Source organism: Chiloscyllium punctatum, chromosome 50 (assembly GCF_047496795.1).
Source record: "Chiloscyllium punctatum isolate Juve2018m chromosome 50, sChiPun1.3, whole genome shotgun sequence".
NCBI classification, from domain to species: Eukaryota; Metazoa; Chordata; class Chondrichthyes; order Orectolobiformes; family Hemiscylliidae; genus Chiloscyllium; species Chiloscyllium punctatum.
Window position 1 is genome coordinate 14,723,904 of NC_092788.1, and position 72,089 is coordinate 14,795,992.

The following is a 72,089-nucleotide window of genomic DNA, read 5'->3' on the forward strand; positions in this document are numbered from 1 at the left end:
CAGAATACTCTGTTGTGAATATCTATCCTGGACTTTTTTTACAAAGCCAAGGTCACTGACAATGAAACCAAAACACCCAGGAAACATCACCTCCCCTCGTAATCTGATAAAGACTTGTCATTAATCTGGTTGAATTTAGAACACAGATGGAAAGCGGAAGATTAAATCTAATCCCAAGATCCTGTGCTTAAACGAAGGAGACTACAATAGGATGAGGCAGGAGTTGGCTAATGCAGACTGGAAGCAAAGACTTTACTGTGGGACAGTTCTCAGACAGTGGAGGAATATCAAAGTAATTTTTCAAATTTCTCCACAAAAATATATATCAGTGAAAAGGAAGGACCAGGAAAAGGAGTAATCTGCCATGTCGAAGGAAATAAGGGAGTCTATGAAATTGAAGTCGAAGGCATACAAATTGGCAAAGACCAAGGATAAATTCGGAGATTGGAAAAACTTCCAAGCTCAACAGAAAAAGTGTGATGGAATTGGGGATAAAAAGTGATGAGTAGCTATGCCCAGGGACAGAATAGCAGTTTACCCTGCTAGAGGGAAACCTATTGTGTGGGGAACATATGGCCTCTGTAATTGTTGAAGCACGTAACTGTTACCATAGAGATAATCCTGATCAAGTTAAAAATCACAGCACACCCCAAAAGCTTGTACTTCCAAATAATCCTGTTGGACTATAACCTGGTGATGTGTGGTTTTTAACTTTGTCCACCCCACCCCAACCCCGGCACCTGCACATCAGAATCCTGATAGAGAGCCCCACGGAAACTGAACTGCCTGTCAGGTACTTGAGGGAGCCACGGGGGCGTGGGGGAGGGGAGTGTGGTTTAACCACAAAGTGCTGAACTGAACTAGACTTTTGAACTGCCGTTGCCATGGAGATAATATTGAGAGACAGTCTGTATTCAAAGTCACAAACCACAAAAGGTATAAGAAGTGGAGCTGTACATCGGACAGGCGGGGAGTTACCTGATGCTGCCTGAAGGCATTTTGCATGTACACTATCCATGTACCTGCCATGTTTCATCAATAAAAGACTCAAAGAAGACCTCTCAGATTTCTGTGCCTAGTTATTCCTATCCAGCAGGGTTCAGGAATATGAGCACACAGCAGTCAGTCTTCACAGTGGAGAACACAAAGAGCATGCCAGTAATTGATAAGGAGACTGAGGAATGTGAAGACCAAGAAACAACCATTATCACGAAAGAGTGAGAGCTGGGCAAGCTAATGGAGATAAAGATAAACAAGTCTCATTGCCCTGATGGAATACATCCCAGGATACCAACAGAGTTAGGGGGAAAATTAGCAAATGCACTTAGAGTTGTAACGTCCTGCAGCAGAGACAGGCCCTTTGGCACAAACTGGCCCATGCCAATCAGATTGTCCATCCACACTAACCCCATTTCCCTGCACTTGGCCCATTTGCTTCTGAAACTTTCCTATCCATGTATTTGTCCAAATGTCTTTTACATGTTGTTAATATACCCACCTCAACCACTTCCACTGGCAGCTCATTCCATATACATACCACCTTTGTGTAGAACAGTTGCCCCTCAGGTTCTCTTGTATTCTTTCTCCTCTACCTTTAACCTGATGCCCTCCAATCCTTGAGTCCCTGTGAAAAAGACCGAGTGCATTCACCTTACCCATGCCTCTCATGGTCTTATACACTTCTATAAAATATTCCCCCGCAGTTTCCTCTGCTAAATAAAAGTGTCCTCACTTGTCCAACCTCTCCCTGTAACTCAGACCCCTGAGACCTGGCATCATCCTTGTAAATTTCTTCTTCACCTTTCCAGTTGAATAACTGAAACCTACACTGCACTCATCAAATTTCCCGTGTTTCCCCACGGCGCTGGAACCGATGTGACAACGCCAATGGATTACAATCAATGATCGATAATTCACTCCATTACAACAATCCCATTTTCATAGCTTTTTCCATGATGCAGGAATCCTTTTGTCTTTCTGGTTTCATGGCTAATTGTCCTCATACAAAACCAATCTGTGGCTTACCTGTTCCAGGGAAATGTGCCATGATTGTTTAGACTTTCAAAAACCAATGAAATCTCTCTCCATAGTCCCCACACTTACATGGACTTCGCTGTCTCAGTACTTTTTCCAGTCACTCAGACATTTGAAATATTCACCCACGGACAGAATACACCACCTTTCCATCCAGATGAAAAGGTCAATGATATTCAGATCGGCATGGATCCAGTAACATGAAGTTCAATTTGAATTTCTCAACTGCAAATCCCCCCTTTCAGTACTCTATAACAGAGAAAACAGAAAGTGCTGGAGATCCTCAGCAGGTCTGGCAGCATCTGAAATGGTAACAGATGCAGGAAACATTGCAGCCTTGAAGAAGTGTTTAGATGATCACACCAGGCACGTGCGCTTGATGACCATTATGGAGAAGATGGGGACAGGGATCCCTTTCTGGAAGAGCCTTGGTGAGACCACACCTGGAGTACTGTATACACCTTTGTTCCCCTTTTCCAAGGAAGGCTCTCCTGCTTATTGAGAGAGTGTAAAGGAGGATAACCAGATGAGTCCTGGGATGTGAAGATAGTTAAGGACTGCAGATGCTGGAAGTCAGAGTCTGTACAATATGGACCTGGGGAGGTGCAGGTCAGGCAACATCAGAGGAGCAGGAAGGTTGATGTTTTGGGTCGGGACCCTTTGTCAGTCTTGATAAATAGCCCTGACTGAAACGTCAACTTTCCAGCCCCATCGTATTCATGCTGGTCATCAAGCACCTATTTATGCTAGTCCCACGTTCTGGCACTCAGCGTGTAATCGATATTGTCCTGCTTGGTGTGATCATCTAAACACTTCTTCAAGGCTGCAATGTTTCCTGCATCTGTCACCATTTCAGATGCTGACAGATTTGCTGAGGATCTCCAGCACTTTCTGTTTTTATTGCAGATTTCCCCCATTTTGCTGAAGCACAGAGTCATAGACATGTAAACAGCTCCAGATTTTGTTGACTCACCTTCCTGGGATGTCAGGACTGATGGATGAAGAGGGACTCAATCTTCGTTTAATCCTCCTTTCCTTTGGCTTTCTGAGCCGCTAACTACATCACTAATATTCTACCTCCCATTCCCTGTCCTGAATCTGACCCATATAAGCCTACACTTTCGTTCCCATCTCCCTGCCAGTCTAGTTACAAACTCACCAATCGAACTGGCAAAATCCCCCACCAGATTTGTCTCAGCTCTGCCCAGGGGTAACCGGTCAGGCTGGTACAGGTCCCACCCAGAAACAGTCCCAGTGCCTGAAGAATCATAACCCTTCTGCGGTACACCATTTCCCCAGTCACACATCCAGCAGATCTACCTTCTCATTCCTGCTCTCATTAGCACATGGCACTGGAAGTAAGTCTGACATTATTACATTTCAGGAGCTACATTTTAATGCATCTCTGCTCTCCCTATGTCCATCTTTCAGGCCCTCAGCCCTCTGTTTAGCAATGTCCTTGGTATCTGTGTGTTGCACGACCATGGACTGTTTACCCTCCAGCTGCAGAATGTCCTGCAGCCACTCCATGATATCATGGATCTTGGCACCAGGGAGATTACATCCCATCCTGGATCCTTGTCTGTGGGCACAGAAGTGCCTGGCTGTACCCCTGATTATTGAATCCCCTGTCACTATAGCCCTGCCACTCTCATTCCTCTTGTTCTGATCAGCAGAGCTCTCTGTGGTGTCATGAACCTGGCTGATGCTGATTTCCCGAGAAGCCACCCCACCCATTCCCGCCCTTACAGAATCCCAAGCGGTATACAGTATCTGTATGAGAAGGGGATAACAACAGGGGACTCCTGTACTCACTTCCTGAGCCTTTTACTTGATCTGATGTTCACCCATTCCCTTTCTGCCTGTGTAACCCTCACCTGCAGTGTGACTAACTCACTAAACGTGCTGTCCATAACATTCTCAGTATTGCAGATGCTCCACAGTGAGTCCACTCACAGCTCCAGCTCTGAAAGGCAGTTTCCCAGTAGCTGCAGATGGGAACCCTTCCTGCACAAATAGCCGTCAGGGACACTGGAAGCTGCCCTTATTTCCCACATTGTGCAAGAGGAACACACCACGGGTCTGAGGGCTCCTGTCACAACGTCTCTCTACATTCATCTAGTTACTCCCATTAAGAGAATTTAAATGAGTGAGTAACCTTCCTTCACTTCAAACATGTCCATTATAATAACAAAAAAAATCTTTACTTAAGCTGATATGTCATACTTTAAAAACTTAAATACTCCACAGGTATCACTGACAAATTGGCTATTCCCATTGGGACTGAATTTCTGAAAGGCCTGAATTAAAACGGAATTTCAGCTTCACCTTCTCCCTGTCTCACCTCACTATTTACACCCAACTCCAAAACACTCTCATTGAGCCAAGCAGCCCTCACAGTGCAGCCCTGTCATTTTCATTATCTGCTCACACCTACACTTCCCTCAGCCTCCTGTACTGTTCTAATGCATCTCAATGGGAGCTCAGACCAGCATTGCATCTTTCAATTCATCCCTTTGTAACCCCAGAGTCAAAATGGACTTTAGCAGTTTCTGAATGAACAGACAGTTGTCAGAATCTGGAACGTTCCACCTGAAATGGTGCTGGAATTTGATTCCACGAGAAATTTGCAGAGAATTAGAAGTAGGGTGTTTACAGATTAACATTATAAAGTGGATGATTGAGACTAAATCTGACAGTTCCTGCAAAAAGGAGAGGTGGAATTTGGTTAAATCTGTGCTCTCTCTCACGCCAATACCTCCTTCCACAGCTGCAGGGCCAAGGATTGAACACACAGCCCAAGGGTGATCCAACCATGAACTTGAACATCTTTCTGCTTTTGGCTTGACAAAAATATTGAAGATATTTTCCCACAGACAGAACAGACAAACCTTTCTCATTCCACAGTTAAATGCCAATGATATTCAGATCCTGAGGACTCCGCTGACTGTAGAACCTTGTTTTTTTGAGATCCCAGTCTCAATTATCCTCAATTAATATCCTATAAAATGAATTCACAAAACAAAGCTCACAGTCAGTGCAAGATGAATAGTGAAGACAAACACTTCTCTCGGTATGTGTTTGATGTGTAAATGCTCCTCTTCAAATCGCCCCGCCCCCACCCAGGAAGAGGACATGTGCATGCTCCTTGCTGTACCTTGCCCCAAATAACGATGGCGGCTATAACCCAGGACTTCTCACTACCTGAGGCCCAAGCCATCTTCCCCTTTGCTGCAAACGTGGGATCAAGAGTTTCTAATTCAGACTAACGACTTGCAGAGTGTAAATAAACCCTCCCAGTCTACACGGATAAATTTCATCTGGTTTCTGCTGCCACTCTCCCCTTTCCTCCTCCTGCACATACCATGGGTTATCACGGGTCCAGTGACCCTTCCTCAGAACAGATGACAGCTGGGAAAATTAGAATCCCTTCAGGAAACAGGCCCTTTGGCCCAACAATTCCACACCCACCCTCCAAAGTTTATCCCACCCAGAGCCATTCTCCTACTCTATTAGTCTCCATTTCCCCCGAACTAATGCACATCCCTGAACCCTACGGGAACCTTAGCTGGGCCAATTCACCGAACCTACAGATCTTTGGACTACAGGAGATAGGGGTTAAAGAGTAAATAATAGGTGGGGACAGAGCCCAAAGAGACACAGGAACATTTGGAAAGATAAAGGAGTGGGAAGTTGTAAAGCTGTTAATGGAGGAGACAGGAACCTTCCAGCATCTCAGTGGCGGTGATGGAAATGGTGGCTGATGATCTACATTGTGCCTGCAAAAAAAGACCCTGAGCTTCCAGTTGCCTGCTCATTAACACACAAGACTGTTCCCTGTCCAACATCTCTGTCTCATGCTTACTGCAGTGTTCCAGTGAAGCTTGATGCAAGCTGGAAGAACACTTCAGAACATACCAAATGGCTTCCTATTTCAAGGACTGCAATTTCCCCTCACATATGGTTAACAATGCCCTCCAGTGTATCTCCTCCACTTCCCACACCACTGCCCTTGAACCCCACCCCTCCAAATGCAACAAAGATGGAATCCCACCATCCTCACCTTCCACCCAGATACAATGCATCATTCTCTGCTATTTCCACCATCAGATCCAACCCCCTGAGATATATTTCCCCTCCCCACCCCTTTCAGCATTCCACAGAGACCATACCATCTGTGACTTCCACGTTAGATCCACGGTCCCCACCAACCCACCCTCCACCCCAAGCACCTTCGCTTGCCACTGCAAGAGGTGGAAAACCTGTGCCCACACCTTCCCTTTAACTCCATCCAAGGCACCACTGGATCCTCCCACATCCAGCAGAGATTTCCCTGCCCACCCAAACACCTCACCTATTGTGTCCCTTACTCTCAGGATGCCAAATTTTGGAATATTTCAGGGAACATTTCTGGGACACATGCACCAACCAACCCCACCGCCCTGTGATCGACCATTTCGCCTACCCCCCACCCCATCCACCACCACGCTGACAAGGACATGCAAGTCCTCCATCCCCAAATCCGAGCCACCCAACACCTGGAGGAAGAACACCTCATCTTCCACTTTGGGAACTTTCAAACACATGGCATCAAGGTTTCCTCATCTCCCACTCCGCAACTTATCTCAGATTCAACCCTCCAACTCGGCACTGGCCTCTTGAACAGTCCTACCTGCCCATCTTCCTTCCCAATTATTCATTCCACCCTCTCACCACTACCCTCCATCTACAACCACCTATTGCCTCCGAGCTCGCTTTCCCCAACCCCAAACACCCCTCCCTATTTATCTCTCAGCCGTATTCCACCACCCACATTTCTGATGAAGTGCTGACATTCCCAATACGTCAATTCTCCTGCTCCTTGGATGCTGCCTGACCTGCTGTGCTTTTCCAGCAGCACACTTTAACACAAGCTGGAAGAACGACACCTCATCTTCCACTTGGGGACCCTGCAACCCTCTGGCTTCAACATCAAATTCAATAATTTTAAGTCCTGAACTCTCCCACGTCCTAGTGTCTTTGCCCCCTACCCCACATACCAGGCCTTGTTATTACGTAGCCTGTCATTACACATTACCTATGGTTAGCCACTAACAGTCCCCATAAACAGCTATTCATCCTCCCCCCGTCAGATCGTTATCCACTCCTTTGTCCAACTGCTCCTATCTCTCTCTTCGGACTCTATCCCCCCCTATCATTTACTCCTTAACCCCAACCTTCTGCATAAAAACAGACTTTTTTTTTCTCAGTAACGTCAGTTCCTGAGGAAGTGTCACGATCGAAAATGCGAACTGATTTCTTTTCACAGATGCTGCCAGATCTGCTGAGCTTTTCCAGTACCTTCTGGTTGTTGTGTGTGATTTACAGCATCCGAAGTTCTTTTGGTTCTCATTTACCCGGAGTATCTAATTCAGGTCCAACAGACTGAAACAGTGTTTATCAACCTTCTCAGTCCACACTAACTCCATCTCTCTCCCAGTATCTGCTGTCTCTCCCACTCCTTCATATTCAGTCCCCCCTCACAGTGACACTGCGTCTGCAAAGCTGATGGTCATGTGTTGGCCTGCTGGACCCACCCCTCATTCACTCCCATTGGCTGGAGGATCATGCCAACTCTCCTATTGGTCTGAAGCTATGTCAATCAGCCAGGCCCCATTGTGACCTGAGTGGTGGGATCCTCCCAGGTGCATCAGAGGCTGAGGGGTGACCTCATAGAGGTTTATAAAACCATGAGGGGCAATGGGTAGGATAAATAGACAAGGTCATTTCCCTGGGGTCGGGGAGTCCAGAATGAGGGGGCATAGGTTTAAGGTGAGAGGGGAAGAATTTAAAATGGATCTGAGGGGCAATTTTTTTTCCCCACTGAGGTTGGTGCGTGTATGGAATCTTCTGTCAGGAAGTGGAGGATGTTGGTACAATTAAACCATTTGGCATTTGGATGGGTATATGAATAGGAAGGGTGTAGAGTGATATGTGCCAAGTGTTGGCAAATGGGTCTAGATTAGGTTGGGATATCTGGTCAGCATGGACCAGTTTAAACAAAGGGTTTATTTTCATGCTGTACATCTCGACGGCTCTGCCCTGTGATGGGCTTCATCATTCACAGTGAATGGGTCAGTATCACAGAACACAGGGACTGGAGGCTATTCAGCCCATTGGGGCTGTACTCTCTCCCTCTGGAGATGGTGCCAGTCAGTCCCAACTCACCTCCCATTTGGACATAGCCCTCCAAATCCTTCCTTAAAAAAGTTACATTTCAAATTTGTTTTGACAATAACTACTGTATCTGCATCCAGCTGTCTTTTAAACTGTTCCAGATGCTCAGAACTTAGTGAGTAAAATAATCTTCACATTTTTCCTCTGCATTATTTGCCAGTTACCTGAAAATAGTTACTAAAAATTGTGACGTTAAAAATTTCTCACTCTGTCTCTCTGTAAATGAAATATCCTGGAAACAAATCAACTCCTGGTCGAAATCACTGCTTAACCTTCTCAGCTCCAAGGAGAATTGTCAGACCTTCTGCTAACTCTCCATAAAAGAGAAACCTATCTTAATTTTAAGTTATTAGTGCCAGAGAGATGTACAGCACAGAAACAGACCCTTCAGTCCAACTTGTCCATGCTGACCAGATATCCTAAATTAATCTCGTCCCACATGCCAGCCCTTGGCCCATAGACTTCGAAACCTTTCCCAATCACATATCCAGTGAGATGGCTTTTAAATGTTGTAACTGTACCAGCCTCCACACTTTCTCTGGCAGCTCATTCCATACACGTGCCACGTTCAGCTTGAAACTTTGCCCCTAATATCCCTTTTCAATCTTTTCCCTCACTCCTGTGCTTTCTGGTTTTGGACTCACCTAAACAGGAATAAGACCCTGGCTGTTTACACTATCCATGCCCCTAACGATTTTATCAACCTCTATTGTCACCTCTCAGCATCCGATTCTCCAGTGAGAACAGCCTCAGTCTATTCAGCCTCTCCCTATAAGCTCAATCCCTCAACCCTGGCAACATCTTTGCATCTTTTCTGAATCCTTTCAAGTTTCACAATATCATTCCAATAGCAGGGAGACCAGGAATGAAAGCAGAATTCCAGAAGTGGCTGAATGAATGTCCCGTACAGCCGCAAAATGACGTCACAACACCTGTACTCAATGCACTGACCAGTAAAGGCAATTACACCAAACATTTACTTCACTACCCTGCCGATCTATGGTTCCACTTTGAAGGAACTATGAACCTGCACTCCAAGATCTCTTATTTCAGCAACACTCCCCAGGGCCTTCCCATTAAGTGTAGAAGTCCTGCCTTGATTTGCTTTTCCAAAATGCAGAACCTCACATATATCTAAATTAAACTGAATCTGCCACTCCTCAGCCCATTTGATCGGAGTCTCATTGTACTTTCTGGTAACCTTGCTGTCCATTGCACCTCCAATTTTGGTGTCTATTGTAAACCTACTAACCATAGCTCCTATATTCACATAGAAATCATTTATATAAATGGCAAAAAGCAGTGGACCCAGCACCCAATCTAACAGCATATTGCTCATCACAGGCTTCCAGTCCAAAAAGTACCCTCCACTATGACACTGACTGCTCAGTGAGGTTAGAGCTCATGGAATACAGGGAGATCTAACCATTTGGATACAGAACTGGCTCAAAGACAGAAGACAGAGGGTGGTGATGGAGGGTCGCTTTTCAGACTGGAGGCCTGTGACGAGTGGAGTGTTACAAGGTTCAGTGTTGGATCCACTACCTTTCATAATTTATATCAATGACTTGGATGTGAACATAGGAGGTTTAGTTAGTGAGATGACACCAAAACTGGAGGTGTAGTGGACAGTGAAAAAGGTTACCTCAGAGTACAATGGGATCTTGATCAGATGGGTGAATGGGCTGAGGAGTGGTATTTTGGGAAAGCAAATCTTAGCAAGACGTATACACTTAATGATAAGGTCCTGAGGAGTGTTACTGAATAAAGAGACCTTGGAGTGCAGGTAGATAGGATAGTGAAGGTGGCATTTGGTATGCTTTCCTTTAATCGGACAAAGTATACAGTACAGGAGGTGAGGTCATGTTGTGGCTGTACAGGATATTGGTTCGGCCACTTTTGGAACGTTGCGTACAAATCTGGTCACCCTCCTATTGGAAGGATTTTGTGAAACTTGAAAGGGTTCAGGAAAGATTTACAAGAATGTTGCCAGGATTGGAGGATTTGAGCTCGGCTGGGGGTTGAATAGAGGTTGAATAGATTGGGGCTGTTTTCCCTGCAGCGTCGGAGGCTGAGAGGTGATCTTATCGATGCATATCAAAACATGAGGTGCATGGATAGGATAAATAGACAAAGTCTTTTCCCTGGCATGGGGGATCCCAGCACGAGAGGGCATAGGTTTATGGTACGAGGGGAAAGACTTTAAAGAGACTTGAGAGAGAACGTTTTCACACAGAAGGTGGTACGTGTCTGGAATGAGCTGTCAGAGAAAGTGGTGGAGGCCATTACGATTGCAACATTTAAAAGGCATCTTCATGTGTATATGAATAGGAAGGATATGGGCCGGGTGCTGACAGGTGGGACTAGATTGCATTGGGATATCTGATCAGCATGTACTGGTTGGACTGACGGGTCTCTGTTTCTGTGCTGTCCATCTATGACTCTTTGACCTTCCAGCCAATTCCGTTTCCAAACAGCTAGTTCCGCCAGAATTCTATGGTACTGAACCTGCTAACCAGTGTGTTATGTGAAACTCTGTCTTTCTCAAGTCCAAGTTACTGATTTCAATGCACAGAGCCATGCTGACTCTCCCTAATTATTTCTTGCCTTTCCAATGACATGTAAATCCTGTCCCTGAGAATCCCTTCCAACAACTTCTCTGCCACTGACTTCAGGCTCACCTGTTTATAGTTCCCTGGCTTTTCCTTACCACATCTCTCAAATAATGGCGCCAGTCTTCCAGCACCTCACTTGTGGTGTTTGATGATACAAATATCGCAGCGAGGGGCCCAGCAAAAGCTTTTCTAATTACCCACAAAGTTCTGGGATACACCTGATCAGATTCCAGGGATTAATCCACCTTTATGCATTTTAAGTCATCCAGTACCTCATCCTCTGTAACATGTACACTTGCCAAGTTATCACTATTTATTTCTCCAACTTCTCTAACTTTCATATCCCCTTTCAGTAAAATCTGACATGAAATACTTAGAATCTCTCCCACCTCCTGCTGTTCCATAGACAGTCTTGTTGATCTTTGAGGTTCGCTATTCTCTGCCTCCTTATTCTTTTGTCTTTAGTGTATTTGTAGATTCTCTTTGGTTTTTCCTTAAACCTATTTCCCAAAGCTATCTCATGTCCTCTTTTCTGCATCCTGGTTTCCTGCGAGTATACTCCTACTGCCCTTATAGTCCTCTAGGGACTCACTCAAACCACATGGTCTGTACCTGCCTTATCCTTTCTTCATTTTCTTGATCAGAGCTTCAATTTCTCAGATCACGCAGCATTATCGACGCCTCCCAGCCTTGGCCTTAACGGGAACTTACTATCTGCGTACTCTCATTGCAGCAGGCCTATGGAGGCAATGGCAGATGATGACAGAGAAACAATCATTATCAGTAAAGAGGTCGGGTTGGGAAAGGGAACAACTCATCCTTATCTCTATAATTCCTCTCTAGCCTCAGAACTATCACGATCTCTGGTATCAAAAACATCTCAATCAATGCAACATCTTCCAATCTCAAATCTCCTCCAGTCTCAACACCCTCCCTATCTTTAATCTTGTCCACCCTCTCAAATCTCTGCGATGTGCCTTTCTTTAATTCCAACCTTCAGGATAACCCATTTTTATTTCAGATTCCTGAACCCTGAGCTCCACAATGTCCCGCTTAACCTCTGTCACATTTTCCTCCAAAAAAAAACATTAATCAATCATGTATTCTAATATCACCTTCTCTGACCTGGTTTCTATTGTGGCTTGTCATATTCCTATATTATGCATCTGTGGTCGACATGACAGAAAACGTTTTTGTGGTCCATTGGGTTTATGCTGTAAAGAAACCTCCCAGCTCACTATTTTAATCCCATTTTCCAGCACTGAGCCCATAGACCTGTCAGCCTTGGCCTTGCAAGTATGTTCCTAAATATATCTGAAATGCCATCGGGATTTCTGTCTCTCACTCACTTCCAGACAGTGAGGTTTAGTGGGACTTTTGCTCTATGATATCACCCACAGGAACACAGAGCAGCTGGGTCTGTGCGAACCACAGATCGCCCACACATTGGGAAGGATGGCAGGGTCCCTGAGAGGGAGCACAGGAGAGTTACCAGGATAGTTCAAGGAATGGGGGATTTTAGTTGGAGAATTTGTGGGGCTTTTTTAACATTAATTACTCATGTGACATGTGTGTTGCTAATACACATCAAGAATAACCATCCACAATTAATGGACTCTCCTTTTCAACCTATCCCCTTTCTTGCGCTGTGGTAACCTTCAGGTTAACCACCACCGACATCTCTCTAATGAGAGAGCAGTCCTATGGTCTGGGAGGACAATGCTGACTTGATCTTTCACACAGAGATGCCACTGTCCCTCGAGGGTGGGGAGAGAGAATGCTGAAGGTGGTGGATGGGAAAACACTCAGGTACAGTGCTTTATCATGGAGGATGTTCAATTTCTTTAATATTGTTGCGCGGGGGGGGGGGGTGCACTGATGCAGGCAAGTGGAGAATGTTCCAACACAATCCTGATGTGTACCTTATAGAGAGCAAACAGACATTGGGGAATCAGCGGTTTGGAAAAACAGAGTATTATCCTTGTAGCAAAGGAAATTGTGGGGAGCTGTGACAGAGCGGTTTACAAAAGTTACACATTATAATAATAAACCTTACACGCGTCAGCTCATTATACAAGGATTACAGGACACATGTTGAAGATTTGGGAAGATCTATTGAGAGGATGGTTTGATTCAAAGGAGAACTTTTATTCAGCAAATGGTATTGATCTGGAACACAATACCCTCACACAATATGAATATCCAGGTCCTGAAGTATTGAGTAATTCTGTCAGAGTTTGGCGTTACAATGACTGAGATGACCATCTGAATGTACACCTGTAATACAAGTTTGTAAAATCCGTCACTGTCAGTTCAAGTTTGAAACTTATACAATCCCCTCCTCCTGGCATAGGATGATTAGATTACTTACAGTGTGGAAACAGGCCTTTCAGCCCAACAAGTCCACACTGACGCACAACCCACCCATTCCCCTACATTTACCCCTTTACCTAACAATATGGGCAATTTAGCATGGCCAATTCACCTGACCTGCACATCTTTGGACTGTGGGAGGAAACCAGAGCACCCAGAGGAAACCCACACAGACACGGGGAGAATGTGCAAACTCCACAGAGTCAGTCACCTGAGGCGGGAATTGTACCTGAGTCTCTGGCGCTGTGAGGCAGGAGTGCTAACCACTGTGCCACCATGCCGTCCTGACTGTACACATTACCCCTGGTGGAGGTCAGCAGGCAATTCAGGGGCAAATCTGTGTGGGTTTCTATGAGTTTCCACCTTGGGACTTCATGTGACTGAACATGAGACAGAATGATCCAAGATTCAGTCAGATATGGAGAGCAGGATTTGCTTCCTTTTCTTTCTTCTGTGCTGCCGCTGTGCCTCCACAATAAGACATGGGGTGTGAAAGGCCCATGCACCTTGATGGGCAAGTTGTCTCCATGCTCACCAAGGGGCAGCAAGCTCCTCCCAGTCATTAAACAGAGTATCCCTGAAAACATAGCAACTGAGCATGATTCCCACTGGCCAGTGCTCCCAGTAAATGTTTCAAATAATGAGGGGGGAAATCTAGAAAAGGCATAACAGGAATGTTCCAAGAGGATTATAAACAGTTTACAGAGAGATATTCACAGGAAAAGTGTGCAACAAGTTGGCAAATGGAGCATAACTTGGGATAAACTGTAGAAAGCTGCACCAGAAAGGGACGGGGGGGGCGGGAAGGGGGGGAATGAGCAGGAAACACAAAGCTAGCACACAGTTACAACGTGGAATCAGGAAAGGGAATGGAATACTGTCCCTTATTTCAAAGAGTTTTCAATATAAGAGTTTGGAGTATATACCTTAGGGCAACTAAACAAATGGCGAGTGAGACCACATCTGGAGTAACATGAACAGATTTGGTCGCTTTAGTTAACGAAACAGAGCAGTTTATTGGAGGCATTTGAGAGAAGATCCTTTTTGAAGGGATTATCCTGTAAATAAAGGCTGAACAAGTTGGGAATCTACTCACTGGACTTTGAGAGCTGATCTCTGAAACATACAGGATTCTGTCGAGGTTTGACAGGGTAAATATGGAGAGGATGTGTCCCATTACAGGTGAGTCTTGAACCAGATTCTGGATCAGTCGCGGAATCAAGGGCTCTGTTTCAGATTTGTCAAGTTAAAGGCAACACCGACACAGGTTAGGGTTTCAGTAGCAATGGAGCTGGGGTGAGAAGGAGATAAGCAACGTTTAAGAGATTGGAATTCCTGATGTTTGTGATTGTATAGATGTCTGATCAGAAGGTCACCTTGGGGTCAGATATGAAAACAATATTGTGAAGAATGTAGTTCTGCCTCAGCCACCTCCCAGTGAGAGGGAGGGACACAGCAGTAAGGGAAATGTATTTGGAATAACAACTGAAGGCAATGGGTTTAACAATTACAGTGTTTCATTGGAGTGAATTGCAGCTAATCGAAGCGTGGTAAGCAGTTTGATAACTGAGTAATAGTGGAGTAATGGAGAGGGATGATGGGTAGGGAGAGCTGGACATTGTCAGTGTACATGTGAAACCTAACACGGTGCTTTTGGGCGATGTTACCTCCTGGCAGTGTGTAGGTGAGAAACAGGACGGACCAAGGATAGATCCTGGAGGGACACCAAATACAATGAATTCAGAAAGGAAAGGGAGAGTGGAGACGGAGCAGGATTTTCCAATGATGGTGACGCCAAATATTAGGATTTAGCAGAATGGGAGAGAAGGACCTAACCAAAAAAGACAGACAGACAGATCATGGAACAATATCTGTGAATTGCAAGGTGGGGGTGCGGGGGGTGTGGGGTGGTCACAAGCAGGAGGATTAGACAGAGATTTGGAATGTCCATGATTTAGCTACACTAGGGTAAATGGTCAAGATGACCTCTAATAAGGCTTGACAAAGGACTCGAGGAAATGCAAGTTTAGGACTAAAATGAGGAGCACCCTTGTGAGGCAGTTTGGCTTGGTGGGCGAGTGGAGAGGGAGGGAAGAAGCAGAGGCAGCTGATCGGATTATCTCAATGTTATTGACAGAGAAACTCCATGTGCTCCTCACTCTTGTTGTTGGAGGGGAGGATGGAGGAGACAGGATAATGGACAGTGTTTTTATGTCCAAAACAATAAACAAAACCTGTGATAGTGATTCTAAAAATAAGTGAACAAACCTGTCGTATTTATCATTTATCAAGAATATTAAAATATACAACTGAAGTTCAGGTTTGAATCCCAAAATCGGTAGAGGTTGGCTCTGAAGTCAAGAAAAGGATAACTGGAATGAAGAATCTACTGTTTGCCATGGAACCATTGGGGATGTTTTTCTACCATTGACAATGTCCTTGAGGGAAAGAAACCCGACAGTGGCCCATCAAGTCACTCATTGTATTAATCACTACACAGTCTCAACAAAGGAATGAAACTGGATGGACCACATTACATCTACCAATGCACTAGCAAATACAACCACAAAATCAGCCCGCTTGACCCTGCAACTTCTGCCTCACTGTGGGCCAACAACAGCAGAACTGTACTCCAGCCCAATCTGAAATCTCATGGCCTGATATCCACCACTCAACCATTAACATCAAGCCAGGGGAATCAACCCTGGTTCAATGGTGAATGCAGGAGGGCATGCCAGGAGCAGTACAAGGCATACCTAAAATTGAGGTGCCAACCTGGTGCAGCGACCAAACCTGCATGCCAAACAGCACAAGCAACACCAAATAGAACTAAGTGATCCCATAACCAACAGATGAGATCGGAGTTCTGCAGTTCTGCCACACCAAGTCAAGAATAGTGATGGACAATTAAACAACTCACTGGAGGAAGCATCACAGATATCCCCACCCTTACAGATGGAGGGGCCTCACACATTCATGCAACAGATAAGAGGACAGCATTAGCAGCGATTTTCAGCCAGCAGTGCCAAGTGGATGAGCCTTCTCCATTGGTCCCTGACATCACAGATATGAATCGACTTGGTTGAAAACTCATTTCCAATCAGATCAAGAAATGGATAAGCAGTGTAAAGGTATGGGCCCTGCCAATATTCTGGCAATAATACTGTTGGCTGTGCTCCAGAAATTGCTGCCCACCAAGGCAAGTACTGCTCCAACATTGGCACCTACTGACTTTGTGGAACATTGCTCAGGCATGTTCCAACACAAAAACACAGGGCAGATCCAACTCAGCCAATTCCCCTCCATCAGCCCACACTCGCTCAGCAGTGAAGTGATGGAAGGTGTCATCAACACTGCTGTCAAGCAACTGCTCAGCAATAACCTGCTCAGCGATGCCCAGTTTGGGTTCTGCCAGGGCCACTCAGTTCCTGAGCTCGTTACAGACTTGATTCACAAACTGATAAACAGCTGAATGAGGTGAGGCTGAGGCCAGACCCCCTCCAAGACCACTATTTCAACTTCAGTGATATCACCTGACCTCACCACAGTCTCGGCTCATTTGCTGAAACTCTCATTCATTCCTTTTGTTAATCTAGATTTCATTATCTAAACCCACTCCTGGCCAGCATCCCACATTCACCCTCCCTATAATCTCCAGAATATTGAAAACTCTACTGCCGATGTGCTCACTTGTACCAAAACTGATCATTGCTGATCAATCAAAAGACTCCCATTTGCAAGCAACAACAATTTACTTTCGCACCTTTGAATTAATTCCTGGCTGTAATCATTCCTATCTCCCTGCACCACACACCCTTTCATATCTCAATAACTCATTTTAGTTCAGACTCTCAATGATGTGTTTATTTTTGAGTTCACCTGTGTGACTGTTTCTACAGATTCCAAGGGAACATGGTGTGGAATCCCCACTCTGACTCTCTAAGATCTACTTTCTTCCTTTAAGGCATTCTTGAAAAACTGCTTATTTGGCAATCGTTTTGGTCACTGGACACAATATTCTCCAGCTGTAGCCTTATGTCAAAACTTCTCAATAATATTTTTGTGAAATTAAAACCATGATGATTTGTACAGATATCTTCTACTCTTCAATATCGCTGAGTGAATAATCTGTAATGACTCTTACCCAACCACGTTGTGGGAGCACCTTCACCATACAAACTGCAGCAGTACAAGGCAGTCAAACATCACCCTCTCCACAGGCAACAAGGCTTTGGCATTGATCACCGGTTTCTGTGGAAGGAGAAATACACAGTTGATGTTTCAGGGAGTGCAATATGAATTACAGGGAATGAAAATGGTGCAGAATTTGACTGTTAAATTGAAGGAAAATGCACTCGCTTATTGGAAAAAAAAAATTCTTGACTGTCAAAGATATTGTGGAAAAAATAACCTGATAATGGAACAGCATATGGTCAGGAGCCGGGCAGCAGTGGACAATTCATTTACATTCCTGAAGAAGGGCTTATGCCCAAAACGTTGATACGCCTGCTCCTCGGATGCTGCCTGGCCTGCTGTGTTTTTCCAGCTCTACATTTTTCAATTCATTTACAAAACAGCTGTGAAAGTAATAGTAAAATACTATACAGAGCAAAAATACAAACATGAGAGACTGAGGAAGCTAGATACTGAACAAGTGGACATCAGAGAACCCAGAGGTGAACCAGAGCAGAGTTCACTTTTATGATCCCACAGTCAAAGATGTCGAGCACAGAAATAGACTTTTTTCGGTCCAACCTATGCCAACCAGATATCCTAACCTAATCAACCTAAATTAAATCCTTTTTGCCACTTCTCAGCCCATTGGCCCATCTGATCAATATCCCACTGTAGTCGGAGATAACCTCCTTCATTGTCCACAATACCTCCAATTTTGGTGTCACCTGCAAACTTACTAACTATACGGCCTCTATTCACATCCAAATCATTTAAATGAATGACGAAACAAATCCAGAAAAAAGTCAATTTCTCTGGGTTTGAATGTGCTCTGTGTAAATCCTGCCCTATGACTCTTTTTACCAGGGAAGGCTGTACATACATCCCTCTGAACATTGCCCCCTACAAAGATGGCGGCCGCGCACGTGTCCAGTGAATCATTGCCCCGAATAAAGATGGCGGCGCTCACTCGGGCCGATTACTCAACGAGGCATATTCCCGTTTGCTGCAAAAACGGAACTGTACGTTTCAAATTGGTATTTTCCGATGTGTACCAAATGATTGTAAAACCTCTCAGACCATACCAACACCATTTCCCTCCCGCTTCCTGCTGTTTATTTCTTTCCTTACCGACAGCTCTCCGCGCACACACATTCCGAACATCCGCGCTCACTGCGAGGATGATCACGTGATATAGTCTAGTCCCGCCCTCATTCACTGATTGGCCGGACGACCAACTGCCCCGCCAGGTCCTCAAGCTCCTCCCCTGCCTTTCCATTGGTCTGCCGCTGACATCAATCACTTCTTCGATCCAACCTGTCGATGCCAACCAGACATCCAAACCTAATCTATCTAAATTAAATCCTATCTGCCTGTCCTCAGCCCATTGGCCCATCTGATCAATATCACACTATACTCATCATTCAGTTATGTTTAGTTTGGCAATGAAAAGGGATAGGTATGTGTCAAGATGAAGACTTATCGATGGGGCAGTGGCAATTATAATGCGATTAAGCAGGAATTAAGATGCATAGGATGGAGTACCGAAATGCTGTGGATGCAGACAATGGAAATGTGGAGCTGGTTTAAGGAACAGATATTGCGTGTCCTTGATAGGTATGTCCCTGTCAGGCAGGGAGGAAGTGATAAGGTAAGGGAACCGTGATTTAGCACAGAAATTGCATCTCTTGTTAAGAAGAAGTAGGAGGATTATGTTTTGATGAGGCAAATGGTACAGATGTGGCGATGGAGACTTACAGATGAGCTAGGAAGGATTTCAAGAGAGTTAAGAAGAACAAAGGGAGGACACGAGCAGTCTTTAGTGAATAGAATAAAGGAGAACCCTAAAGCTTTCTATAGGTATGTGAGGAATAAAGGATAGGGTAGGAATCGGGCCAATCAAACACAGAAGTGGGAAGTTGAGTGTGGACACTGTGGAAATCGGAGAGGTGCTAAACGAACATTTCTCATTGGTTTTCACTTAGGAAAATTAGAATATTGTAGATAATAATGAGGTAGAAGACGTTGGACTAGAAAGGATAGAGGTTAGTTACGAACAGGTGCTATCAATTCTGGAAGGATTGAAAGTCGACAAGTCCCCTGGGCTAGATGGGATTTATCTGTAGATTGTCTGGGAAGCTAGGGAGAAGATAGCAAATACTTCGGCTTTGATATTGAGCTGTCATTGCCTACAAGTTCAGTACCAGAGGACTGGATGATTGCAAATGTTATGCCCTTGATCAAGGAGGGCAGTAGAGATGACCCTGGAAATTATATACCAGTGACCCTTACTTCTGTCGTAGGAAAGGTTTTGGAAAGGATTATGAGAGACACTATTTGTAATCATCTGGCAAACAACAATATGATTTCAGATCATCAATATGGTTTCGTCAAGGGCAGGTCGTGTCTCACAAATCTCATTGAGTTTTCTGAGATGGTGACCAAGCATATAGATGAGGGTAGGGCAGTTGACGCGGTATACGTGGACTTCAGTAATGCCTTTGATAAGGTTCCACATGGTAGGCTGTTAGAGAAAATGCAGCGACATGGAATTGAGTGTGATTTAGCAGTTTGGATTAGAAACTGGCTTTCTGAAAGAAGGCAGCGAGTGGTGGATGATGAAAAATAATCAGCCTCCAGTGCGGTTATTAGTGGTGTTCCACAAGGATCTGTTTTGGGATCACTGCTATTTGTCATTTTTATAAAAGTCTTAGACGCAGGCATAGGTGGATGGATTAGTAAATTTGCAGACGACAGCAAAGTCAGTGGAGTAGTGGACGTGTGGAAGAATGTTACAGGTTGCAGGGGGACTTGGATAAACTGTAGAATTGGGCTGAATGTGGCAAATGGAGTTCAATGCAGCTAAATGTGATGTGATGCACTTTGTGAAGAATAACAAGAAGGCAGAGTACTGGGTCAATGGAAAGATTCTTGGTAATGTAGATGTGCAGAAGGATGTTGGAGGCCATATACATAGATGCCTGAAAGTTGCCACCCAGGTGTACAGTACTGTTAAGGCAGCATACAGTGTGTTAGATTTCATTCGTAGATGGATTGAGTTCTGGAGCTGCAATATCATGCTGCAACTATCCAAAACACTGGTGTGGCCATATTTGGAATATTGTGTGCAGTTCTGGTGCCCATATTTCTGGAAGGATGTGGAAGCATTGGAAAAGGCACAGAGGATATTTACCAGGACGTCGTGTGTTCTGGAGGGAAGCTCTTATGAGGAAAGGTTGAGAGAATTGAACGTGTTCTCATTGGCAAGAAGAAGGCGAAGAGAGGATTTGATAGAGACAAACAAGATGATCAGAGGCTTAGATAGTGTAAATAAATTGCTTACTTATAAGTATATGGCTGGCTGCCACTGTAAGTATACTCGGCATTCGGAGGCCTTTGAGGACGCTCCGTTACATGCGCGTGCAGGATAAGGTCACGTGGTGCATCGCACCGTTCCAAAAGAAGGTCACGTGATGCGCTGTTTCACGTGCCGGAGGCGTGCAGGGAGGTCACGTGGTCCTCCGTATCGCGGGCAAAATGGGTTCACGTGGTACTCCGTTTCGCACGCAAAACAAGGTCACGTGGGGTCGAACATCCGGGAATGGAAGGAGGCAGAGAATGGAGTCAGACTAACAACCAATCAGAAGATAATCCCACCTCAGTGACTGCATGATATTTTTTACTATATAAAAAGACTGGGTCAGGGACAAGGGTGTGGTATTTTTCTGAACTGACACACTGTATAGTTTGTCAGGGACGGAAAGGTCGAGACCCAGAGCTCTGTATGCTTTATCCACTTACTGTAAAATAAACTCAAGAAGTGTGACACCGAATACCTTCTCCCATTGCTTCATTTTAAAGAACACGCAGGACTTGGCTCACACATAGAAGAAAGTAAGTTAGTAAATTGAGCCAGAGTCCGACAATAGGGTAAACAGTGAAAGTCTTTTTCCTAGGATGAAGACATTAGTGTGTATAAGGGGGCATATCTACAAATTGAGGGATGATAGATTTAAGACAGATGTCAGAGGCAGGTTCTTTACTCAGAGTGGTTCGGGCATGGAATCCACTACCTATTAATGTCGTTAACTCAGCCACTATAGCGAGATTTAAACAATCCTTTACATAAGCACATGGGTGATTTCAGGATAGTGTAGGGGGATGAGCTGAGAATAGTTCATAGGTTGGCGCAACATCAAGGACTGAAGAGCCTGTTCTGCGCTGTATTGTTCTCTGACTATTGTGCTACAAGTGATTTTTACTGACTTAAACTGAGTGATGGATCTTGTATTGTGGGCTTACGAAATGTCACTGATCTCTACCAAACATGTACGAGGTACAGAATGCTGCCTGACCTGCTGCGCTTTTCCAGCAATAAATTTTTCAGCTCTGATCTCCAGCATCTGCAGTCCTCACTTTCTCCATGTACGAGGTAGAGTCAGAGCAATAATAAGAGGCTGCAACAGGAGGGGGACAGGTAGCTCCATACAAAACCCGACTCCTTCTCAACTGTTTTCCCCACAAAAACCGAGCGCCTTCCAGAAAAGCACCTCTATATCCCACCACTTTGCCCTACAATCGTGGTATCTGGCTGCGCACGAAGAGCAGTGCAATAGTCTGTACTGGGACCCTGAAACGCTTGGTAAAGAGTCAAATCATCTGAGCATTGAAAGCCCCATCACATTGAATGCATTTTCTCTTGTTTTCACTGTTCCTGACTTCCCTTAGTTTTCCGAATGAACCTGCTAAAGTTGTTATTACACATATCTGCACAAGCAGTGAATTGAACCCAGGCCTCTCGTCCAAGATTCGGGATATTTTCACCGCGACACAAAACATCGACTCGAACTTCCTTTGTCCCTTGCCTGCTAAGTCACGCCCGAATCAACTCTGCAATTGGGAGGAAGGGGCGGAACAGGAGGACCGAGGAGTGACCGGTCCTCCAACCAGAGTGAATGAGGAGCGGGGCCAAAGCATTCTCGGGAGTGAACGCTTCAAGATTGGTCAGAGAGCAAACTATTTTGCAGGATTGATCATTCTCATGATATAGTGGAGCATTAAATCTCTCTCATAAATCAATGTGAGATTTTAAGAAATCCTGTAGTTGAAATGTAAATCTGATAATGTACATATTTCCAATCGATTTACACAACTCGAGTAAGAAACTTCTTTTCAAACTCCCAGAACGATTAGTAATTTACATACCTGGCCGTTATGGTTGATTTGGACCAGACAATCTATTTGCATGTTAGACATCTCTATGACTGTAACTTGACAAAACAATTGTTAATGACTAATATTTTACCCATCAGTCTGTGCAGTTATGAATATTATCTATGAACTCACTGATAACCTCAGATGCACGCGCAGTTTGGTTTCAATGCAGAGCATGCGCAATGTCACATTGGTCAGTGCAGAGAGAAATGGAGCTGCTTTCTCCGGCAGCGGCTGCGAGCGGCTTCAGAGAGCGGTGCTCAGAGCCTCGCTGGGAGAAAGGAGCGGAGAGAATTCACAAGTAAAGGTTAAAAAAAAACTCGAAAAAGACCCTCCAGGCCCGGGTAAGGAGGTGGCGGTCTCTGATCAGGGAAGTGGCCCAGGGTCACGGCCGCCATTTGTTTGAGGGAAGAGGGAGCGCGGGCCTCAGGGCCGCCATCTTGGGAAGGTCAAGGTGCAGGAGGGCGGGGCTCTCGGGGTCTGTAGAACAATCAGAGGAAAGGGCAGACCCATTGTTATTGATTAATTCCATGAACACAGCTTCACTGGGCGATCCTGCAGCAATATCCTCTCTCAGTCCTGCTGGGATGTTTCATCCCATCAGAACCAGCAGCTCTCCTCCTCTCTCAGCTCCCCTTCTGTCCTTCCTGCAGCATCTGTCCCCTGGAACATTGAGCTGCCTGTCCTGTCCCTCCCTCAGCTGTGTTTCTGTAATACCTGTGATATCGCAGTCCCACTTTAGATTACTTCACTAAAGACAGGAATGCACCCGATGGATGTTTCTTAACTTCAGTAATTGTTTAATATTCACTTACAGGTTTTTAATTACATCGTTTTTGAAGCATTTACTTCACACTCAATCATTTGCAATGGCGGGATTTGAACCTGTGTCCAGAGAAAACTTGCTGAGTTTCTGTATAAATTGTCACACATAATGCTACTAGGCCACCACTTCGCCTGCTCACAGTTTGTATATCCCATTGCAACATGAATCAAAACCCTTTCTTCCTGCACACTTGTTTGATCCGGCACTCTGGTGATGTGACTCAGTACCTCTCCATGTGGTATCCCTCACTGTGTGGGTCTAATTGCTGCCTCTGTTAGCGTCTCTCACTTTTGAAGCTACTCCAGACCATGAGCCAACAGAATTCTCCACTCCAGAGAGATGAGGCAGCACAGATCAGGAATGGAGACTGGGATTTTCGAGATCTCTGTGGGCTCAGTGCCATTCTATATGTGTAACCCTCAAAGCATTAGTCTAATTTCCCATTTTGCCTATTTCTGTGTCTTCTACAGGTACTCATGGAGTTCCTGACTCAATAGACTTGCCAACTGCTGGTTGGGACGATGGTTGGTCAGCCAGAAAGACAAAGTCAGGGAGGTCGGGAGTCTTCAATACATCCTGCTGCCAGGTAAGATCATTCCAGTGCACAGAGCAGAAAGTAATAAGGGGGATCCAAACATCAGCTAACAAGACATGACATAGAGAAAGTGCTGGAGGGGAGCACAGTACAGACACACCCCAGGCTCAATCACCACGCCTGCTGCAGGTTATGTTGTAATGAGACAGCATCGGGAGTTCCCAGGTATCAGTCCAGGCCTGTGCTTTCTTAGGGAGCATCAGAACAACTGAGGGGAAAGCAGGCCTCCCACGAGAGGGTGGTAATGCTGCCTGGGATCTTTCTGTTCTCTATTCCCTCTCCAACACTGTATCTATGGCTTGTATTGAGGACCAGTGTCTTCAATCATTCTAACTCCTATAACAGTTCCTATCTCTGTCATCTCCTCCCCTCTCACCAATTATTTCACATATTTGAAACCTCCAGTCCAGATGACCATCTGTATCACTGTAACTTGCTTCAGTCTCTACAACATGCCTTGTCTCGATAGTCTCCTCCTCCAAAAACTGGAGACACAGGGTCTGTTTCTGTGCGGCATGACTCTTCAGCCGAGGTTCCCTAAATGGAATGAGTCGTGTTTGCCTGTGTTTGGCTCATATCCCTTCAAATCTTCACCTCTCCATGTACCTGCCCGAGTGTCTTTTCAATGTTGAAATTGTACTTGTTTTTACCATTTCCTCTGGCAGTCCATTCCGTCTATGCACCATCCTCTGTGGATAATGTTGCCCCTCAGCTCCCTCTTTAAATCCTTGCTCTCTCACCCCACATTTATGCCTCTAGCTTTGGACTCACCTACCCTTGTCAATTCACCTTACTTAGATCATACATGGTTTCATAAACCTTTATAACGTCGCCCTGTGGCCTCCTCTGCCCAGGAGAAATATTGACGACAGTGTTACCAATATCTCTAACTCATGTACTCAATGCTCTGACCAATGAAGACAAGTGTGCCAATTGCTGCTTTCAACACCCTGTCGCCCTGTGATGCCAGTCCAAGGAACAATGTAACTGCACCCCTTGGTCTCTCTCTGTTCGACTGCACTGCCCAGGGCCCAACTATTATCCGTATGAGTCCTCCCTGGTTTGTCTTAACTAAATCCAACACCTGAATTAAACTCCATCTTTCATTCCTTGGCCCAGTTGATTAACATCCCCTTCGATAATTATATTCCCTGCCCACTCTTCCACTCATCTTGGTATCCATAAACATACGAACAGGGACTCCTGTATTTTCACTCAAATTGTTTATGTAAATGGTGCACAACAGTGGTCCCAGCACCAATCCTTACAGCACACTGCTGGTCAGAGGCCTCCAGTCTGAACAACAACCCTCTCCCACCACCCTCTCCCACCACCCTCTCCCACCACCCTCTCCCTCCACCCTCTCCCTCCACCCTCTCCCTCCACCCTCTCCCTCCACCCTCTCCCTCCACCCTCTCCCTCCACCCTCTCCCTCCACCCTCTCCCTCCACCCTCTCCCTCCACCCTCTCCCTCCACCCTCTGTCTCCCACTGTCATCCCATTTTATATCCAGTTGGTGAGCTCTCCCTGATCCCTTGTGATCTACCCTTACTAACTAATGTATCATGCTACACCCTGAACAAGGGCTTGCAGAAGCCAGAAACAACGTCTGTTGCTCTTGTTTTAGTCTATCTTTTATCTTTTTGGTCACATCTTGAGCAAACTCCAGTCAAGATTGTGGGACATGTTTTCCCATGCACAAAGCCATGCTGGCTGTCCGTAATCAGGCCTTATCTTTCCAAATGCATGTAAGACCTACCTCTCAGAATGACCTCCAACAACTGACCCACCCTGATGTCTCGCTCATCAGTCTGTAGTTCCCTGGCTTTCTCTTGCAGCCTTTCTTAATTGATGACATAACATTACAATCATAGTCAGAGTCATACCGTACTCTTTGGTTAACGCTAACCATACTCTAAAACTGATCTCATCGCACCTGCCTGTTCCTGGATCACATCCCTTCAAACCTTTCCTATTTCTGTACTAATCCAAATGTCTTTTAAACATTGTTATTGTCCCCATGTTCACCCCTTCCTTGGCAAGTTCATTCCACACGCAACCCACCCTCTGTGTAACGATGTGCCTCTCGTGTCTTTTTTGAAAATGTTTCTCCTCTAAACTTAAAAAAGTCGTGCCTTGTCTTGAAACTCCCCTGTCCATGGGAAAAGACAACTCCCATTAACTCTATCTATCCCCCTCATGATTTTATAAACTTCTATGAGGTCATCTGTCAACATTCAGGTTTCAGTGAAAAATACCAACCTATTCAGCCTTTCCTTATACTGAAGCCTTTCGTACCCAGCCACATCCCAGTAAATCTCCTCCCTAACCCTTTCCAGCTTAATAATATCCTTCCTATAACTGGGCAACCAGAACTGGACACAGTATTCCAGAAGAGGACTCACCAATGGCCTGCATAATCTCAATGCTACTTCCCAACTCCTATATCCAAAGGACTGAGCAATTAAAGCAAGTGAGGCCAGCACCTTTTTAAAACTATCCTGTCTCTCCATGTTACAAACTTCAAAGAATTATGTAGCTGAACCCTGAGGTCCCTCTGTTCTATAACACTACTGAAGGCCTTGCCATTAATTGTATGAGCCCTGCCCGTGTTTGTTGCACAAAATGCATTACCTTGCATTTATTCAGATTAAACTCCATCTACAGTTTTTCAGCCATTCATTCACACATTTAATCAGGATCCCTTTGTAATCTCAGAAAACCTTCTTCACTGTCCACAATGCCACCCTCCAGTCTATCAGCCTATCACACACAGCTCTCTATGTTACAAATATCTCTGCTAGGGGCCCTACAATTTCTTCACCAGCTTCCCACAATGTCCTGAGATCCATTTGATCAGGTCCTGGGGATTTATCTACCTTTGTGTTTTAAAACCTCCAGCACCTCCTTTTCTATAATGTGGACTCATTTCAAGACGTTGAGTCATAGAGATGTTCAGCACGGAAACAGGCCCTTCGGACCAACTCCTGCATGACGTTTCTAGTCACATTTGCCACAATTTTGCCAATATCCCTCTGAACCCTTGCTATTCATACACCCATCCACATGCCTTTTAAATGTATTTCTATCAGCCTCCACTATTTGCTCTGGCAGCTTATTCCATCCACTCTGTGGGAGCCAGTTGTCCTTTAGACCCCTTTGAAAAGTTTCCCTCGCCTGGGGAAATGACCTTGTCTATTGACCCTATCGATGACCACCATGATTTTAAACACCTTTTATCGGTTAACTCCTCAGCTTCCCATGTTCAAGTGAAAACAGCCCCAGCCTATTCAGGCTTTTCCCTGAAGCACAAACCCTCCAACCCTGGCAACATCTTTGGTCATTTCTTCTGAACCCTTTCATGTTCCACGACATCCTTCCGATGGCATTGAGACCAGAATTGCACACAGTATTCCAATAGTGGTCAGGCCAAACACTGTTTAGTTCCCTGAGTGCCCCAGTCTTTATCCACAGTAAGTTCCAAAGTGAAATATTTGTTTTGGATCTTGTAGTTTCACACATCGTTGCCTTCATTGATCATTAAGGAGACCGGGTTTGTCCCGAGCTCTTCTTTTGCTCTTAATACACTTGTAGAGTCTCTTTGGATTCTCCTTAACTTTCTCTGCCAAAGCGATCTCGTGTCCCCTTTTTACATTTCTGATTTCCATCCTAAGTGTATTTCTACAGCCCCGATGCTCCTGAAGGGATTCCCTTGAGTCAGCTAGTTAGATCTGACATGTGACCCCTTTTATCTTGACCACAGCCTCGAAACTCAGCCAGTGTTTTCTAATTCAGTCAGCATTGAGCTGCACACCAACAGGAACACGCTGGCGCTGAACGCTCCTTTTATCTCGGTTTTAAAATATTCCTACTTGCCAGACTTCCCTTTATCTGCAAATAGCCGACCCAGATCTACTTTAAAAATTCCTGTCTAATACTATCTTGCTCCATTGAATAACTTTAACTTGTGGACCAGGCCTGTCCTTTTCCATCACTATTTTCAAACTAATACAATTGTGGTAACTTTCCAAAGTGCTCCCCCACTAACACCTCAGTCCCGTTCCCGAGCTTGTTTCCCAAAGGGAGGTCAGGTATAGCCCCATTCTCCAGTTGGGCCACTTACATAATGACTGGGAGTTTTCGGAACACACTTAACAAATTCCTTCCATCCAAATGCTTAACTTAGTAGCAATCCCAGTCCAGGTTTGGAACGGTTAAGATCCCCTATCATTACAACCCTATTATTCTCAGAGATATCTGAAATCTCCTGACATATTTGCTCCTCCATCTCCCATTGCCTATCGCGGTAGTCCGACCGTAGAAAACTAATGACCAATTTTTATTTCTCAGTTCCACTAATATCGTTTAACTGGGCGATCCGACATGAATCCTCCCTCGAGGTACTGCTGGGATGTTTTCCCCCAATCAAACCCACCCGCTCTCCTCCTGATTTGCCTCCTGTTCTATCCTTCCTGTATTCTCCGGATCATTGAGCTGCTCCTGTTGCTCCCTCAGCTGTGTTTCTGTAATATCTATGGGATCCCAATCCCATGTTCCCATCCATGCTCTGGGTTCATCTGCCTTATCTGTCTGGGCCTTTGCATTGAAATAACTGCCGTTTAATCCACCAGTTTTCCCTAATTGTCTGCTATGTTCTTGCCTGCCTTGTCTACTTATATTCCTCTCTTGAACATTTGTACCAGCCTCAACTTTCTTTCTGGCCTTACAACTCTTTGTGGTCACACAGCCCTGCCAGACGAGTTTAAATCCTCTCGAGCAGCTCCAGTAACGTTCCCCACCAGGATGTGGGTCCCCCTCCTGTTCCCAGTTCAGGCGTATTCCCCACCCTGTCTACCTGTGCTGACACCTTCAGACATCCAGGGACTTGCCCACCAAGGTCCCTGTATTCCTCAGTACTCCAGGAGGACCTACCATTCATGATGTATATCATTCGTTTATTAGACTTCCCACAATGCATTACCTCACAGTGATCAGAAGTAAACTCTGTCTGCCATTACTCTGCTCAGTTTATCATCTGATCGATATCAGACTGCAGCCTGAGTCCATCCCCCTCACTCTGGACAACACCCTCACCTTTCATGTTATCTGTAAACCTACTAATGTTACCTTCTGCTTTCACATCCGAGTGATTAATGTCCATAATGAACAGCAATGGCTCCTGCACAGATCCCTGTGGTACACCTGCTGGGCAAAGGCTTTCAATCAGAAAACCAACCCTCCACCAATTGTGGAGCCAATTTACCAACTTACCTTGGATCCCATGGGCTTAGGAAGTAGCGACCATAATATGGTAGAGTTCAGTCTGGAGTTTGAAAGGGAGAAGGCGAAATCTGATGTAATGGTGTTACAGTTGAATAAAGGTAATTATGAGGGCATGAGAGAGGAACTGACTAAAATAGACTGGAAGCAGAGGCTAACCGGGAAGACACTAGAGCAAAAATGGCAGGAGTTTGTAGGTATAATTGAGGACACTGTACAGAGGTTCATTCCCAAGAAAAGAAAGATTAACCGGGGAGGGATTAGACAACCTTGGCTGACAAAGGAAGTCAGGAAATGTATTAAAGAAAAAGAGAGATCCTATAAAGTGGCTAAGAACAGTGGGAAATCAGAAGATTGGGAAGGATACAAAAGCAAACAGAGGATAACAAAGAGTGTAATAAGAAATGAGAGGATCAAATATGAAGGTAGGCTAGCCAGTAATATTAGAAATAATAGTTAAAAGTTTCTTTCAGTACATAAGAAACAAACGACAGGCAAAAGTAGACATTGGGCCACTTCAAACTGATGCAGGGAGCCTAGTGATGGGAGATAAGGAAATAGCAGGAGAACTTAACAAGTACTTTGCGTCAGTTTTCACAGTGGAAGACAGGAGTAATATCCCAAAAATTAAAGGGTGTCACCGGGCTGAGTTGAGTATGGTTGCCATTACGAAAGAGATAGTGCTAGAAAAGTTAAAAAGTCTTAAAATTGATAAATCTCCTGGCCCCGATGGGATACACCCTAGAGTTCTGAGAGAGGTTGCTGAGGAAATAGCAGAGGCATTGGTTGAGATCTTTCAAGAGTCACTGGAGTCAGGAAAGGTCCCGGACGATTGGAAGATGGCTGTAGTAACCCCCTTGTTCAAGAAAGGATCAAGGCAAAAGATGGAAAATTATAGGCCAATCAGCTTAACCTCGGTTGTTGGTAAAATTCTAGAATCCATCATTAAGGATGAGGTTTCTAAATTCTTGGAAGAGCAGAGTCTGATTAGAACAAGTCAACATGGATTTAGTAAAGGGAGGTCATGCCTGACAAACCTGTTGGAATTTTTTGAAGAGGTAACAAGTAGGTTAGACCAGGGGAACCCAGTGGATGTGGTCTATCTGGACTTTCAAAAGGCCTTTGATAAGGTGCCACACGGGAGATTGCTGAGCAAGGTGAGGGCCCATGGTGTTCGAGGTGAGCTGCTGGGATGGATTGAGGATTGGCTATCTAACAGAAGGCAGAGAGTTGGGATAAAAGGTTCTTTTTCAGAATGGCAGCCGGTGACGAGCGGTGTCCCGCAGGGTTCGGTACTGGGGCCACAGCTGTTCGCATTATATATTAATGATTTGGATGAGGGAACCGGGGGCATTCTAGCGAAGTTTGCCGATGATACAAAGTTAGGTAGACAGGCAGGTAGTACTGAGGAAGTGGGGAGGCTACAGAAGGATCTAGACAGGTTGGGAGAGTGGTCCAGGAAATGGCTGATGGAATTTAACGTGAGCAAGTGCGAGGTCTTGCACTTTGGCAAAAAGAATATAGGAATGGACTACTTTCTAAATGGTGAGAAACTTAATAAAGCCAAAGCACAAAGGGATCTGGGAGTGCTAGTCGAGGATTCTCTAAAGGTAAACATGCAGGTTGAGTCTGTGATTAAGAAAGCGAATGCAATGTTGTCTCTTATCTCAAGAGGGTTGGAATATAAAAGCAGAGATGTACTACTAAGACTTTATAAAGCTCTGGTTAGGCCCCATTTGGAGTACTGTGTCCAGTTTTGGTCCCCACACCTCAGGAAGGACATACTGGCACTGGAACGTGTCCAGCGGAGATTCACACGGATGATCCCTGGAATGACAGGTCTAGCATATGAGGAACGGCTGAGGATACTGGGGTTGTATTCGTTGGAGTTTAGAAGATTAAGGGGAGATCTAATAGAGACGTACAAAATAATACATGGCTTTGAAAAGGTGGATGCTAGAAAATTGTTTCTGTTAGGCGAGGAGACTAGGACCCGTGGACACAGCCTTAGAATTAGAGGGGGTCATTTCAGAACGGAAATGCGGAGACATTTCTTCAGCCAGAGAGTGGTGGGCCTGTGGAATTCATTGCCACGGAGTGCAGTGGAAGCCGGGACGCTAAATGTCTTCAAGGCCGAGATTGATAGGTTCTTGTTGTCTAGAGGAATTAAGGGCTACGGGGAGAACGCTGGCAAGTGGAGCTGAAATGCGCATCAGCCATGATTGAATGGCGGAGTGGACTCGATGGGCCGAATGGCCTTACTTCCACTCCTAGGTCTTATGGTCTTATGGCTCTTCCCTTTTGGACCAGCCTTCCATGTGGGAACTTGTCAAAGACCTTAATGAACTCCATATAAACCACATCATCTGCACTGCCCTCATCAAAATCAGAGGACAGTCGTCTAGCAAATCCATACAGACAATCCCTAATGAAATTGTGGGGGTATCCGTTTTTGGCGAATACATTGTATCGGTGTTCTTCTTCCTCTTTTTGCAGTTCTGGTGTACTGCAGTGTGTTGTGGCCCTTTTGAATAGTGTCTTGATGCAACTTCTTTTGTGTGTGTTGGGGTGGTTGCTTTCGTAGTTCAGGACTTGGTCTGTGTGTGTGGCTTTCCTGTAAACCTTTGTGGTGAATTCTCCGTTTGGTGTTCTCTGTACCATCACGTCTAGGAATGGGAGTTGGTTGTCCTTTTCTTCCTCTCGAGTGAATCGGATTCCTGTGAGTGTGGCGTTGATGATCTGGTGTTTGTTCTCTATTTCTGTGATTTTAATGATTACAAAGGTGTCATCCACATATCTGACCCAGAGTTTGAGTGAATTTGCGGTAAGACTGTTTGTTCTAACCTTTGCATTACCGCTTCTGCTATGAGTCCAGAGATGGGTGAGCCCATGGGGGTGCCGTTGATTTGTTCATATATTTGGATGTTGAATGTGAAGTGTGTTGTGAGGCACAGGTCCAGTAGTTTGAGTATGGAGTCTTTGTTGATAGGTTCCCCGTCTTGTTGTCTGTTGTGTCTGTCCAGCAGGTTGGCTATTGTTTCTCTGGCTAGGGTTTTGTCGATAGAGGTGAACAGTGCCGTTACATCGAATGAGACCATAGTTTCTTCCTTGTCTATGTGTATATTTCTGATGATGTCCAAGAATTCCTGTGTTGACTGTACAGAGTGTCTGGATCCACTGATCAGGTGTTTCAGTTTCTGCTGTAGTTCTTTAGCCAGTTTGTGTGATGGTGTCCCTGGTAGTGATACTATGGGTCTGAGTGGGATGGCTGGTTTGTGCACTTTAGGTAGTCCATAGAGTCTGGGGGTGTTGTTGCTTTCAGGTTTCACACTCTGACGGTCAAACCTGCTTATCTGTCCATTTTTTTTGTCGGTTTCTCAGTGTGTTGTTTTTCCTATTGGTGAGCTGCGGGGTGGGGTCAAACTCCACACAATTTCATCCACAGATGTCTCGGGGAAAGACAACAGAATGAAGACATGCCACGACCCAAAGGACTAGTCACACTACCATACATCAAGAACATTTCGGAACTGACAGCCAGACTACTGCGATCTCAAGGACTCATAACAGCACACAAACCAACAGCCACTCTCAGACAACAACTCACCTGACACCCAGCATGAGCAAAACCAATGTAGTGTACAAAATCGCATGCAAGGACTGCACAAAACACTACATAGGACAAACAGGAAGACAGCTAACAATCCGCATCCATGAACACCAACTAGCCACGAAACGACACGACCAGCTACCCTTAGTAGTCACACAGGCAGATGACAAGCAACATGAATTCGACTGGGACAACACCACTATTATAGGACAAGCCAAACAGAGAACAGCCAGGTAATTCCTAGAGGCATGGCACTCATCCACAGATTCAATCAATAAGCTCATCAACCTGGACCCAATATACCGGCCACTACAGCGGACAACTGGAACTGACAACCGGAATCGGCAGATACAAACCACTATAAATGCTGGAGGAAAGATCACATAAGCGCTTCACAGGAGGCTCCCAAGCACTGAGGATGTCACCTAGACAGGGGACGAAACGTCTGCAACACAAATTCCCAACTCGGCGAACAGAACCACAACAACGAGCACCCGAGCTCCAGATCTTCACCCAAACGTTGAAGCCCTTTCGACTCTGCAAAGCTCCGTCATGAACAACCCACCATCTCTCTATTTCCTTTACCTTCTTCAGTGTCTGCAACTCTCGCTGTATCTTCCAGTAACGTTCTTTAGTTACTGCAGGTCTGCCTAGCTCCCCGATAACCTGTTCCATCCCATACAGCTCCCTCAATCACTGTAACACCCTCTGCTCTGTCTAATCCTCCTCTTCCCCACTTTCTTCCAGGCCCAACGGCGATCCTGTAAGAGAGCAGTGTGGAATGGGATGTTATAAACCTCAGCTGAGGCTTGAGGCCTATCATTACCTGGGAGTCACAAGGGGAGAGAACCTGAGAGAGAGCAGCACAAACCGGGAGAATATACATCAGCAACGAGGATTGAGGCCGACTGGGACTTGGATTTGGATAAAAAGCAGAGCAGGAGGCTCGAAATCAGCACCGAGTCACAGAGGGAGGGACTGTGTGAGGGAGCAACTGGGAGCAGGAGCTTGAGGCTGACTCACACCTGGGAGAAGAGAAATCCGCACTGAGGATCGAGGCCTAGTTGTACCTGGGAGTCACAGAGACGGTGACCCTGTGAGGGAACAGACTGGAGTGAGAGCTGGATGATTACATGTCCGAGGAGACACATCACTGTGTGTGCACATGTCCCTCCATTGTTCTGTGTTTGTGTGTGTACGTCTGCTTCCCTCACTATGTGTGTGTAACTCTCCTGACTGTGTGTTTGCCCCTTCCTCACTGTGTGTGCATGCGTGTCCCTCCCTCACTGTGTGTGTGTGTGTGTGTTTGTGTGTGTGCATGTCTGCGTGTCTCCCTCCCTCACTTTGTGTGTGTGTGTGTGCCCTCTCTCGCTTTCTGAGCATGTCCCACCCTAGCTGTGTCTGCTTGTCTCAACTTCGCTGTGTGTGTGCGTGTCCCACCCTCGCTGTTTGTGTGTGTCCCTCTTGCTGTGAGTGTGTGTGCCCCTCTTGCAGTGTGTGAGGGTGTCCTCCCCTCGCTCTGTATGTGTGTGTATGCATATCGCTCGCTCACTGTGTGTCTGTGTGTACCACCCTCGCTGTGTGAGTATGTATGCATGTCCCTCTCTCACTGCGTGCATGTCGCTTTTGCTGTGTGTGTGTCCCTCATGCTGTGTGTGTGCGTGTCCCTCCCTTGTTGTGTTTGTGTGTGTCCCTCCGTTGCTGTGTGTGTATGCCCCTCCCTCACTGTGTGAGCGTGTCCCCTCCCTCGCTGCGTGTGAGCGTGTCCCCCCCCCGCTGCGTGTGAGCGTGTCCCCCCCCGCTGCGTGTGAGCGTGTCCCCCCCATCGCTGCGTGTGAGCGTGTCCCCCCCCTCGCTGCGTGTGAGCGTGTCCCCCCCCTCGCTGCGTGTGAGCGTGTCCCCCCCCTCGCTGCGTGTGAGCGTGTCCCCCCCCTCGCTGCGTGTGAGCGTGTCCCCCCCCTCGCTGCGTGTGAGCGTGTCCCCCCCCTCGCTGCGTGTGAGCGTGTCCCCCCCTCGCTGCGTGTGAGCGTGTCCCCCCCTCGCTGCATGTGAGCGTGTCCCCTCCTCGCTGCGTGTGAGCGTGTCCCCCCCTCGCTGCGTGTGAGCGTGTCCCCTCCCTCGCTGCGTGTGAGCGTGTCCCCCCCCCTCGCTGCGTGTGAGCGTGTCCCCTCCCTCGCTGCGTGTGAGCGTGTCCCCCCCTCGCTGCGTGTGAGCGTGTCCCCCCCTCGCTGCGTGTGAGCGTGTCCCCCCCTCGCTGCGTGTGAGCGTGTCCCCCCCTCGCTGCGTGTGAGCGTGTCCCCCCCTCGCTGCGTGTGAGCGTGTGTCCCCCCTCGCTGCGTGTGAGCGTGTGTCCCCCCTCGCTGCGTGTGAGCGTGTGTCCCCCCTCGCTGCGTGTGAGCGTGTCCCCCCCTCGCTGCGTGTGAGCGTGTCCCCCCCTCGCTGCGTGTGAGCGTGTCCCCCCCTCGCTGCGTGTGAGCGTGTCCCCCCCTCGCTGCGTGTGAGCGTGTGTCCCCCCTCGCTGCGTGTGAGCGTGTGTCCCCCCTCGCTGCGTGTGAGCGTGTGTCCCCCCTCGCTGCGTGTGAGCGTGTCCCCCCCTCGCTGCGTGTGAGCGTGTCCCCCCCTCGCTGCGTGTGAGCGTGTGTCCCCCCTCGCTGCGTGTGAGCGTGTCCCCCCCCTCGCTGCGTGTGAGCGTGTCCCCCCCCTCGCTGCGTGTGAGCGTGTCCCCCCCTCGCTGCGTGTGAGCGTGTCCCCCCCCTCGCTGCGTGTGAGCGTGTCCCCCCCCTCGCTGCGTGTGAGCGTGTCCCCCCCCCTCGCTGCGTGTGAGCGTGTCCCCCCCCTCGCTGCGTGTCTCAGCAAGCCTCTCACTCGCTGTGGATGTGTGTGTGTGTGTGTGTGTGTGTGTGCGTGGCCCTTCCTTCTTGTGTGTGTGTGTACGTGTCACACCGTCACAGTATATGTTTGTGTGTCGCCCCTTCACTGCGTGTCCCTCAGTCGCTGCTTGTGTGTGTGTTACTCCATCGCGTTGTGTGTATGTGTCTCTCTCTTGCTGTGTGTGTGCATGTCTCACCCTCGCTCTGTGTGTGTGTGTGTGTGTGTGTGTGTGTGTGTGTGTGCGTGTCCCTCCCTCGTTTTGTGCACGTGTCCCCCTCGTGCTGGGAGAATGTGTCTCCCTCTTGATGTGTATGAGAGTGTCACTCCCTCACTGTGTGTCCCTCCCTCGCTGTGTGTCTGCGTGTATCCCCTTAACTGTGTGTATGTGTGCGTGTCCCTATCTCGCTCTGTGTGTGTATGTCCCTCTTGTGTGTGCACGTGTCACTCCCTCGCTCTGTGTGTGTGTCCCTCCCTCACTGTGTGAGTGCATATACCCCCTTGCTGTGTGTGCATGTGTTCCTCCCTCTCCCTGTGTGTGCGTGCATCTCGTCAATTTCTGTGCACATGCCCTGCCCCTCGCCGTGTGTGCGTGCTTGTCCCTCCCCCATGCTATGTGTGTGCATGTCCTTCCCTTCCTTGCTCTGTGTTTGTGTGTGTGTGTGTGTGTGTTCCTCCCTTGCTGTGTGTGTGTCCCTCCCTCTCTTTGTGTGTGTGCATCCCTCCCTCGCTGTGTGTGTGCATCCCTCCCTCGCTGTGTGTGTGCATCCCTCCCTCGCTGTGTGTGTGCGTCCCTCTGTCGCTGTGTGCGCATATCCCTCCCTCGCTGTGCGTGTGCATGTCCCTCCCTTGCTGTGTGTCTCAGCAAGTCCCTCGCTTGCTGTGTGTGTGTGTGTGTGAGCGTGCGCGTCTCTTGCTTGCTCTGGGTGTGTGTGTGTGTCCCTCTCTCGCTGTGTGTGTGTGTGTGCATTTCTTGCTTGCTGTGTGTGTGTTTCCCTTCCTCTATTGTGTACGTGTCACACTCTCACATTATGTGTTTGTGTGTCCCCCCCCTTCGCTGCGTGTTTCTCACTTGCTGTGTGTGTACGTGTCCCTCCCTCACTCTGTGTGTGAAAGTGTGTCTCCCTCCCTTGCTGTGAATGTGTGTCCCCCTCCTCGCTGTGTGTGTGCGTGTGTGTGTGTGTGTGTGTGTCCCACCTCACTGTGAGTGTGCGCGCGCATCCCTCCCTTACTATGTATGTGCGTGTCCCTCCCTCGCTGTGTATGTGTGGGTTTCCCCTCCTTGCTCTGTGTTTGTGTGTGTGTGTGTGTGTGTGTGTGTGTGTCCCTCTTGGTGTGCATGGCCCTCCCTCGCTGTGTGTGCATGTCCCTCACTGGCTGTGTGTGCGTGTCCTCCTCTCGCTGTGTGTGTGTCTGTGTTTGTGTGCTTTCTCATGCATGTGTCGCTCCCTCGCTGTGTGTGTGTGCTTGTGTATCCCTCCCTTGCTCTGTGTATGCGTGTGTCCCTCCTTTGCTATGTGTGTGTGTGTGTGGTCCCACCCTCACTGTCTGTATGTGTGCGTGTCCCTCCCTCTCTGTGTATGTGTGAATTTCCCCCCCTTGCTCTGTGTGTGTGTGTCCCTCTTGCTGTGCATGTGTGTGCGTGGCCCTCCCTCGCTGTGTGTGTCTCTCCCTCGCTCTCTGTGTGTGTGGGCCCACCCTCGCTGTCTGTGTGTGTGCGTGTCCCTCCCTTGCCGTGTATTTGTGTGTCCCTCTCTCGCTGTGTGCCTGTATTTGTCTGCTTGCGCATGCGCGTGTCCCTCCCTCGCTATGTTTATATGTGTGTGCCTTGCTGTGTATGTGACAGTTCCCCCCCTTATGTCTCTGTGTGTGTGTGTCCCTCTTCCTGTGTGTGTATGAGTGCATGTCCCCCCTTGCTGTGTGTGCGTGTCCTTCTCTCCCTTGCTCTGTGTGTGTGTGCACGTGTCCCCCCTTGCTGTGAGTATGTGTCCCTCTTGATGTGTATGTGAGTGTCACTCCCTCACTGTGTGTATGTATGTGCCTCCCTCACTGTGTGTGCGTGTCCCTCTTGCTATGGGTGTGTGTGCGTGGCCCTCCCTCGCTGTGTGTGCATCTGTCACCCCCTCACTATGTGTATGTGTGCGTGTCTCTCCCTCGCTCTGTGTGTGTGTGTGTGTGTGTCTCTGCCTCTCTGTGTGTCTGCGAGTATCCCCTTAACTGTGTGTATATGTGCGTGTCCCTCCCTCGCTGTGTGTGTGTGAGACCCTCTTGCTGTGTGTGCATGTCACTCCCTCGCTGTGTGTGTGTGTGTGTCCCTGCCTTGCTCTTTGTGTATATCCCCCTAACAGCAAGTGCGCATCTCCCCTTGCTGTGTGAGGGCATGTCCCACCTCGCTGTGTGCGCGTGTGTCTCTCCCTTGCTGTGTTTGTGTGTGTCCCCTCTCCCTGTGTGTGAGTGCCCCCTCTCAATTTCTGTGCACATGCCCTCCCCATCGCCGTGTGTGTGCTTGTTCATCCTTCCCTGTGTGTGTATCCCTCCTTCCGTGTGTGTGTGTCTGTCTGTTTTCCTCCCTCACTCTGTGTGTATGTACGTTTCACTCTCTCGCTGTTTGCGTGTCTCCCGCTCGCTGTGTGTGTGTGTGTGTCCCACCCTCGCTGTGTGTGTGTGTCCCTCCCTCGCTGTGCGTGTGCGTGTTCCTCCCTCTCTGCGTGTCTCACCTTGCTGTGTGTGTCCCTCGCTCGCTGTGTGTGTGTCTCGCTTGCTGTGTGTGTGTGTTTGTGTGTGTGTCCCTTCTTCATTGTGTGTATGTGTGTGTGTATGTGTCACACCCTCACAGTATGTGTTTGTGTGTGTCCCCCTACGTGTGTGTGTGTGTGTGTGTGTGTGTGTGTGTGTGTGTGTGTGTATGTGCGCTGTGAGAGTGCATATCCCCCCTCGCTGCGTGCGCGTGTCCCTTCCTTGCAGTGTATGTGCGTGTCTCTCCCTCGCTGTGTGTCTGCGTGTATTCCCTTCAACGTAAGAGTGTGTGTTTGTCCCTTCCTCACTGTGTGTGCGCGTCTCTCCCTTGCTCTGTGTGTGTGTGTGTGTATGTGTGCGTGTCCCTCCTTCACTTTGCGTGTATGTGTGTCCCTGTCCCTCGCAGTGTGTGTCTCCCTCCCTCACAGTGTGTCTGCGAGTATCCCCCTTACTGTGTGTGTTTGTGTATCCCTCCTTTGCTTTGCGTGTGTGTATCCCTGTCCCTCGCTGTGTGTGTCCCTCCCTCGCCGTGTGTCTGTGAGTATATCCCTCGCTGTGTGTGTGTGTCCCCCTCCCTCACTGTGTGTCTGCGGGTAACCCCCATCACTGTGTGTGTTTGCGTGTCGCTCCCTCGCTGCGTGTATCCCACGCTCGCTGTGTGTGCACGTGTCCTTCCCTTGCTCTGTATTTGTGTGTGTGTGTGTGTATCTGTTCATGTTCCTCCCTCGCTTTGCATGTGTGTTTCCGTCCCGTGTGTGTGCGCGCGCGCGTGTGCATGTCCCTCCCTTGCTCTATGTGTGTGTGTGTATCCCTCCCTCACTTTGCGTGTGTATCCATCCCTTGTGTGCGTGTGTGCATGTCCCTCCCTTGCTCTGTGTTTCTGTGTAAATATGTCTGCGTGACCCTCACTCGCTTTGTGTGTCAATGTGTCCGTCCCTTGTGTGTGAGTGCGTGTCCCACCCTTGCCGTGTCTGTGTGTGTCCCCTCTCACTGTGTGTGTGCCCCCTCTCAATTTCTGTGTACATGCCCTCCCCCTTGACATGTGTGTGTCCCTCCCTCGCTGTGTGTCTGTGGGTAACCCCCTCACTGAGTGTTTGTATGTCGCTCCCTCGCTGTGTGTTTGTGTCCCTCTCTCGCTGTGTGTGCATGCGTCCGTGCCTTGCTCTGTGTTTATGTGTGTGTATCTGTGCGTGTCCCTCTCTCGCTTTGCGTGTGTCCGTCCCTTGTGTGTGTGTGTGTGTGTGTGCATGTCCCTCCCTTGCTCTGTGTTTGTGTGTGTATGTATGTGTGCGTGTCACTCCTTCACTTTGCGTGTGTGTGTCCATCCCTTGTGTGTGTGTTAGTGTGTGACCAGCTTGCTGTGTGTGCATGTCCCACCCTTGCCGTGTCTGTGTGTGTCCTCTCTCGCTGTGTGTGTGTGTGCCCCCTCTCAATTTCTGTACACATACCCTTTCCTCGACGTGTGTGTGCGTGTCCCTCCCTCACCATAAGAGTGTGTGTTTGTCCCTCTGTCGCTGTGTGTGCGTGTCTCTTCCTTGCTCTGTGTTTGTGTGTGTGTGTATGTGCGCATGTCCCTCCTTCGCTTTGCGTTTGTGTGTGTGTGTGTGTGCCCCTGTCCCTCGCTGTGTGTGTGTCCCTCCCTCACTGTGTATGTGTGTAACCCCCTCACTGTGTGCATGTGTGGGTGTCCCTCCCTCGCTGTGTGCACGTGTCCCTCCATCGCTGTGTGTGTGTGCACGTGTGTGTCCCTCCCTCGCTGTGTGTGTGTGCATGTCACCCCTCGCTGTGTCTGCCTGTGTGGCCCTTCCTTCGCTCTGTGTGTGTGTGTGTGTGTGTGTGTGTGCGCGCGTGTGTGCATGTCCCTCCCTTGCTCTGTGTGTGTGTATGTGTGCATGTCACTCCCTTGCTTTGCGTGTGTGTCCATCCCTTGTGTGTGTTCGTGTGCATGTCCCTCCCTTGCTCTGTGTTTCTCTGTGTGTATGTATGTGTGCGTGACCCTCCCTTGCTTTGTGTGTCCGTGTGTCCGTCCCTTGTGTATGTGCGAGTGTCTCACCCTTGCCGTGTCTGTGTGTGTCCCCCTCACTGTGTGTGTGTGCCCCCTCTCAATTTCTGTGCACATGCCCTCCCCTTTGACATGTGTGTGTCCCTTCCTTCGCTGTATGTGTGTTTGTATGTTCCTCCCTCGCTGTGTGTGTGCACACGTCCATTCCTTGCTCTGTGTTTGTGCGTGTGTGTCCGTCCCTTGTGTGTGTGTGTGCATGTCCCTCCCTTGCTCTGTGTTTGTCTGTGTATGTATGTGTGCGTGTCACTCCCTCGCTTTGCGTGTGTGTGACCGGCCCTTTTTTGTGTGTGGTGTGTGTGTGTGTGTGTGTGTGAGACCAGCTTGCTGTGTGCATGTGTCCCACCCTTGCCGTGTCTGTGTGTGTCCCCTCTCGCTGTGTGTCTGTGTGTATCCCCCTCACTGTGTGCATGTGCGTGTCCCTCCCTCGCTGTGTGTGCGTGTCCCTCCCTCGCTGTGTGTGCGTGTCCCCCTTGACATGTGTGTGCGCGTCTCTCCCTTGCTTTGTGTTTGTGTGTGTGTGTGTCTGTGTAGATGTATTTGTGCATGTTCCTCCCTCGCTTTGCATGTGTGTGCCCCCTCTCGCTGTGTGTGTGTGTGTGCCCCCTCTCAATTTCTGTGCACATTGCCCTCCCACTCGACATGTGTGTGTTTGTCCCTCCCTCGCTGTGTATGTGCGTGTCCCTCCCTCACTGTGTGTCTGCGTGTATTCCCCTCACCGTAAGTGCGTGTGTTTGTTCCTTCCTCGCTGTGTGTGCTTCTCTCCCTTGCTCTGTGTGTGTGTGTGTGTGTGTGTGTCCCTCCTTCGCTTTGCGTGTGTGTGTCCCCTTCCCTCGCTGTGTGTGTCCCTCCCTTACCGTGTGTCTGTGTGTATCCCCCTCACTGTGTTTATGTGCGTGTCCCTCCATCGCTGTGTGTGTGTGTGCGTGTCGCTCCTTTACTGTGTGTGTGTGTGCGTGTCGCTCCCTTGCTGTGTGTGTGTGTGCGTGTCGCTCCCTTGCTGTGTGTGTGTGTGCGTGTCGCTCCTTTGCTATGTGTGTGTGTGTGCGTGTCGCTCCCTTGCTGTGTGTCTGTGTGCGTCGCTCTCTTGCTGTGTGTGTGTGTGTGTGTGTGCGTGTCGCTCCCTTGCAGTCTGTGTGTGCGTGTCGCTCCCTTGCGGTGTGTGTGTGTGCGTGTCGCTCCCTTGCGGTGTGTGTGTGCGTGTCGCTCCCTTGCGGTGTGTGTGTGCATGTCGCTCCCTTGCAGTGTGTGTGCATGTCGCTCCCTTGCTTTGTGTTTGTGTGTGTGTGTGTGTATTTGTGCCTGTCCCTCCCTCCCTTTGCATGTGTGTGCCCCCTCTCAATTTGTGTGCACATGCCCACCCCCTTGCGGTGTGTGTGCTTGTTCCTCCTTCGCTGTGTGCCTCCCTTGCTGTGTGTGTGTGTGCGTGTCGCTCCCTTGCAGTGTGTGTGCATGTCGCTCCCTTGCAGTGTGTGTGCATGTCGCTCCCTTGCAGTGTGTGTGCATGTCGCTCCCTTGCAGTGTGTGTGCGTGTCGCTCCCTTGCGGTGTGTGTGTGTGCATGTCGCTCCCTTGCAGTGTGTGTGCATGTCGCTCCCTTGCTTTGTGTTTGTGTGTGTGTGTGTGTATTTGTGCCTGTCCCTCCCTCGCTTTGCATGTGTGTGCCCCCTCTCAATTTGTGTGCACATGCCCACCCCCTTGCAGTGTGTGTGCTTGTCCCTCCTTCGCTGTGTGCCTCCCTTGCTGTGTGTGTGTGTGCGTGTCGCTCCCTTGCAGTGTGTGTGCATGTCGCTCCCTTGCAGTGTGTGTGCATGTCGCTCCCTTGCAGTGTGTGTGCATGTCGCTCCCTTGCAGTGTGTGTGCGTGTCGCTCCCTTGCGGTGTGTGTGTGTGCATGTCGCTCCCTTGCAGTGTGTGTGCATGTCGCTCCCTTGCTTTGTGTTTGTGTGTGTGTGTGTGTATTTGTGCCTGTCCCTCCCTCGCTTTGCATGTGTGTGCCCCCTCTCAATTTGTGTGCACATGCCCACCCCCTTGCAGTGTGTGTGCTTGTCCCTCCTTCGCTGTGTGCCTCCCTTGCTGTGTGTGTGTGTGTGTGTCGCTCCCTTGCAGTGTGTGTGCATGTCGCTCCCTTGCAGTGTGTGTGCATGTCGCTCCCTTGCAGTGTGTGTGCATGTCGCTCCCTTGCAGTGTGTGTGCGTGTCGCTCCCTTGCAGTGTGTGTGCGTGTCGTTCCCTTGCAGTGTGTGTGCGTGTTGCTCCCTTGCTGTGTGTGTGTGTGTGCGTGTCGCTCCCTTGCTGTGTGTGTGTGTGTGTGTGTCGCTCGCTTGCTGTGTGTGTGTGTGCGTGTCGCTCCCTTGCTGTGTGTGTGTGTGTGCGTGTCCCTCCCTTGCTGTGTGTGTGTGTGTGTGTGCGTGTCGCTCCCTTGCTGAGTGTGTGCGTGCGTGTCCCTCCCTGGCTGTGTGTGTGTGTGTGTGTGTGTGTGTGTGTGTGCGTGTCCCTCCCTTGCTGTGTGTGTGTGTGCGTGTCCCTCCCTTGCTGTGTGTGTGTGTGTGCGTGTCGCTCCCTTGCTCTGTGTGTGTGTGCGTGTCGCTCCCTTGCTCTGTGTGTGTGTGCGTGTCGCTCCCTTGCTCTGTGTGTGTGTGCGTGTCGCTCCCTTGCTGTGTGTGTGTGCGTGTGTCGCTCCCTTGCTGTGTGTGTGTGTGTGTGTCCCTCCCTTGCTGTGTGTGTGTGTGCGTGTCCCTCCCTTGCTGTGTGTGTGTGTGTGTGTGTGTGTGCGTGTCGCTCCCTTGCTGTGTGTGTGTGCGTGTCGCTCCCTTGCTGTGTGTGTGTGTGTGCGTGTAGCTCCCTTGCTGTGTGTGTGTGTGCGTATCGCTCCCTTGCAGTGTGTGTGCGTGTCGCTCCCTTGCAGTGTGTGTGTGCGTGTCGCTCCCTCGTAGTGTGTGTGTGTGCGTGTCGCTCCCTCGCAGTGTGTGTGTGTGCGTGTCGCTCCCTCGCAGTGTGTGTGTGTGCGTGTCGCTCCCTCGCAGTGTGTGTGTGTGCGTGTCGCTCCCTCGCAGTGTGTGTGTGTGCGTGTCGCTCCCTCGCAGTGTGTGTGTGTGCGTGTCGCTCCCTCGCAGTGTGTGTGTGTGTGCGTGTCGCTCCCTCGCAGTGTGTGTGTGTGCGTGTCGCTCCCTCACAGTGTGTGTGTGTGTGCATGTCGCTCCCTCGCAGTGTGTGTGTGTGTGCGTGTCGCTCCCTCGCAGTGTGTGTGTGCGTGTTGCTCCCTCGCAGTGTGTGTGTGCGTGTCGCTCCCTCGCAGTGTGTGTGTGTGCGTGTCGCTCCCTCGCAGTGTGTGTGTGTGCGTGTCGCTCCCTCGCAGTGTGTGTGTGTGCGTGTCGCTCCCTCGCAGTGTGTGTGTGTGCGTGTCGCTCCCTCGCAGTGTGTGTGTGTGCGTGTCGCTCCCTCGCAGTGTGTGTCTGTGCGTGTCGCTCCCTCGCAGTGTGTGTGTGTGCGTGTCGCTCCCTCGCAGTGTGTGTGTGTGTGCGTGTCGCTCCCTCGCAGTGTGTGTGTGCGTGTCGCTCCCTCGCAGTGTGTGTGTGCGTGTCGCTCCCTCGCAGTGTGTGTGTGTGCGTGTCGCTCCCTCGCAGTGTGTGTGTGTGCGTGTCGCTCCCTCGCAGTGTGTGTGTGTGCGTGTCGCTCCCTCGCAGTGTGTGTGTGTGCGTGTCGCTCCCTCGCAGTGTGTGTGTGTGCGTGTCGCTCCCTCGCAGTGTGTGTGTGTGCGTGTCGCTCCCTCGCAGTGTGTGTGTGTGCGTGTCGCTCCCTCGCAGTGTGTGTGTGCGTGTCGCTCCCTCGCAGTGTGTGTGTGTGCGTGTCGCTCCCTCGCTGTGTATGTGTGTGCGTGTCCCTCCCTCGCTGTGTGTGTGTGTGCGTGTCCCTCCCTCGCTGTGTGTGTGTGTGCGTGTCCCTCCCTCGCTGTGTGTGTTTGCGTGTCGCTCCCTTGCTCTGTGTGTGTGTGTGTGTGTGTGTGTGTGTGTCTCCAATATTTGCACCATCAGTGGATTGGCCATCATAAATTGACTGTGGTATTCAGGAATGTGTGGTTTAAGTCAGTTCACCACGAGAAATGCAGGATTTAATGTATAGGTAGAGGGATGGGTCTGGGTAGGAAGCTCTTCAGAGGTTTGGAATGGACTGGTTGGGCCGAATGGCCTGGTTGCACACGATGGCGATTCTATTGAGGTTATTGTCCAGCCCTGTCAACCATCCCCGTCTGTTACACCTGGCCTTATCCCCAATATTCTCCTTAACACTGTAATCTCCTCCAGACTCTAAAACACTCCTTGCCTATGTAACCTTCTCCAGTCCTTGCAAAGATCGATATGACTGTCACCTCTTCCTGCTTTTAGAACCCTCCCTATAACTATTACCATTTGGTACAGCACTCCCAATCATTGTTCCCTCTTGAAACTCCCATAAACATTTGTATCTCTGAAAACTCATGTGGACTGTCTCAACAACGTACTGAGACCTGCTGTATTTCAGTGAAGTAATTAAGTCTTGGCAGCACTCACTGTTATAACCTCCCTCCAGCTTGACAGCACCGAGGATCTGTAGAAGGTCTTTTCAACCCGACAGCCATCTCTGTGTCTGTAATCTCCTCCACTCCCCATAATACATTCTCTCTGAGCTCCTCTGTCGTCCACTAAACACTCCCTAACACTGTCTGTATCAGTGTAACCTTCTCCAAAAACACAACCTTCCCTATCTGTGTAAATCCCTACACCAGTCCCTATCCCTCTAAGCTCCGTCTAACAATACAACCCTCCATGTCTGTGTATTCACCCTCAGTCCCTACTCGCCTCCCTATCTGTGTAACCTTCTCCATGCATTTTTGCTTCAGTCTCTTCAACTGTCCCTGTCAGTGTAACCTCTTCCAGACGTGAAAACTCTCCTCTTTTTGACTTACTCAGACCACATACCCCTCACTATCTATAACCTACTCCTGTCTGAGAAACCTACCTCTGCAAATTGCTCCAACTCTTCAACTCTCCACAACCTCCTGCAGCTCTTTCATCCCTCCCTATCTACCAAATCTCTTCCAGTTCCTGAACGCCAACAGTCTGTGGAGACCCGACCCCCATCCCTATCAGTGTAATCCTCTCAGGTCTCTGCAGTAATCCTGATCTGTCGAACTCACTCCATTCCTGTTCCTCTCCCAATCCAGTCCCTACAAAACCCACTATCTATTTAACACCCTCCTGTCACTATCACCCCCATGTCAATGTAAGCTCCTCCTGTGTCTCCACCATCTACCCATCTCCATAACCTTGTCCAGCTCTTATACCACTATCTGTTTAAACGTCACCTTCCTCTGCAACTTCCTCCTGTTTGTGCTATGCTCCCTTATCTGTGAAACTGTCTCCAACCAAAATTGCAATCCCAATCTCTGAAACGAAATCCAGATTCCTCAACCTCCATAACCCCCAGAACCTAAGCCTTCCTATATCTATAACCATCTCCAGTCACGACTCCCCTGTATATCTCAGTTTGTTCTTCCAGTCGATACAAATCTCTTTATCTCTGTAATCTGCTCAGCTCCCTAAAACAGTCCCTGTCTGTGATCCAGCCCTGGCCTACAAACATCCTTTTCCCTGTAAACTTCTCCATCCCTCCCAACATTCCCAACTCCATGAACCTGTCAGACCTACAGCTCTCCACATTTCTGTAACCTCCTGTGGGTCTATGGTCCTCCCTCCCTGTGAAACCACCTCCAGTCCCCACGTGCCTCCCAATCTGGGTCCTCTGCTCCAGATCAGACCATTGCTGTCTCTGTAAACACCTCCCCTCCTGACAACTCATCCCATTTGTGTAACCTCGTTCAGACCCCATACTCTCCAGCTTCCTGAATCCTCTTCCTGCATTGCAACCAAAACCACATGTTTATGTAATATCCACCAGTGCTTACACCCTCCCCAAATCAGTAACCACTTGCAGTCCTAACAAAACACCGAAACAGTGAAACCTCTCATTTCCCTACAATCCTCCCTCCCTCCGTCCCTCCTCAAATGCCTTCATCACCATGAAACCTCACAATTACTGAAACCTCCTTTTGGCACTGCAACCCTCCTAATGTCTGCAAAATCCTCCTGTCCTGATATTCCTCCCTATCTCTGTAACCCCCACCACCCTCCAGTGCCCTTCTGGGGAACATGGCAGAGGAGAGAAGATTTGTAGCGTCTGGACCATATTACGGAAGTAGAATTCTGGTAATTACAGATTTGGTCTTATGTCGGTGGTGTGCAAATTATTGGCGAGGACTGTAAAGACAGGATTTATGACTACTTGGAAAACCCTAGTTAAATTAGAGACAGTCAGCATGACTATGAGGTGTAGGTCATGCCTCACAAACCTTATTGAATTCTTTGAGGATATGACAGAATATGTTGATGGTTCATTCAGAAAAGAAGGATGATTGGGATACAGGGAAATCTGTCTGTCTAGATAAAGGATTGGATGGCTCAGAGAAGACAGAGTGTGGCAGCAGATGGACAGTATTGAGCCTGGAGCTCAGTGACCAGTGGGGTTCTGTAACAATCAGCTCTGGGACTCTGCTCTTTGTGATTTTTGTAAATAACTTGGATGTGGATGTTGGAGAGTGGGTTAGTAAGTTTGCAAATCATGCGAAGGTTGGTGGAGTCGTGGGGAATGTGGAGGGCTGTTGTAGGTTGCAGTGCGACATTGACAGGACACAGAGCTGGGCTGGAAGTGGCAGATGGAGTCCAATCTGGAAAAGTGTGAAGTGATTCATTCTGGAAGGTAGAACTTGAATACAGAATACAGGGTGAAAGGCAGAATACTTGGCAGTGTGGAGGAACAGAGAGCTCATGGCGTCCATGCCCATAGATCCCTCAAGTTGCCACGCACGTTGGTAGGGTTGTTAAAAAGGCATATGTTGTGTTGGCTTTCCTTAGCAAGGGGATTGATTTTAAGAGCCGTGAGGTTTTACTGCATCTTTATAGCGACCTGTTGAGACCACACATGGAATATTGTGTTCAGTTCTGGTCCCATTTTTACAGCAAGGATGTGCAATTTTAGAGAGCGTACACAGGAGGTTTACCAGGATGCTGCCTGGAAAGGAGGGCATTTCTTATGGAGAATGTTTGAGGGAGCTAAGGCTTTTCTCATTGGAGTGAAGAAGGACTTGGTAGAGGTGAATAAGATGATAAGAGGCACAGAGTGAGTGAATCGTCAGAGACTTTTCCTCCTATGGCATAAATGGCTGTTACAAGGGGGTGTAATTTTAAGATGATTGGAGGAGAGATAAGAGGATAGAGAATGGTAGGTGGTTGGATGGACTGCCAATGGTGGTAGTAAAATTAGACACATTCGGGACATTTAATAGACTCTTGGACAGACACATGGATAGTAGTAAAATGAAGGGTATGTAGGTTAGTTTGATCTTATAACCGGATAAAAAGTTGTCATAGCATCATGGCCGAAGGGTCTTGTGCTGCACTGTTCTGTGTTCTACTTTCTGTGTGGTAAACTGGGTAATAAGCTCAGATCAGTGTAAAAGGACATGGCATTCAGGAGGAGCTAGTCAACTGGATACAAAAGTTACTTGATGGTAGGAGACAGAGGGTGATGGGAGACCTGTTTTTCTGACTGGAGGTATATGACCAGTGGTGGAGTGGGTCCACTGTTGCTTGTCATTTGGATAAATGGTTTGGATGGGAATATTGGTTTCCTGGTAAGTAAGCTTCTTGGGTGTCACTGACATTGGTGGTAAAGTGGTTAGTGGAGAAGATTATATGATACAACAAGATTAACAGTACTGCTGGGATAGTGAGCTGAAGAATAGCAGATAAAGTTTAATTAGATAAAGGTGAAGTGTTCCATTTTGGTGGAATCAACCAGGGTGGGACTTGTACAGTTCATGTTCGGGCCCTGGTTAGTGTTGTCAGTCAGTGACCCAGGGAGACAGGCTGGTGAAGCAGGAGTTTGGGATGGTTATCTGCATTAGGAGAGCATTGAGAGTAGGAAAGACATTGGTGAGGCTATCATAAAAACATTGTTGTTCAGTAGGAAGAACTCACCTGGTTCACTTTCCTCATTTAGTGAAGGACATCTGACATTCTGACCTGGTCTGGTCGACATGTGACTCCAGATCCACAGCAATGTGGCTGACTTTGAGCTGCCCTCTGGATAATTAGCAGTGGGGTCAAAGAATGTTGTTCCAGGCAGTGACACCCACATCCCATGAATGAACAAATAAAAATACATATGTCCCTCCCTAACTCTGCAAACCCCTCCAGCTGCAGCAATCCGTACTGGCTTTGTAACACTGTTCAGGTCCTGACCACTCTCTGTAACACTCTCATCACCTCCAGCGCTTTCACCTCTCCCTGTTCCTATTGTGTCATTAATCCCTGACAATGATTCCCCTTCCCACAACCCTCCTCCTGCGAGCAGACCCTTTGCAATCTATTTAACATTTACTCCTAAAACACTCTCTCACTTCAGGATTTAAGTATTTTGTGGTGATCTTCTCAGCCTCATAATCTAGTATGATCCCTTTTGTCCTGAGTGAGGGACCAGTGGGGATTTCTTGCTGAGGTTTTCACTGTTTCAATGTAATGTCCTTTTGTTGAGTGTTTTACACTGTTCCTTTAAATGTTTTCCACTGTCCATTTACAGACACATATTTCAGTCTGTTTAGCCTGTTCACCTTGGTCAGTTCTCTCAAACTCATGTAATTGACTATTTTTGTTTCTAGTTGTAGCTTGTCCTTTCTGTGATTCACTTTAAAACTTTATATTTCTTTAAACTGCACTTTCTCACAATTTCCCAGGGGATCTCTCCAGGTGACATTACTCATTCACTAAGTTACATCACACAACAGTCGCTCGGAAATAGTTACGTCCCTAGTCAGTTGCACAATGTGTTATTCAAAGAAACACTGAAAAATAATTTTCTGAACTCCTCTTCCAATATCACTCTTGTCAGTGTGAATGTCCTAGATTTTGGGAATATTGATGTTTCCCAAAGTTATCACAATGCTTTTATTAAAAATTCTAATTGATTCCTGTTTATTGCAGTGATGAACAATGAAATGCTGTTTCGTGGCTAAAACTGTTCTGCTGCTTGTGTCCTTTGCAAGTAGTAGCCAGAATTTACATTCAAACTTACTCTACTTCATGATCTGTGGCCAAATGCTTTCTCTGAAATGCCTTTGGTCTCCATTATTGTTCGTGTTACCCATTTTGCCTGAGTTTCCACAAGGTTGTGAACCATCGAATATTTATGCTCCACCTTTTGTTCGCCCTGTAACCATGTCTCATTGCTGTCTAAATCTCTTTTATCTCTGTGTCACAAATCCATCTACCTTATTGCAGAGACTTTGTCCATTCCAAACAAATCATAATTTACTCTTTCTCACAATTTCCTGTCACAACCCGATTCACTGATGTACAGTTTTAACTAAACTTTCCTGTTCCTTTCTGCTTGTCTTCAGTCACATTCCCATGCTGTTCCGATGCTTCACCTTTTCTCTTTGGATTTGGAAAGCTCCTTTCACCTGGACCCTGTCCCTGCATCACCTCTGTCAGTTTACAGCCCTGTCCATAAACCTACCGACATGATGGTGTGATTCAAACATGTCTCCCGTGAACATTAGCTGAGGTTTTGGATACATGCTCTAGCAATAATGCCACTAGACCATCACTTCACCTGCTCACTGGTTGCTCATTCCTGACCAGTTATACCATCATGAAGCAGAACCCCTTCTTCCTACACAATTGTTTGATTCTAAAACCTCCTGACATGATTGTTTGAGCCTGATTCCTTCCAGCACTCTGTTGATATCACTCAGTATCTCCCCATATGGTATCCCTCACTGTATGCGGTAATTGCTGCCTCTGTCAATGCCCCTCGCTCTTATAGCCACTCCAGATCCTGATTCAACAGAATTCTCCACCCCAGAGAGATGCAGCAGCACAGGCCAAGGACGGAATCTGGGATTTTACAGATCTCTGTTTTACTCAGGACCATTCACCATGTGTAACTCTCACAACATCAGTATAAATTCCCATTCTGTCTATTTGTCTGTCTCCTATAGGTGCTCAGGAAGGTCCTGACTCAATAGACTTCACAGCTGCTGGGTGTCTCGTCCATCACCACATTGAAGATGGTTGGTCAGCCAGAGAGACAAAGGGCAGGGAGATCTGGAGCCTTCAATAAATCCTGCAGTGAGGTAAGATCACTCAGTGCACAGAGCAGAGAGCAATGAGAGGGCTCCATATATCGGCTAACAAGACATGACATAGATCCAGTGCTGGAGGGGGAGCAGAGTACAGACACACCTCAGCCTCAATCACCACCCCTGCTGTAAGTTTTGTTGTACAGAGACCGCATCGGTGTGTCACAGTTATCAATCCAGGCCTATGCTGTCTTAGTGAGCATCAGTACAACATAAGGGAAAGCAGGCTTCCCAAGAGAGGGTGGGAATGCTGCCTGGGATCTCTCTGTTCGGTATTTCCCTCTCCAACACTATCTATGGCATGTCGCATAGACCGACGTCTTCAATAATTTTTAACTCCTGTAACAGTTCCTGTCCCTGTAACCTCCTCCCTTCTCTATAGTCCCTCCACATATTTGAAATGTATTGCATTCCAGACTATCATCCCGATCACTTTAAGTTGCTTCAGTGTCTACAGTGTGCCTTATCTCTGTAGTCTCCTCCTCCAATGACAGAGTCATGCAGCACAGAAACAGAACCTTTACTTTGATCCAACAAGTCGATGCTGAAGATGGTTCCTGAACGGGTCACGTTTCCCTGCAATTGGCTCATATCCCTTCAAGCCTTCTCCTCTCCATGTATCTAACTAAAATGTCTTTTCCATGCTGTCATTGTGCTTCTCACCATCACTTCCCCTGGCAACTTATTCAATATGTGCACCATGCTCTCTGTGAAAAATGTCCTTCTCTGATCCCTTTTAAGTCTTCCCTCTCCCACCTCATATTTCTGCCCTCTAGGTATGGACTCCCCTACCCTAGGGTAGAGACCTTCACTATTCACGTTACCTGTACCCCTCATGGTTTATAAAGCTTTATAAGGTCACCCCTCAGCCTCCTATGCCAAATGGAAATATGCAGGACAATGATATAAATATTTTTGCTCATGTCCCTGCCACTACTTTGCTACAATGTTCTGGGATACAGTTGTTCAGGACCTTAGGGCTTTTTCTACATTTGAGTTCTTAGACATCCAACACCACCTCTCCTGTAATGGGGACTCTTTACAAGACATCACTGTTTCTTTCCCTTTGTTTCCTAGTCTTTGTCCACAGTATGTTCTGACATGAAATGTTCATTTAGTGTCTTTCCCATCTCTTGTGGTTCCTCACCTGAGGGGCCTTATTGTCTCTCTCGTTGCTTTTTTGTACTTGTATGCTGTAGAATTTCCTTACATTCTCCTTAACTTTATCTGCCAAGGCTATCTCATTCCCACTGTTGTGCATCCCAGGTTATCCACCTTATCCGTGTAAGTCAAACCCTCCAGTATCAATAACATCTTCGTCAATCTTTGCTCCGTGTACAGTTTTAGAAAATGCTTCCTAAATCGGGATGATCAGAATTCTCCACAGTACTCCAACTGGGGACCCAGCAATGTCTAATACAGCCATATCAGGATGGACCAACTCAGGTATTCAATGCTCTGATCCATGATGGCAAGTGTGCCTCATCCGCTTTCACCACCCTGTCCATCCGTGACACCGCTTCCAAGGAACAATGTCACTGCACTCCTTGGTCTCACTGTCTGTTCGACAGCATTGAATAGGGCCCTACCATTAACAGTGTTAATTGTCCCTGTTTTGTCTTAACAAAATCCTTTAATTAAAATCCATCTTTCATTCCTTGATCCACTTGTCCAGTTGATCAAGAGCCTCTTCGATATCTGTCTTCACTCCCCACTGTAACACTTATTTAGCTTACTAACAATGATTCCTATATTCTCGTTCATGTAAATAATGTACATGTGGCCCCAGCACCAATCCTTATGGCACACCGCTGGTCAGAGCCTCCAGTCCACACAACAAACCTCTCCCACTACCCTCTGTCTCCTACTGTCAAGCCCATTTTGTGTCCGTTTGTCTCGGTCTCCCTGATCCCATGTGATCTAACCTTACTAACCAGTGCACCACGATAAACCCTGTCAAAGGCCTTGCTGAAGTCAGGATAGACAATGTCTACTGCTCTGTCTTCGTCTATCTTCTTAATCACATCTTCGACAAACTCAGTCAAGTTTGTGAGACACTACCTTGTATGCACAAAGCTGTGCTGATGATCCTGAATCAATCATTACCTTTCCAAATGCCTGTCACTCCTATCCCGCAGAATCGCTTCCAACAACATTCGCACAACTTACATCAAGCTAATTGGTCTTTAGGTCCCTGGCTTTCCCTGGCAGCCTTTCTTAAATACTGGCATAGCATTAGTCACTCTCCAGACTCCCAGCTCATTACCTGTTGCTGTCTTTGATAGAAATATCTCTCTAAGGTACCCCGCAATTTCTTCCCTAACTCCAGCCCACCACCCCCCCCACCCCACCCCCAATGTCATGGGCTCCACCTGATTAGTTCCGAGAGAGTTGTCTACTTTTTATGCGATTTAAAACCTTCAGCACCTCCTGTTCACCAATGGGGACTCTTGTGAAGACATCACTGTTTATTTCCCTGACTTCCCCGGAGTTTCTCCACAGTAAGTTCTGACATGATATTTATGTTCAAACTAATAGAAGTATGGTGATTTTGCCAAAGTGCTCCCCTACAAACACTTCAGCCCCTTTCCCTACTTTTGTTTCCTAAGGGGAGGTCAGGTTTGATCTCTTTCTGCAGTCAGGTCATTTCCATATTGACTGAGACAGATTTCTTGAACATACTGAATGAATTCCTCCCATTATGGCAGTCCCAGTCTGGGTATGGAAAGTTAAAATCTCCAACCATTAAAACCCTATTATTGTTAGATATCTGAGATCTCCTGATATATTTACTGCTCTATTTCCCGTTGACTATTGGGGGCCTGTAATACAGTCATATCAAAGTGATGACTCATTCTTTTTTCTCAGTTCCACTAAGAGAATTTCACTGGGCGATCCCCAGGCATATCCTCTCTAAGTGCTGCAGTGATTCTTTTTCACTAATCAAGAACTCCACTCTCCCTCCACTTCTGCTTCCTGTTCTGTCCTTCCTATAGCATCTGTTCCTGGAACCTTGAGCTGCCGGTCCTGTCCCTCCCTCAGCTGTTGTTCTGTAATACCTGTGATATTTCAGTCCCATGTTCCCATCCTATGCCATGCACTCATCTGCCTTATCTGTCAGGCCTTTTACATCAAAGGAAGTGCAGTTTAATTGATCGGTTTTCCCTCATTGCCTGCTCTGCTCTTGACTGCCTCATCGATTGAAGTAACTCTTTGAAATTGAGTCCCAACTTCAACCTTCAGACTGTAGCCTGAGAACATCCACATCACTGTGGTTAACACCCTCACCCTTCATGTCATCTGTAAACCTTCTGCTATCACATCGAACTCATTAATGTACATAATAAACAGCGATGGTTCCTGCACAGATCCCTGTGGTACATCCGCTGGTGAAAGGATTCTCATCACAGAAACAACCCTCCACCAGCTTTGGATCCAATTTGCCAACTTGCCTTGGATCCCAGTGGCTCTTCCCTTTTGGAACAGCCTTCCATGTGGGACCTTGTCAAAGGCCTTAATGAACTCCCTGGAACCCACATCATCTGCACTTCCCTCATCAACATTTTCAATCGCAATTTCAAAGAAAGCTCAGCTGAATTCAGCAGACAGGATCTTCCTTTACCAAATCCGTGCTGACTACCCCGAATTATTTCCTGCCTTTCCAGTTATTGATTCAAACTGTCCCTCATAATTGTTCCCAATAATTTCCCTCCCCCTGCTGTCAGACTATTTGCTCTGTAATTACCTGGCCTTTCCTTTGGGTCCAGTGACTACAACTGTCTTCGTTTTAACATTGTTATGGAAAAAAATATCAGACAGGCTGACAGATTAAGGTGTGAAACTGGAGCAGGGCCAGATGTGGGGCCATGAGGCAGGATCGAGCGAGGTCGATTGGGTGAATTAAAAATCATACAACACCAGGTTATAGTCCAACAGGTTTATTTTGAAGCACTAGATTTCGAAGCGCAGGTGGCCATCCTAAAAGATAAACTAAATGTGTTTGATATTGCATTCCATGACACTGCTATCCTTTTGCTATAAATTCTGTGCCTTATGATTGTGCTCCACAACCCCCTGATGAAGTAGCGCTCCGAAACCTAGTGCCTCAAGATAAACCTGCTGGGCTGTAAGCTGGTGTTGTGTGATTTTTAGTGTTGTACACTCCATTCCAACACCAGCTCCTCTACATTATGATTACCATCAATTGGGCGAGTCTGTTTGAAGGAAAATGAATGACTGGCAAACGGGAAGCTTTTAAAAGTGTGATCTCAAGAGTCTAGGGCCAGTATGTCCCTATTAGAGTGAAGGGAAAATCTGGCAGGTTAAGGGATCCCTGGCTGATGAGGGATATTGAGGCTCTGTTCAGGAAAAAGAAAACAGCATACATAGAGTTTAAGCTATTCATATCTTTTTCCAGTCCTAAAGACATGATCAATCTCAGGTCCCTGCAGCACTCCTGATCTGTAGAACTCACTGCAATGCCTGTGACTATCTGATCCAGTTCCGAAAAGACTCCCTATCTGTGTAACATCCTCCCTTGCCTATCACCCATCCTGTCAATGTCAGGTCTTCCAGTCTGTCCATCATCTACTCATCTCCATAACCTTCTCCATCTCTTACACCCCTATCTGTGTAAATGTCACCTTCCCCTTCAAACTTTCCACTTTGACCAAACTGCAGGAGTTACTAATGCTCCCTTATCTGTGAAACTGTCTCCAACCAAAATGGATGTCCTTATCTCCCGGTCTATACCCCCTCTATACCTAAATAACCCCCAGAACCTAAGCCTTTCAATAACTATAAACATCTTCAGTCACGACTGCCCTCCACATATCTGCTTGTTCTTTTAATTTATAGAACTGTCTAGATTTCTGTAATCTGCTCCATTCACCTAAAACATTCCTGTCTGTGCAAACCACCCCATCCTACCAACATCCTTATGCCTGTAACTGCTGCATCCCTCCCCACCTCCCCATCTCCATGAACTCCTGTAAACCCGACAGCTATCCACATTTCTGTGACACCTTGTGGTTCTCTGGTCCTCCATCCCTGTGAAACCAGCTCCAGTCCTCACACCCCTCCCAGTCTGGGTCGTCTGCTCCAGATCAGGCCATTGCTGTCTCTGTTACCTCCTGACAATCCTAGCACACCTTCCTGTTTGTGTCTCTTCATTCAGATCCCATCTCTCCAGCTTTTTGAAACCCCTTTGTGCCATTGTGAGCCTCCTTATTTAGAATATAGAGCAGTACAGCACAGTGCAGGCCCTTCGGCCCTTGACGTTGCACTGGCCTTTTATTCTACTCTCAGATTAAACTAAACTACAGACCCTACATTTTACTATCATCCATGTGCCTATCTAAGTGTTGCTTAAATGGCCCTAATGTATTGGACTCCATTACAAATGTTGGCGGTGCATTCCATGCATCTGCCACTCTATGTGTAAAAAAAAACCCTCTCACATTTCCCGTAAAACTTTCTACAATCACCTTCCATTTATTTCCCCTCATTATAGCCATTTGTGCAAATGAAAAAGTATCTGGTTATCCTCGCCACTGAGGCCTCAAATCATCTCGTTTACTTTTACCAAGTCACTTCTCATCCTTTTTCATTCCAATGAGAAAAGCCCTAATTCCCTCAACCTTTCTTCATTAGACATCCACTCCTGATAAATCTCCTCTACACACTCTCTAAAGCTTCCACGTCCTTCTGATAATGAGGCAACCAGAACTGAACACAATATACCAAATGTTCTCTAACCAGGACTCGATAGAGCTGCAGCATAACTTTGTGGAACTTAAACTCAATCCCCGGCTAATGAAAGCCAACACACCATACACCTTCTGAACAAGGCAATCAACATTGAGGGATCTACGGATGTGGACTTCAAGATTCTTCTGTTCCTCCAAACTGTCAAGAATCCTGCCTTTCACCTTGTAAAGGTTGTTTGTGGAATCCTGCAATCTTAAACCCTCCCTATCTTGGTAACTTCCTCTGATCCCTACAACTCTCATGAACAGTGAAACCTCTTCATGTCCCGACAATCATCCTTCGCTCTGAAACCTCCTTTATTAGCACCAACCCTCAAAAGTCCTGAAGCCTCTATTTTAACCACTGCAATATTCCTAATATCTGCAACACCCTCCCATTCTGATATCATTCACTGTCTCTGTAAACCCCATCACCCTCCAGTCCCCACTGGGGAACATTACAGAGGAAGGAAGGGTTGTAGAGTCCAGGTCATGTTACAGAAGTAGGCAGGGCTGCAGAACCTGGAGGATGGTACAAATGTATGAAGGGACGTGGAACCTGCAGGAAGCGAGAAAGCGCTGGATTCATAGAACCTGCAGGATGGGACCAAGAATGGGTTGTGGAACCTGAAGGATATTACAATTTGAATGCCTGACTCTTTTTGATCGAACTGTTGGGCTGATCTCGCTGTCCTATGTATGCAGATATTTACCATAATGGCTGTGCACAGCTTCAGATTCCCAGGCTGGGAGATGTGAGCTCCGATGTGAATCTATGTGCCCATTCTATCTGTGTGCCTGACACTGACCTGGTGCTGCTCTGGTAGAAAGCACTCTCCGTGTGTATCTACATGACTGACCAGAGCTCACCACATCAAAGCCTTTGTTTGGAATGTTCTTTTTTTCATTATTTTCAAGTGGCAATTCCGCGAGATGCAGTAATTGGGGAGTTTCCATTTTGAGAGAATGAAACCTTTACCATTGGAAATTGGGAAGCCTTCCAAAATGAGATAATGGCAGTCCAGAGACAGGATACAGTGTTCCTTTTAGGGTGAAAGGAAAGGCTGGTAAGGTGTAGGGAATGCTGGATGATGAGAAAAGTTCAGAAAAAAAAGTAAGCATATGTCAGGTACAGACAGGAGATCTCCCGACGTATTTAGAACATAGATAGAACATAGAACAATACAGCACAGAACAGGCCCTTCGGCCCACGATGTTGTGCCGAACTTCTATCCTAGATTAAGCACCCATCCATGTACCTATCCAAATGCCGCTTAAAGGTCGCCAATGAATCTGACTCTACCACTCCCTCGGGCAGCGCATTCCATGCCCCCACCACTCTCTGGGTAAAGAACCCACCCCTGACATCTCCCCTATACCTTCCACCCTTCACCTTAAATTTATGTCCCCTTGTAACACTCTGTTGTACCCGGGGAAAAAGTTTCTGACTGTCTACTCTATCTATTCCGCTGATCATCTTATAAACCTCTATCAAGTCATCCCTCATCCTTCGCCGTTCCAACGAGAAAAGGCCGAGAACTCTCAACCTATCCTCGTACGACCTACTCTCCATTCCAGGCAACATCCTGGTAAATCTTCTCTGCACCCTATCCAAAGCTTCCACATCTTTCCTAAAGTGAGGCGGCCAGAACTGCACACAGTTCTCCAAATGTGGCCTAACCAAAGTCCTGTACAGCTGCAACATCACCTCACGACTCTTGAATTCAATCCCTCTGCTAATGAACGATAATACTCCATAGGCCTTCTTACAAACTCTATCCACCTGAGTGGCAACCTTCAAAGATCTATGTACATAGACCCCAAGATCCCTCTGTTCCTCCACCTGACCAAGAACCCTACCATTAACCCTGTATTCCGCATTCTTATTTGTTCTTCCAAAATGGACAACCTCACACTTGGCAGGGTTGAACTCCATCTGCCACTCCTCAGCCCAGCTCTGCATCCTATCTAAGTCCCTCTGCAGCCGACAACAGCCCTCCTCACTGTCCACAACTCCACCTATCTTTGTATCATCTGCAAATTTACTGACCCACCCTTCGACTCCCTCCTCTAAGTCATTAATAAAAATTACAAACAGCAGAGGACCCAGAACTGATCCCTGCGGAACTCCACTTGTAACTGGACTCCATGCTGAATATTTACCATCTACCACCACTCTCTGACTTCTACCGGTTAGCCAGTTTTCTATCCAATTGGCCAAATTTCCCTCTATCCCATGCCTCCTGACTTTCCGCATAAGCCTACCATGGGGAACCTTATCAAATGCCTTACTAAAATCCATGTACACTACATCCACTGCTCTACCCTCATCCACATGCTTGGTCACCTCCTCGAAGAATTCAATAAGACTTGTAAGGCAAGACCTACCCTTCACAAATCCGTGCTGGCTGTCCCTAATCAAGCAGTGTCTTTCCAGATACTCATAAATCCTATCCCTCAGTACCCTTTCCATTACTTTGCCTGCCACAGAAGTAAGACTAACTGGCCTGTAATTCCCGGGGTTATCCCTATTCCCTTTTTTGAACAGGGGCACAACATTCGCTACTCTCCAGTCCCCTGGTACCACCCCCATTGCCAGTGAAGACGAGAAGATCATTGCCAACGGTACTGCAATTCCCTCTCTTGCTTCCCACATAATCCTAGGATATATCCCGTCAGGCCCGGGGGACTTGTCTATCCTCAAGTTGTTCAAAATGTCCAACACATCTTCCTTCCTAACAGGTATCTCTTCTAGCTTATCAGTCCGTTTCACACTCTCCTCTTCAACAATACGGTCCCTCTCGTTCGTAAATACTGAAGAGAAGTACTTGTTCAAGACCTCTCCTATCTCTTCCGACTCAATACACAGTCTCCCACCACTGTCCTTGATCGGACCTACCCTCGTTCTCGTCATTCTCAGGTTTCTCACATATGCATAGAATGCCTTGGGGTTATCCTTGATCCTATCCGCCAGGGATTTTTCATGCCCTCTCTTAGCTCTCCTAATCCCTTTCTTCAGGTCCCTTCTGGCTATCCTGTATCCCTCCACTGCTCTGTCTGAACCTTGTTTCCTCAACCTTATGTAAGCCTCCTTCTTCCTCTTTACTAGACATTCAACCTCCCTCGTCAACCAAGGCTCCCTCACACGACCATTTCTTTCCTGCCTGATCGGTACATACATATCAAGGACACGTCGTATCTGCTCCTTGAAAAAGTCCCACATTTCCACCACATCCTTCCCTAACAGCCTATGCTCCCAACGTATGCTCCTCAAATCCTGTCTTACAGCATCGTAATTTCCCTTCCCCCAATTGTAAAATCTACCTTGTTGTGCGCACCTATCTCTCTCCATAACCAAGGTGAAAGTCACAGAATTGTGGTCGCCATCACCAAAATGTTCACCCACCAACAAGCCCACCACTTGTCCCGGTTCGTTACCGAGTACCAAATCCAATATGGCCTCCCCTCTGGTTGGACAATCTACATACTGCGTTATAAAAGCTTCCTGGACACACTGCACAAACACCGCCCCATCCAATCTACTTGATCGAAAGAGCTTCCAATCAATATTTGGGAAGTTGAAGTCGCCCATGACTACGACCCTGTGGCTTCTGCACCTTTCCAAAATCTGTTTCCCAATCTGTTTCTCCACATCTCTGCTGCTATTGGGGGGCCTATAATAAACACCCAACAGGGTGACTGCACCTTTCCTATTTCTGACTTCAGCCCATACTACCTCCAGAGGCAGATCCCCCTCAAACTTCCTTTCTGCAGCCGTTATACCATTTCTAATTAGCAATGCCACCCCCCCTCCTTTTTTACCACCCTCCCTAATCTTACTGAAACATCTGTAACCAGGAACCTCCAACAGCCATTCCTGTCCCTCATCTATCCATGTTTCCGTGATGGCCACAACATCGTAGTCCCAGGTACCGATCCACGCCTTAAGTTCACCCACCTTATTTCTGATACTCCTTGCATTGAAGTATACGCACTTGAGCCCATCTCTGTGTCCGCAAGTAGTCCCTGTCAGTGCTACCTTCTCCACAGCCTCCCTACAGTCTTGGACATCCTGACACACAGCTAGCTTACTTGATAGACTACAAGTCCGGATCCCATCCCCCTGCCAAATTAGTTTAAACCCCCCCGAAGAGTGCTAGCAAACCTACCCCCCAGGATATTGGTGCCCTTCTGTTTCAGGTGCAACCCGTCCTGTTTATACAGGTCCCACCTTCCCCAGAATGCAGTCCAATTGTCCAAATATCTGAAGCCCTCCCTCCTACACCATCCTTGCAGCCACGTGTTCAACTGCACTCTCTCCCTATTCTTTGCCTCTCTGTCACGTGGCACCGGCAACAACCCAGAGATGACGACTCTGTCTGTCCTAGCTTTTAGCTTCCAGCCTAACTCCTTGAGCTCTTGAATGACCTCCCCACCCCTCTTCCTACCTATGTCGTTGGTGCCAATGTGTACCACGACTTCTGGCTGCACACCCTCCCCCTTAAGGATTCTGAAGACACGGTCCGAGACGTCCCGGACCCTAGCACCCGGGAGGCAACAAACCAGCCGAGAGTCTCGCTCATGTCCACAGAACCGCCTGTCCGTCCCTCTAACTAGAGAGTCCCCTATAACTAGCGCTCTCCTCTTCTCCCCCTTTCCCTTCTGAATCTCAGAGCCACAGACCCCTTCACTGCAGCTTACACCTGCAAGGCTGTCCCCCCCAACAGTTTCCAAAGCTGCATACTTATTTTTTAGGGGAACGACCACAGGGGAACCCTGCACTGCCTGTTTCTTCCCCTTCCCACCTCTAACTGTTACCCAGCTACCTCTGTTCTCTGGCGTAACTATGTCCCTGTAGCTTCTATCGATCAGCCTCTCGAATAATCCTCAGCTCATCCAGCTCCAGTTCCAGTTCCCTAACTCGTTCGGTGAGGATCAGGATCTGACTGCACTTCCTGCACACGAAGTCGGCAGGAGTATCGGTGGTCACCCCTACCTCAAACATCCTGCAGGAGGAACATTCCACCGCCTGCGCTGCCATGACTGTACACTGTCTCCAAAAACAAGAACACTGAGTCAATAACCTGTGGACTTTAAAGTTAGGTTAGAGGAGGAGGGTGGGAGGGAGGCCCTACGGAAGTAGGACCTGGGGTCTAGAACACACCCACTCAAATACTAATCACTTACCTTCCCGCCCAGCTATGCGCTCCAACCTCACTTCCGCTGCCCGCTACAGGTAAGTAATTTTGAAACAAACTGTCTTACCTTAGCTGTAGTCTCCCGGGTTCGTTTTTCCTCGGCCGCTGCTCCCACTCAAATGGGAGTTCCTCAGTCTGCCATGGATTATTCAGGGTCAGTACACTCGTATCAAAGTGATGACCCATTCTTATTTCACAGTTCCACTAAGACAGTAGTCGATCCCATAGGACTGTCCTCTCTAAGTATTGCTGTGATGTTTCATACACTCAAAACCCACCACAACGTGTCCTTTCCTCTGTTGCCAACCCTTCTATGCTTCCTGTGGTCTCTCTATCTTGAAACAATGATTTGTTGGTCCTGCCCCTCCCTCAGCACTGTTTCTGTAATGATTTGATTAGATTAGTTTACTTACAGTGTGGAAACAAGCTCTTTGGTCCAAAAAGTCTACACTGACCCTCCAAAGAGCAACCCACCCAGACCACACAGATAGTAGCACAATGATAACTATAATCTTCCAGTCCCATATTCTCTTCCATCCCCACGTTCATCTTCCTTAGCTGTCAGGCCCCTTGTATTGAAATAAATGCAGGATAATCATCAGTTGTTCCCTATTCCCTGCTATGTTCTTGCCTGCCTTGTCTGTTGAAATTGCTCTCTTTAACTTGTGTATCAGGTTCAACCTTCTTTCTGTCTTTATGACAGTTTAAGGTCCAAACCCCTGCCAGACTAGTTTATATACTCTCAAGCCGCTCCAGTAATTTGCCCCACCAGAATGTTGGTCCTCATACCACCCACAGGTCAGGTCCATTCCCCACCCTGTCTCCCTGTGCTGATACCTTCAGGGATCTTTGGACTTGTCCACCAAGGTCCCTGTGTTCCTCAGTACTCCACCAGGACCTACCATTCATTATGTCTGTCCGTCGCTTATCATTCCTCCCACAGGGTATTATCTCACTTCGATCACTACTAAACCCTGTTCAAATTATCTACTGAAAGACATTGGACTGTAGACTGAGATCATTCGCCTCACTGTGGACAAAACCTCACCTTTCATGTCATTTGCGAGCCTACTGATGGTTCATTCTGCTTTCACATCTCAGTTATTAATGCATATTATAAACAGCAATGATTCCTGCACAGATCCCTGTGGTACACCCACTGGTGAAGGAATTTCAAACACGAAGCAGTCTGTCCTTCAATTGTCGATCCAATTTACCAACTTGCCTTGGACCCCAATGGCTCTTTACTTTTGGATCAGCCTTCCGAGTGTGAACTTGTCAAAGGCCTTATTCAATTCCATTTAACATCTGCACTGCCCTCATCAATATTTGTAGACACCATTTCAAAAAACTCCACTGAATTTCTCAGACAGTATCTTCCTCTCCCAAATCTGTGAGGATCGAGCCAAGATGATCCTTACCCTTGTAAGTGTTGATTCATCCTCAGAATTGTTTCCAATAATTTCCCTCCCCCTGCTATCAGACTATCTGCTCTGTAATTACCTGGCCTACCCCTGCTGCCCTTAAACAGAGGAACTACATTAGCGATCCTCCAGTCATTCGGCACTTCACATGTGGCCAGAAAACTATTAAATATACCCACCAGGGCCCCATCAACCTCCTCCCTTACCTCCCATTACAGGCTGGGATAGATTTTAGCGGGCACTGGGGATTTCTACAGCTTTATGCCTATGAAAACTTTTAATACCTCCTCCGTATTGATCTTAACATATTCTTGAACCTCACCATTCCGAATAAAATCCCTGGCTACGATGCCTTTCTCCTGTGTGAATAAAGGTGAGAATTATTCATTGAAGACCTCACCTACTTCCTCTGGCTCCATGCACAGACTTGGTTTCTAACAGGCCTCACTATTTCCTCAGTAATCCTCATATTCTAAACATACTGATAAAATACCTTGTGACTTTTCCTTAATAGTATCTGACAAAGATATTTTATGGTCATTGTGTCCCTCATTTCTAAGGACATCCTTGCAGTCCCTAAACTTCACCTGGTTTTATTGCACTGTGTTTTCTTTATCAAACTCACGATGTCGCTTGATCAGTATTCACTGGATTTACTGCCTTTACTATTCCTTCAATACACAGGCCCTGAATTCTCACTGTATCACTTTAACATACTCCCACTTTCCAAATATAAACAAACTGCAGGTAGTCTTCCCAGTATATGTTTGCCAAATCCTCTCTAATGATAGTGATACTGATAGGGGACTCCGTTGTGAGCGGAACAGACAGGAGACTGTGTGGCTGCAGAAGAGACTCCCGGGTGGTGTGCTGCCTCCAGGGAACCAGGGTCAAGGATGTGTCTGAGCGGTTACTGAACATTCTGAAGGGGAGGATGAACAGCCAGAGATCATTGTGCACATCGGCCCACGTGACAGAGGTAGACAATGGGATGGGATCCTGTGAAATGAGCATCAGGAGTTAGGTAAGAAGTTAAAAAGCAGGACCTCAAGGGCAGTGATCTCCAGATTGCTCCCAGTGCCACCTGCCCCAGTGAGGATAGAAATAGAAAGTTGGGCAGATAATTGTGTGGCTGAGGAGCTTGGGGGTGGGGTGGGGGGGTGTGTTGGCGGGGGTAAGGTTTGGATCATCGAGATCTCTTTTGAGCTAGAGGTGACCTATTCAAGATGACAGGTTTGACTTGAACCAGAGGGATGCCAGTATCCTGGCGGGGAGATTTCTTAGTGTTTATTCGGGGAGGGTTTAAAAGGTTTGGCAGGGACTCTGAATAAGGGAGGGCCTATCGACCAGTCAGAGGAAAAATGCATCAGCCATCGAGAACAAGTTTGCTATTCAGCGTATCCAGGGGCACAGTCAAGGAAGGGAAAAGACTTTTGGTTTAACACGCATTTATTTCAATGCACGAGGCCTGACTGGTAAGGAAGATGAGCTCGGAGCATGGATTTGCTCTGGGGACTGGGATATTATAACCATAACAGCAACATGGCTGAGAGAAGGGCAGGACTGGCAGCTCAGTATTCAAGGATACAGAAGCTACAGGTGTGTCAGAAGGACAAGTAAGTGAGGAGGGGAAGCTGCCCTTTTGATGAGGCAGGTCAGAACAACAGCGCGTCGAGATGATACGCTTTAAGTCATCAAATGAGGCCATATGTTGAGACGTTAGAAACAAAAAGGGGGTGGGCACTCTGTTGTGACCGTTTTCAAGATTCCCAAATAGCCAGCAGATACTTGAGGAGCAGATGTGTAGAGAGATTGCACATACCTAATGAAATAATAATGTAGTATTGGTTGTAGATTTTAACTTCCCCTGGATGGACTGGACCACCCACAGACTAAAAGGCCCGTACGGAGTGCAATTTGTCAAATGTGTCCAAGAAATTTTCTTAAATCAAGATGTAACTCCAATAAGGCCTAAATCTACTCAGGTGGGTGCAACACTGACCTCCCTCAGACAACGTGGTCAGGCAAGTGACTGAATAGTCAATCAGAGAGCACTTTGGGCCCAGTGACCACAACTGTCCTGGGGTTAACATAGTTATGGAAAAATATTAAACAGGTCCACAGACTAAGGTGTGAAACTGGAGCAGGGCCAATTTTGGGACTATTTGGCAGAATCGAGGCGAGGTTGATTGGGTGAATTAAAAATCGCACAACAGCAAGTTTAAGTCCAACAGGTTTATTTCGAAGCACCAGCTTTCGAAGCGCAGGTGATCATTCTAAAAGGTGAAATGCTGAAACTAAATGTGTTTGATATTACATGACACTGCTATCCTGTTGCTATAAATTCTGTGCCTTATGATTCTGCTCCACAACCACCTGATGAAAACGCAGTGCTCGGAAACCTAGTCCCTCCGAATAAACCCGCTGGACTGGAACCTGGTGTTGTGTGATTTTTAACATTGTCCACCCCAGTCCAACAACCTCTCCTCCACACTATGATTACCATCGATTGGGTGAGTCTGTTTGAAGGAAAAGAAATGACTGACAAATGGGAGGCTTTTAAAAGTGTGATCTCAAGAATCCAAGGCCAGTGTGTTTGAGTGAAGGGAAAATATGGCAGGTTCAGAGATCCCTGGCTGATAAGAGATCTTGAGGCTCTGTTCAGGAAAAAGTAAGCAGCATACATTGACTTGAAGCTATTTGTATCTTTTTCCAGTCCGAAAGATACAATCAATCTGTGGAGACCGTACAATCCTCTCAGGTCCGTGCAGAACTCCTGATCTGTAGAACTCATTCAAATGCCTGTGACTATCTGATTCACTTCCGAAAAGACTCACCTATATATGTAACATCCTCCCATGGCTATCTCCTACCCTGTCAATGCAAGCTGTTCCAGTCTCTCCATCTGTTCAGTCATCTCCATAACCTTCTCCAGCTGTTACACCCCTATCTGTGGAAACGTCACCCTCCCCGACAACCCTTCCCAATTTGACCAAAATGGAGAAGGTTACTAATGCTCCCTTATCCGTGAAACTGTCTCTAACCAAAATTACTGTCCTTTCCTCCTGGTAAAAATGTCCAACTCCACATCCTCTATATCTAAATAACCTGCAGAACCTTATTCTTTCTTTAACTATAAACATCTTCTGTCGCGACTGCCCTCCACATAGCTGTGTGTTCTTCTAATCTATAAAACCGTCTTGATTTCCATAATCTGCTCCATTCACCAAAACCACTGCTGTCTGTGTGAAACACCCCATCCTACCAACATCCTTCTACCTGTGAACTGCTCCATCCCTTCCAATCTCCCCATCTCCATGAACACCTGTAGGCCCTACAACTATCAACATTTATGTAAAACCCTGTGGTTCTATGGTCCTCATTTTTGGTGAAAACACCTCCAGTCTTCACACCCCTCCCAGTCTGGGTTGTCTGCTCCAGATCAGACTATTGCTGTCAGTGTTACCCTCGACAATCTGAGCACACCTTCCTATTTGCGTCTCTTCATTCAGATCACATCCTTCCCAGCATGCTGAAACCTCTTTGTGCCATTGTAACCCTCCATATTTAGAACGTAGTACAGTACAGCACAGCGCAAGGCCCTTCGGCCCTCAATGTTGTGCTGACCTTTTATCCTACAGACCCGACATTGTACTATCAGCCATATGCCTCTCTAAGAGTTGTTTAAATGTCCCTAATGTATCGGACCCTACTACCACTGCTGGCAGTGCAATGTACGCACCTGCTACAGTATATGTGAAGAACCCACCCCTGACATCTCCTATAAACCTTCCTCTGATCACCGTCAATTTATGTCCCCTCGTTATTTCCATTTTTGCAATGGGAAAAGTATGTGGTTATCCTCTCCATCTAAGCCTCAAATCATCTCATTCACTTTCAATAAGTCATCTCTCGTCCCTTTTCATTCCAAAAAGTCAATCCCTAATTCCCTCAACCTTTCTTCATAAGATCTCCCCTCCAGTCCAGGCAGCATCCTGATAAATCTCCTCTACACCTTCTCTATACCTTTTACATCTTTTTGATGATGAGGCAACCAGAATTGAACACAATATACCAAGTGTTGTCTAACCAGGTCTTGATAGAGCTGCAGCATAACCTCATGACTCTTAAACTCAATCCCCCTCCTAATGAAAGCCAATACACCATACGCCTTCTGAATAAAGCTAAGAACTTGAGTAGCAGCTTTGACGGATCAATGGACGTGGACCCCAAGATTCTTCTGTTCCTCCACACTGTCAAGAACACCGCCTTTCTCCCTGTAAAGGTTGTCCTTGGAATTCTTCAATCTTAAACCCTCCCAATCTTGGGAACTTCCTTCAATCCTGACAACACTCGTACATTGCGAAACCTCTTCAAGTCCCGATAATCCTCCTTACCTCTGTAACCTCCTTTATTAGTATCCTCCCTCAAAATTCCTGAAACCTTTCTTTGCCACAGCAATACTCCTGATATCTGCATAACTCTCCAGAATGGCTATACACAGCTTCAGGTTCCCAGGCTGGGAGATGTGAGATCAGATGTGAATCTATTTGCCCATTCTGTCTGTGTGCCTGATACTGACCTGGTGCTTTTGGAAACTTCCAGATATATGTTACTGACCAGAGCTCACCTCATCGAAGCCTTTCTTTGGAAAGTTCTTTTTTTGCCATTATTTTCTAGCAGCCGTTTCGCGAGATGCAGGAATCGGGGGGTTTCCATTTTGAGGGAATGAAACCTTTATCACTGGAAATTGGGAAGACTTCCAAAATGAGGACGGTCGTCCGGGGACAGGAGACATATTCCTGTTAGGGTGAATGAAAAGGCCAGTAGGTGTATGGAATGCTGGATGAGGAGAGAAATAGAGGTATAAGTTTTGAAAAAGAAGTTAACGTATCTCAGGAGAGAGTGTGAATCCTTAGGAGAGTATAAAGGCAGTAGGAATATACTAAAGTGGGAGATCAGGAGGGCGAAAGGGGGACATGAGATAGCTTTGGCAAATAGGGTTAAGGAGAATCCAAAGGGTTTTTATAAAAATATAAAGGACAAATGGTAACTAGGTAGAGAATAGGGCCCCTTGAAGATCATCAAGACACCCTGCACTTGGAGCTGCAGGAGATGGGGAGATATTAAACAAGTGTTTTACATCAGTATTTACTGTGGGGAGGGCATGGAAGATACAGAATGTAGGGAAATAGATGGAGTCAACTTGCAAATTGTGCATATTACAGAGGAGGAGGTGCTGGATGTTTTGAAATGCATAAAGGTGGATAAATCCCCAGGTCCTTATCAGGTCATAGAGTTATACAGATGTAGAATATGAAATAAACACCCTTCGGTCCAACCCGTCCACGCCGACCAGATATCCCAACCCAATCTAGTCCCACCTGCCGGCACCGGACTCATATCCCCCCCAAACCATTCCTATTCGTATATCCATCCAAATGCTTTTTAAATGTTGCAATTGTACCAGCCTCTACCACATCCTGTGGCAGCTCATTCCATACACGTGCCACCCTCTGTGTGAAACAGTTGCCCCTTAGGTCTCTTTTATATCTTTCCCCTCACCCTAAATCTATGCCCTCTCATTTTGTACTCCCCGACACCAGGGAAAAGACTTTGCATATTTATCCTATCCATGCCCCTCATAATTTTGTAAACCTCTATTAGGTCTCCCCTCAGCCTCCGATGCTCCAGGGAAAACAGCCCAAGCCTGTACAGCCTCTCCCAGTAGCTCAAATCCTCCAACCCTGGCAACATCCTTGTAAATATTTTCCGAGCCCTTTCAAATTTCACCACATCTTTCCGATAGGAAGGAGACCAGAATTGCACAAAATATTCCAACAGTGGCCTAACCAATGTGCTGTCCACCCGCAACATGACTTCTCAACTTCTGTACTCAATACTCCGAACAATAAAGGAAAGCATACCAACGCCTTCTTCACTATCCTATCTACCTGCGACTACACTTTCGAGGTGCTAAGAACCTGCACTCCAAGGTCTCTTTATTCAGCAACACTCCCTAGGAACATACCATTAAGTGGGTAAGTCCTGCTGGGATTTGCTTCCTGTTCCTTTCTGGTTATCTTCAGCCACAGTCCCATGCTGTTCCGATGCTTCACGTTTTCTATTTGGATTTGGAAAGCTCCTTTCAACTGAACCTTGTCCCTGCATCCTCTCTGTCAGTTTAAAGTCCTGTCCATAAACCTACTGACATGATTGGCCAGGACACTGCTCCCAGCACGGTTGTTTTTAATTCACTCGTGAGATGTTGCTATCTCTTTCTGGCCAGCATTTCATGTCCACCCCCGAGCTGCCCTTGAGCTGAATTGCTTGCCAGGTCATTTCAGGGGGCTGTGGAGAGTCAACCTCGTTGCTCTGCGTCTGGAGTCACATGTAGGCCAGACCTGCTGTCAATAACCGATTTCCTTCCTTAAAGGATATTAAGCAGTTAGATGGGTTTAGCTGACACCGACATTAAGTTCTGGCTGATCAGTCTGGTGAGAATAACCTGAGGTCATCACCTGTCCCACTCGTAGTTCACCCGTCACGGAGTACTGATCCCGTGCACCATGAATCGAAATGCTTTCACCATGACCGTTGTTTGATCCTTACACCTTCCTGCACTCTGGTGAGAGCACTCTGTAAGGTTATATGGGGGCAGCACGATGGCTCAGTGGTTAGCATGGCTGCCTTATAACACCAGTGACCTGGTTTCAATTCCAGTCCCGGGCAATTGTCTGTGTGGAGTTTACACGTTCTCCCCATGTCTGCGTGGGGTTTCTCCAGGTGCCCCAGTTTCCACCCACCGTCCAAAGATGTGTAGATTAGGTGATTCAGCCATGCTAAATTACCCATAGTGTTCAGGGAAGTGCAGGATTGACACATTAGTCAGGGTAAATAGGGTGGGGGAATGGTTTTCGGCAGGATGTTCTTCAGAGGGTCCGTATGGAGTTGTTTGGCGAAATGGTCTGTTTCCACACTCTGGAGACTCTCTGAAGGTAGCCAGGGATGCACTGAAGAATGGACTTAGGACAGCTAGAATGGGACATGAAAAAGCTTTTTTGGGAAAGATTAAGGAAAACCGTAACGCATTTTCCACTTATGTGAGGAACAAGAGGATGGTCAGAGTGAGGGTAGGGCCAGTCAGGGAGAGTGGAGGGGACATGTGACAGGAGGTAGGGAAGATCCTTAATGCAAACTGTGCTTCAGTATTCACTACTGTGAGGCACCTTGTCATTTGTGAGGACAGCATAAAAAGGACTGATATATACGAACAGGTGGATGTTAAGAAGGAGGATGTGCTGAGAATTGTGTAAAACGTAAAGGTAGATAAGTCTATTGGACCAGACGGGATATGCCCAAAGTTAACACAGGAAACGATTGCTGCGCCTTTGGTGATGACCTTTGCACCCACACTGTCCACCGGAATCGTACCAGATGATTGGAGGGTAGCAAATGTTACTTCCTTGTCCAAGAAAGGAAATAGGGATAATCCTGGGAATTACAGACCTCACTTTCTTCTGTCTGTGGTATGCAAATTATTGGAGAGGACTCTGAGAGAGCGGATTTATGACTCCATAGAAAACTATAGTTTGATTAGAGATAGTCAGCATGGCTTTGTAAGGGACAGGTCTCTCCCTCACAAATCTTATTGAATCCTTTGAGGATGTGACAAAACACCTTTATGGATCATTCAGAAAGTACAGAGGCATGGGATACAGGAAACCTGTCTGTCTGGATACGGAATTCCTGGCTCATAGAAGACAAAGGGTGGTATAGATGGGAAGCATTCAGTATGGAGCTCGGTGAACAGTGGTGTTCTGCAGGGATCGGTTACAGGACCTCTGCTCTTTGTGTTATTTTTATAAATAATTTGGATGTGGGTGTGGAAGAATGGGTTAGTAATTTTGTCAATGACATGGAGGTTGGTAAAGTGGTGGATAGTGTGGAGGTTTGTTGTAGGTTGCAGCAGGGTATTGACAGAATGCAGAGCTGCGCTGAGAATTGGCAGATGGAGTTCAATCTGGAAAAGTGCGAAATGATTCATTTTGGAAGGCCGAACTTGAATGCAGAATACAGGGTTCAAGGCAGAATACTTGGTTGTGTTGTGGAACAGAGGGATCTTGGGTTCCACATCCATTGATCCCTCAAAGTTGCCACCAAGCTGATAGGGTTGTAATGAAGGAATATGTTGTGTTGGCTTTCAGTTGCTGGGGGATTGAGTTTTATAGCAGTGAAGTTATTCTGCAACTCTATAGAACCCGAGTTATACCCCACTTGTTCTGTTTTGTTCAGTCCTCATCCCCTCATTACAGGAAGGCAGTGGAAGCTTAGAGAGGGTAAATTGGAGATTTACCAGGACGCTGCCTGTGCTGGAGCGCATGTCTTATGAAGAAAGGTTGAGGGAGGTTCGGCTTTTCTCATTGGAGTGAAGAAGGGTGAGGTGCGAGTTGGTAGAGGTGAACAAGATGATGTGAGGCACAGAGAGAGTGAATAGTGAGAGACTTCTTTATATCATGGCATACATGGTGGATGGTGAAGGAGAGATTTCAGATGCAGGTTATTTTCACAAAGTGTGTGTAGGGGGTGTGGAATGCATGGCCAGCGGTGGTAGAAGAGTCAGATACATTAGGGACATTTAATACACTCATGGAAAATACATTTAATGCACACATGGTGGCAGTAAAACGAAGGGTATGTAGGTTAGTTTGATCTTACAGTCGGATAAAAAGTTGGCATGGCATCATGGCCGAAGGGTCTTGTGCTGCACTGTTCTGTGTTCTACGTTCTGTGTGGTAAACTGGGTAATAAACTCAGATCAATGTAAAAGGATATGGCATTCAGGAGGAGCTAGTGAACTGGATACAAAATTGGCCTGATGGTAGGA

At 47.2% G+C, this 72,089-nt stretch overlaps 2 long non-coding RNA genes across 2 annotated transcripts in view; one reads left to right on the plus strand and one right to left on the minus strand.

Moving 5' to 3' along the window:
• Positions 1 to 18,615, minus strand: part of LOC140470145 (uncharacterized) — a 21,071-nt gene extending 2,456 nt beyond the window's left edge. Inside the window, exons 1-3 of the long non-coding RNA XR_011956418.1 lie at positions 18,543 to 18,615; positions 17,383 to 17,489; positions 1,538 to 1,624 (exon numbers count right to left, since the gene is read on the minus strand). This is a non-coding gene — a long non-coding RNA (uncharacterized lncRNA). The remainder of the gene's footprint in view (positions 1 to 1,537; positions 1,625 to 17,382; positions 17,490 to 18,542) is intronic.
• A 5,313-nt stretch (positions 18,616 to 23,928) lies between these two features.
• LOC140470059 (uncharacterized) lies at positions 23,929 to 52,244 on the plus strand. The gene is made up of 3 exons (XR_011956325.1): positions 23,929 to 24,037; positions 50,693 to 50,827; positions 52,175 to 52,244. It is a non-coding gene; the product is annotated as an uncharacterized lncRNA (long non-coding RNA).
• Positions 52,245 to 72,089: the final 19,845 nt, after the last annotated feature.